The sequence below is a fragment of the Vicugna pacos genome, chromosome 6, assembly GCF_048564905.1.
Source record: "Vicugna pacos chromosome 6, VicPac4, whole genome shotgun sequence".
NCBI lineage: Eukaryota > Metazoa > Chordata > Mammalia > Artiodactyla > Camelidae > Vicugna > Vicugna pacos.
In genome coordinates this window covers 950,794-1,022,882 of record NC_132992.1, presented here as the reverse complement: position 1 = coordinate 1,022,882, position 72,089 = coordinate 950,794, and the positions used below count along the sequence as shown (strand labels likewise).

At 41.5% G+C, this 72,089-nt stretch overlaps 1 protein-coding gene across 1 annotated transcript; it reads right to left on the bottom strand.

Moving 5' to 3' along the window:
• Positions 1 to 30,234: 30,234 nt before the first annotated feature.
• On the bottom strand, positions 30,235 to 70,773 carry LOC140696747 (trafficking protein particle complex subunit 9-like). Its single transcript, XM_072962173.1, has 5 exons — positions 70,590 to 70,773; positions 62,876 to 65,313; positions 33,635 to 33,792; positions 32,591 to 32,804; positions 30,235 to 30,468 (listed from the first exon to the last, which is right to left on the bottom strand). Exons 3-5 carry the CDS (start codon positions 33,752 to 33,754, stop codon positions 30,389 to 30,391), a joined length of 414 nt encoding a protein of 137 aa, XP_072818274.1. The 5' UTR covers positions 33,755 to 33,792; positions 62,876 to 65,313; positions 70,590 to 70,773; the 3' UTR covers positions 30,235 to 30,388.
• Between the last annotated feature and the right edge of the window lie 1,316 nt (positions 70,774 to 72,089).

Sequence of the window (72,089 nt, the reverse complement as noted above, 5' to 3'; positions counted from 1 at the left end):
AAAAATCAAATTCAAAAAAGATGAACTAGAGAAATTGTTTCTAATATCAAAAGAAAAGCATACAATTTGAGAAAGAAAAAATGTAATAGGACAGAAAATTAGCACAAAAAAAAAATTCAAAAAGGACTTTTACTGTCCTAGGCAAAGTGGAACATATGATAGACAAAACAAACCTAAATAATTTTTCCAGTTCATTATTATCTTGTCGTGTAAAATTCTTTATTTATCAAATGTTTCCAAATAATATTAATAAGAGTAAGAATTGGGACTAAGAATGGGAACTGAAGTAATAGAGACAATAAATATGAGTTAAATATTTTATGGAATAATTTTATATGTATTGTTTTTATAGCAGATTCGGTAAAAATGTTGTCTCATTACCAACAATTAGAAATACACATAGTTGTGGTTGCCGGGGGGAGGGAGGTGGGAAGGGATAAACTGGGAGTTTGAGATCTGCAGACACTGACTGGTATATATAAAACAGATGAACACGTTTACACTGTATAGCACAGGCAGATATATTCAATATCTTGTAGTAGCTCATGGTGAAAAAGAATATGAAAATGAATATATGTGTGTTCATGTGTGACATTGTGCTGTACGTCAGAAATTGACACAATATTGTAAACTCACTCTACCTCAATAAAAAAAATGATATGGTAGATATGTAAAAAAGAAATACATATACTTTAAAGTATGTATTAAAAAAATTATTGGTAGAATTATGTATGCGATGAAATATTTTCCAAAATGTGACCTGAAATACAGGTAACAAAAAGCAAAGAACACAAACTGAACTTAAATAGGAGAAAAGGAACTTGGCCCTGTGATCCTTCACCATCATGAGTGTATCTGATGCCTCAAGCATCAGATTATATCAGCTAATACCTACAGTATGTGTACATCAAATATATGCTTTTCTTTAGCTTTTCTACTCATCTTCAACAGGAGATGGTCCAATGGTCCAGACCAGGGTCAGCAAGCTTTCCCGTGAAGGGAAAAGTGGTGGACATTCGAGGCTGTGGAACAGTCTCAGTCACACACCCAGCTGTGTGCTGTGGCACTGCCGCACGTCAGCGAGGGGCGGGGACTGGGTCCTAGCCCACCCTCACACACACACTGGGCACAGGCCAGATTGGGGCCAGAGTTTGCCCTCATCCAGGGGATCATTACCAAGGCCCCATGTTTTACTTTGCTGTGGTTTTTGATCTGTTCTCTTCATCTATGATTCACCTGAGGAATGACCCAAATTTCATGTTTCTCTAGCATCTTCTTCAAGCCAACACACAGCTGGGCACCTGCCCTTTGTCTCTAAAACCCTGCTCAACACTCAGGAGGCAGGGATGATACAGCTGGTGAGCCATGGCTGGAGTCCAGACTGAGACAAATGTTGGGAGATGGGAAATCATGTTCTAAATTGTCAAGGCAAAATCTTGTCCAGGTCTTTTGAAAGCTCAAGGAGTAAAGTTGTGCCTTAGGTTTGAATCAATTAAACTATGGGAAAAAGTAGGCATTAAAATACACTGTAAAGGTTTCTTACATACAGGTTTTGCACACATACACCCAGCTACCTACCTCAGTTTATGGTTCTAGGGGTTACCTTGATTTCTGCTCAAGCATTCAGTAATTTCACCTCAAATCACAGGTATGAATTACATTTCCAATGACTGAAATGCTTTCAGAACTATACGTGTGAAGAATGTCAGTGCCTCTTTCCTTGGATAAATTCAGTGATTAAAAACATTCAGAATACAAAATTGAAAAAGAAAAGGTACAGTTAGTGATGCTTATAAAGTAAAAGTGAATTAATGTTCAATGTTTTGAAATGGGACCAGATAGAGTGGGTAAAATTTCCTGGTGTTTCCTTGAATCAAAAAAAAAAAAAAACCATGAGACTTAAAAGCATTGAGCTTAGCTCGGTATTGAAATGTTTATCTAAATAAAAATAGCTACAATGCATTGGAAGGTCTTGAGTTAACACGAATCATTTTTTCTTGTCATTGGGGTGACAATCCAGAACAGATTTCCAAATCCTACATCCTTGCTGTTTCCCTTAACTTGTTTTTATTTAGTTATGCTACTTCTGCTTTGCAGTTTAAAATAAGGCTATTGAAAATGTTAGAAGAAATGTTTTTTAAAATGCTTCTTTGTGACAATGAAAATGGGAAATATTAGGGGACAGAGCGATCCCCGGCGCTGGTGAGAGCTGAGCGGACCCCCAGACGCGGGGCTCTCTCTGCAGGACTGTTGTTAGGGCGCAGCAGAAGCCTGGGGGGAATCTGACTCTTTACTCAGAAGCATTATTTCAAGGCCTATGTCCTGAAGAAACAATTAAGGAATTTTACTTTAAATAGTAATATTATGAAACCATAAAGCTGACATTGTAGAAGTGCACTTATTAACTTAAACAGACTGTGCGTTTAATACTGGGGGGGGGGGAGCTCAGTCTGCATCACCCTCATTTTATTATTAAATACAGGGGGGAGAAGCCACAGGTGCATTGCCCAAACTCGAGTCCAGCTGTGCAAGGCTGGGTGTGGAAGGAGAGATGGAGGGAGCGCACCGAAGTGCCAGCAGTGACTCTCCTGCGGGTGAGGGTTTTGTCGTGTATTATGTGTTATTCTCACTCACCTGGATTTTCTCATTTTCCTTCAGCAAGTGTGTAGTAGGGATTAATAAAATGCACATGCATCCCCAGCACTAGAATGAGACCCGTGAGTCTTAGGTTACCATCTCATCTCTGCATCCATAAGGGGCTGCGTCTTAGGTGATCTGTCCGTGGCTGTGGTCTCCTGCTTCGTTGGCAGTTAGAGTGTGGGTGAGACCACCTCCATTCCAGGTACAGGATGAGCGGACATGTAAGTATTTGGATTATCATTGTTCTGTGAAGGTACAAATACTGCATCAGCTCTAAAAACACCATTAGCAGTTTTTTGTGGGGTTTTTTTTGTTTGTTTTTTGGTTTTTTTGAACTTATTGAACTTAACAAAGTAGCTACTTCACTAAGTGGTTGATTTTAATCACTGATAGGTAGTATTGCCTCTTTCACAGTGGCTTTGGGGTCTGTGGGTGGTTCTTCATTATGTATGTTACAGATAATTGCATTCCTGTCCGATATTCCTCTTCAAAGAGAAAAACACTTACCATCTTCAGCCGGCCCAGCAGGTGCCCTCTCACTTTTTCAGAGGCTTGGATGCCAGGGGCTATGCCTTGACTTTGTCTCTTGGCTCCTCTTATAACTCTGCCAGGCCTCTGAGTGAGCAGTCTCCAGGATGTCCTTCTCAGGCCCCACAGTGCCAGCAAGGCTAAGGCTGTGACTGGTGGAGTTCTGATGGGCAGGACCACTCATTCGGGGAGCACGGCTGCTTAGGAAAGTGAGGAAGGAACTCCAGGGGACCTGGTTTTTTCACTTCCTTCCTGGCCTCTTCTCTCTACCCACAAATCTCCTCTCCTCACTTGCCCATCCCGCCCAATACAGAGGACAAAACCCTCACTGCATCAGTGTCTTGCATCGGCTGAGCCAAGACTTAGCTGTCAGTCCTTCCTCCTTGCCCTTTATGATGCTTTTCTCGGGCTGTGGCTTCCCCAGCTGTTCCCGCTCCTAAATCCCCCATCTCATTGGGTCACTGCAGAGCTGTTTTACTTGAAATATGGTTTCCTGTTCATCCCATTCTCCATTGCCTTGCAACTTTTCTGCAGTGAAGCAGTTATTAATTTGCAATCCAAATACTTTTGACTTTTTGACAATTTTGGGGGTTGTTTTTGTTTTTTTCTTAAACTGTGGAGCCTACATTTTCTTACTTACCTGTTCCTACCTTGTGAGAAACAAAATATGCCTCTATCACCCTGTGAGGAAAGGTTTTCCTGTATGAATCCGATTGTGTTTAGGACAGAAAGGATACTGTAAGCCACTAGCAGCCACAGGCTGAGACCAGGACACATCTAAGCGATGAAACCTGAAGGAGATATGAACAAGGTTGTTAGCAGAGCTCTGCAGCTCTGGGGTGTCTCTGCCAGGCCCTGATGTCACGTGTACAGTATGCCTGCCCCTTTCCATGATGTCAAGGAATTTTTGTAATTATACATAATTCAGGGCCTTTTCCCATGATTCTAACCTCTTTCTTCTGAGTCAGGGGTTACTCAGTGTTACGGGAGCCCTTCTGTATCAAAATATTACTTCTTGTCAGAAGCAGCTTCTACTTCTCTGTCAGAGCCTCTTAAGGAAAGGTGTTTCTGAGGCCTACCATTTACGTAAGTATGGCTGTGAATGCGCTGGATGGAATGATTTCTGTCTCCACCCTCAAAATCACACCGACAGTCTGGCAGTTGCCTCCAGCAGGGCGTCGTCTGACTTCTGCGATGCCCGCTGTGCAAGTCGTGGCCATGCGGCTTGCTCTTTAAACTTAGTTTTCCCTGACACTTACTCTTCAAGCTCACAGTGATCCTCCCCCTCCCCTTTACTTTTTCTCATACCCTGATTTCTAAGAGCATGCTAGCATCATATACTTGTGAAAATACAGGCCTGTTTGACATCAGGATTCCTTTTCCCAGATGAGACTGATTGACGCCTTTCTCCTAGGCTGAAGTGTGTTCAGGGTCAGGGCCTGTCACTCACCAAATAAATTCTTCCTTATTGACTTTGTCAGTCTTTCTCTAAATTCTCTGCCAGGTCCTTGTCAAATAAGCAGCTCCTTCATTTCTTAGGCCAGTGGTTATCAGTCCTGACTGCACATTGAAAATTCCCAGGGAGCTTTGGGGCTGGGGGCTGGGGAGGGAGGACTGATGCCTAAGCTCCAGACTAATGAACTTAGAATCTCTGACTGAATTCTGGGCATTGGCATTCTTGAAAACTGCCTATTGAATGTAAAATTCAAGGTCAACAATCATTGTTTTACCACTGAGCCAGTTAACTATCTGCAAAGTCAGTAAATAGTTGGGGTCCTGTTAGTGGCCTTTGTCCTGGAGACTGTTAGGATCTGGGCACAAAACTGCCACTCTTGATGTAGTCAGTATGGTCAGTGAAAGAGAAGAATATCAAAACCACTTGGTCATGGTCAGATGTTTACATGGGTCACCTCTGATTTAAAAGGCAGTAGGCAGTAGTTTATTTTAGAATTCGGTGAAACCAGAGATACTGCTTTTTTTATATTTCAAGTTTGATTTCAGCTAAACCATTTATAATCTGCCATTGACAATAACCTTGACTGATGTGGATCTTGGACCATGCATCCATTCTCCTCCTCTAATCCAGTGATGCTCAACCAAAACATTGGAATCACTTGGAGTTCTACATGCATCTCCAGACATTCTGAATATGCTAGAAAATGTATCTAAAGCTATTATCTATTCAGACTGTATACAATGTTACAAAAGTAAGAATATTTAATCAGGTATAGTGGTTATTTCTAATTTGTATAGATACAGTGTTCTTTTATCTTTGTATTTGTTTCCTAGTTTTTAATGTAAATTTCTTTGTCAACAGTGTGAAACTTGTTTAAATGAGTAAAATTTAAAATGAGAGGTGTGCAGTCATTTGTTCATGAACACTTCAGTTTCCTTAGCATTAATTCTCATTTTAAAACTCAAAATTCACTAATTATGGTACTTTAATTTATTTCCTTCTTATTTAAAAAAATTTTTTTAGTCTGAAGTAATTCTCTTATATGCCTATGAAAACCTAATTTAAATTTAGAAAGTTATCTACATTTTTCAGATGACTTACAACCTTTTAAATACCTCACATGTATACATAGAATTTAAACCAGGTTTTTCTTGCATTAAAAGAATAGTCAGATGTATTGTTTTATAATGTTATTTAGTAAGAAAGGTGGAAAACCAAAGCACTTGTCAACATTCATTATTTATTTTTGAAAGAGGAAAATAGTTATTCTAATTTTGTTAAGAAACTTACCTACTTTGTGGATGTTTAGAAATACTATAAGGATGCAAAAGAAATCCAATTGAAAAGATTGACTTAAAGTGACAATAAAATAGTAAATGGATGCTGTTAAATGGAAATGAATAGAATCTCATATTTAGGAAGGTCAGAAAAATGGGAATTAGATAAATGTATAATTAAGGTGAATTATAAGTTGTTGTTAATGAAATAGATATTATTTATCTTTTTTCGCTTTTAGGTTGTAAAGGCATATGATCGTGTGGAGCAAGAATGGGCTGCCCTTAAAATAATAAAGAACAAGAAGGCTTTCCTGAATCAAGCCCAGAGAGAAGTGCGACTTCTTGAGCTCATGAACAAACATGAAACTGAAATGAGATACTACATAGGTAAACAGACAGATAGACAAAGCAGTGCGCCCTGACCCAGACCAAAGATTTGAGTTAATGGTTATTTTTATATGATAATATGTTGATTTTATCTTAAAGTGATTGAATAAAAATCAATTATTTCTGTTGGAGGGTATACAGATGTATACATATTACTTTATCTGGTGGTGGTATTTTAAATCTTTAGGAATGGCGTTCCAGGTGGTACATAGTCTAAAAACAAATAAGTATAGTCTGTCTCTCTCTTTTTTTCTTGCAACTTATGAGTGTCATTTGTTTGCTTTAATGATGCATTAAACTCCAGAGATTTCTTTGTTTAACTTTAATCGTTTCTAATACAGCTCAGAAATTAGAAGTGAGGTACTATGATTTTAATGATTATAGAACGATTTTTGGAATGTCTTCCTCAAGAAATAACAGCCACCATGTCTTGAACGTCTACCATATTGCTTGTACTTTTCCTCCATTGTCTGCAATAGTCATAGCAGTCCTGTCAGGAAGGTGATAGAATCCTTACACTGCAGATAGTCTCAAGGAGTAACATACCCAAGGCCTCAGGGCTCTGAAAACAAACAAAAAAAGAGACAGAAGAATTATGAAAATAGTGACTTCTAGGGCAAAGTGATACATGGGTAAGCTGTCTTCTAGTTATACATTCTTTAATATTATTTTTAATCAAATCTAAGATGTCAGTGATCTTCAGATATCATTGTTTTATTTGATGACACTGAAATGAAATGCCACCAAGAAGAAACAAATTGCTGCCAAGTATAAAAAAAAAAGATGCTATAAATTTTAAGATAAGATCATTTAATTATATAATTTAAAAAATAGGCATATATTAGCAACTCATGTTCAGAAATGCTGGCTGGTTTACCTGGCAACCATGAGGTTAAGTTTTAATAACAAACTGCTTTATAAAAAAGTAGGAGAGGGCATTGGGCCTCCAAAAAGATAGAAATAAACACTGATGTTTAAAGATATATGGTCCAGAGACTGAGATTATATTTCACACATGAAACACCTTCATTCCTACTGTTACAATAAAATGAGCTTATCCTAGTAATTTTTATTTCCTACTGTCTTTAAAGATCATCTGATAGACTCCGTACTAAAGACATTTGCATTTGAAATATTTCCTAGTTTAATTCAATGAATGTTTGGTATTCACTGTAAGTTAAAACTTAGTATAAACTGGGCACATTTCCATTCAATGGGTTAGAAGGCCAGGAATGACATTGTGAGGATGCCTGACTTAAAAGGAGGCATCTGAACATACCTCATCTCTTATTCTTTTTCACTCATATTATATTATCAGTTTTTGCTTAAGTGGTAGACAAAATATTGATAGGATTAATATAGCATTTTAATATTGCCTTCTTGAAAGAAAACATGAAATGTTAGCTACATGGTTATGTTACAATAACAGCTGTCATTTTTTTTTTAATAAAATGACTTTAATGAAGAAATCGCCGAGGGAACCCTCTTAGCTGCTATGCCGCCTCCATATCTGCCGCTGAACTCTTCCCCTGACCTCAGCACGCCCGCTCCCAAAGCAGGGAGACTTCAAATGTTTGAGTCCGGTGAGCTTGGGGAAGCGGATGCCATCCCCAGGCAAGGCAGTGTGGGACACGGGATAAAATGCTATGACTCGCCAGTGGCACTCCTGCCCCTGGTCAACGCTGCTGATCCCTGTCCACAGACCGCACCCCGACGCTAGTGTGTCTGTCTGTCTGACTGCCTGCCTGATTGCCTGCCTATAGGAGGATGGGAGAGGCTAGCCTATGTGTGTGCCCGTCTGTTTATCTAACGGAGGAGGAGGAGACTTGTATGTCTCTGTATCTTCCTGCCTGCCTATCTATCTATCTATCTATCTATCTATCTATCTATCTATCTACCTAACTACCTGTCAACCTAAAGGAGGCATACCTATAGGCTAGTGTGTCTTTTTATGTGTCTGTGTATTGGAGGAGTAGGTTAGTGTGTCTATCTACATAACCTCTAGTTTGAGGAAGAGGAGGAAGCTACCGTGTGTGTGTGTGTGTGTGTGTGTCTCTGTGTGTGCGTGCGGGTCTGTGTATCAATGTACCGGAAAGTAAAGGGGGGGGATTCTACTGTATGTTTGTATCAGTCTATGTGTGCATCTAATGGAGGGGGAGTAAGCTAGTATGTCTGTCTCTCTGTCTATGTAACAGATATCTATATATGTACGTTGATCTAATCGAGAAGGAGGCTACAGTGTCTATCTCTCTGTCTCTCAGGGGAGGAGAAGACTAGTGTGTATGTCTGTCTGTGTGTCTGTGAGTGTGTCTGTATTATTATCTAATGGAGAAGAAGAAGGATTCCAAAGTGTCTGGCTATCTGTCTATCCCTCTACAGGAGAACAAAGAGGCTAGTGTGTCTATCAGTCAGTCTCACTATCTATCTAATGGAGGAGGAGGAAGAGTCTATTACGTTTCTCTATCTATTATCTAATGGAGGAGGAGATTAGTGTGTCTCACTACCTAATTAACTGAGGAGAAGTAGGACACCAGTGTGTGTATGTGGGTGTCTGCCTATGTATGTATGTGTCTACCTATATAATGCATGAGGAAGAGGAGGTTCGGATGGATATATGGCTGTTTCTAAATGGAGGAAGAGGCTAGTGTGTGTGTCTGTCTATTTATTTGTCTCTCTGTGTGTCTAATGTAGGAAGAATCCCAGTATTCGTGCCACCTGGGGGGATGGCAATGGCCACCCTGAAGCGGCAGAGGGCGCCCCAACTGCAGGCTGAGGGGGACACTGGATAGAAACCCACAGGCTTGCCTGGGCAGCCCATGCCTCCCGCTTCTGCCCTCTCTGTTTCCGCCCCCGCCCCGCCCACAGACCACCCCTGCCCGCCTCCCGGGAGCCGGGAAACGCAAAGATGTGCACCTCGTGCACCTAGGGTAGCAGAGATCAACCCTAGAACCGGCCAAGGGGGAGATCTGAGCAAGAACAGGGTCTCGGTGGGGCAGCCCCGACTACTCACTGCAGCCCCTGATCGCACCGCGCCTGCCTCCGGGGCGGACGTTGACATGGAAACATGCATACGGTGAATCTGGGGCAGGAGAGGCCGCCCCCAGGCCAGGCCGTTGTGGAGATGGGAGCAAACTGATCGGCTGATCAGAGGCAGTCCGCTCCCCACGACGTCCCTGTCCTCTGAAGTCACCTCACCAGCATCCCAGGACCTGGCTGGCAAGGAGAACTAAATCCCGGACACCCGGGTTAGCAGAGGCCGCCCCGAGGGCAGAAGACGTGGAGTTGGGAGGAAAATGACCAAGCCGCCGAGGCATCCCCGTTTGCTGCTGTGCCGCCTCCGCCTCTGCTGCCGACCTCTTCCCCTGAGCTCACCAAGCCCGCTCCCAGCAGCAGGGCGACTTCAAAGGTTTGAGTCCGGTGAACTAGGGGGAGCGGATGCCACCTCAAGGCAAGGCAGCTAGGGGCATGGGAGAATATCCTCTAGCTCGCCAGTGGCACCCTATTCCCCGGTCGCTTCCGTCAAACCCCTTCCCCAGAACACCCATGTCTAGATTGTGTCTGTCTGACTACCTGCCTGACTGCCTATATATTCGAGAATGGAAGAGGCTAGTCTACGTGTGTGTCTGTCGTTTTACCTAACGGAGGAGCAGCGACGAGTATGTCTCTCTATTTGCCTACCTATTTACTTTTTTATCTATCTATCTATCTATTTATCTATCTATCTATCTATCTATCTATCTATCTATCTATCTATCTATCTATCTATCTATCTATCTATCTATCTATGTGTCTCTCTACATAAGAACCTATCTATGTTGTGGAGGTATTCCAGTATGCTAGTATGTTTTTTTATTTTTCTATCTTTTAGAGGAGGAGGTTAGTTTGTATATGTAGAATTCTACCTATTTGAGGAAGAGGAGGAATCTAGTGTGTGTGTGTGTGTGTCTGTGTGTGTGTCTGTGTGTGTCTGTGTGTGTTTGTGACTGCTGGTCTATGTATATATCTGTAACTAAATCGGGAGGAGTCTACTGTCTCTGTCTATCAGTCTGTGTAGGCATCTAATCGAGTAGGAGTAGGATAGTACTTCTTTCTGTCTATCTGTCAGATATGTATGTATGTACTTTTATCTAATCGAGAAGAAGTAGGAGGCTAGTGTATGTATCTCTCTGTCTATCCGAGGAAGAGAAGACTTGTGTGTCTGTCTCTGTGTGTGTCTGAGAGTTGTGTCTATCTATATCTAATGGAGAAGAAGGAGGAGTCCCTTGTGTCTGGCTATCTGTCTCTCTAGCAGGAGAAGGTAGAGGCTAGTGTGTGTATCCTTCAATCTCACTTTCTATGTATCTAATGGAGGAGGAGAAAGAGACTTTTAATTTGTGTATCTAGTGTCTAATGGAGGAGATGATTCGTGTGTCTCTCTACCTACTTAAATTGAGGAGTTGGAAGAGGCTAGTCAGTGTGTGTGTGTGTGTGTGTGTCTGTCTGTCTGTCTATGTATGTATCTGTCTACGTATATAATGAATGAGGAGGAGAAGTTTAGGATATATGGCTGTTTCTAACTGGAGGTAGAGGCTAGTGTGTCTGTCTCTCTATTTATTTGTTTCTCTGTCTCTCTAATGGAGGAAGCCTCCCAGGACTCGACTGACCTGGAGGGGTGCCAATTGACACCCTGAGGCAGCAGGGGGCTCCCCAGAGCAGGCTGAGGGTGCCACAGGATGGAAATTCACAGGCTTGCCTGGCCACCCGTGGCCCCCAGCTTCTGCCTTCCCTGTAGTCGCCACCGCACCGCCCCCTCCCCGCCCCTTGACCACCCCGCGCCCCGCCTCCCGGGAGAAGGCCAAAACATGAGCTTAACCTCTTATACCAGGGTACCAGAGACGGACCCCAGGACCGGCCAAGGAGTAGATGGGAGCTGATACAGGGGCTAGGTGGGGCAGCCCCGCCTCCTCACTGCAGCCTCTGACTGCAGAACACCTGCCTCCAGGGGGCAGGTGGACCTGGAAACATGCATTCTGTGAACCTGGGGCAGGAGATGCCGCCCCCAGGCCAAGCCCCTGTAGAGATGTGAGCAAACTGATCGTCTCAGCCTGGGCAGTCCACTGCCTGCTACGTAGCTGTCCCCTGAACTCACCTCACCATCATCCCATGACCTGGCTGACAAGGAGATTTAACTCCCGCAAACCTGGGGAGTAGATGATGCCCAGAGCCCAGGAGAAGGGGAGATGGGAGCAAAATGACCAAGTCGCTGAGGCATGCCCCTTAGCTGCTGTGCTGCCTCTCCTCTGCCCCCAACCTCTTCCCAGGCCCTCACCACGCCTTCGCCCGGGGGGCAGGCCCGGGGGCAGGCGGGCAGAGTCCTACGAATCTGGAGGAGCGGAGGCCCCCCCAGGCAAGGCAGCTAGGGATAAGGGAGAAAATTCTCTGTCTCGCCAGGGCATCCTAATTCCCTGTCACCGCCGCCGACCCCAACCCAGACCGCACCCCGCCTCTAGTGAGTCTGTGTGTCTGACTTCCAGCCTGACTGCCTATCTACTGGAGGATGGGAGAGGCTAGTCTATGTGTGTGTCTATCTGTTTACCTAACGGAGGAGGAGGAGACTAGCATGTCTATCTCCTTGCCTGCATATCTATTTATGTATCTCTCTATCTCTCTATCTCTCTATCTCTCTATCTCTCTCTCTATCTATCTATCTATCTATCTATCTATCTATCTATCTATCTAGGTGAGGCATAGGAGTAGTCTAGTGTGTCTTTTATTTTTTTGTCTGTTGAAGGAGGAGGTTAATGTATCTATCTACCTATCTACCTATTTGAGCAAGCGGAGGGCAGTGTGTGTGCTTGTGTGTGTTTGCGTGCGGGTCTGTCTACTATGTATCTGTAAGTAAAGGGGGAGGAGGCTACTGTGTCAGACTATGAGTCTTTATATGCATCTAATGGAGGAGGTGAAGGCTAGTATGTCTGTCTGTGTGTCTGTTTATGTATAAGATATCCATGTATGAACTTATATCTAATCCAGAAGAAGGAGGAGGCACGTGTGTCTGGCTATCTGTGTGTCTCTCTAGCAGGTGTAGGTAGAGGCTTGTGTGTGTATCCATCAATCTCACTGACTATGTATCTAATGGAGGAAGATAAAAAGTCTATTAAGTTTGTCTAAGTATTATCTAATGGAGGAGGAGATTAGTGTGTCTATGAACGTGCATAATTTACGACCAGGAGGAGGCTAGGGTGTGTGTGGGGGGCATGTGTGTGTGTGTGTGTGTGTGTGTGTGTGTGTGTGTGTGTGTGTCTGAGTATGTATGTATCTGTCTACCTATCAAATGGATGAAGAGCAGGAGGTTAGGATATATGGCTGTTTCTAAATGGAGGAAGAAGGTAGTTTTTCTGTCTGTCTATTTATTTGTCTGTCTGTCTGTCCAATGGAGGAATCCTCCCAGGACTCGACCGACCTGGAGGGAAGCCAATTGCCACCCTGAGGCAGCAGAGGGTGCCCCAGAGCAGGTTGAGGGGGCCATAGGGTGGAAATTTACAGGCATGCCTGGCCACCCCGAGCCCCCAGCTTCCGCCTTCCCTGCAGCCGCCACCACACCACCCCCTCCCCACACCCTGACCACCCCACATCCACCTCCCGGGAGCAGGCCAACACAGAGAGCTGAACCTCTTGTACCTAGGGTACCAGAGACAGACCCCAGGACCGGCCAAGGAGGAGATGGGAGCAAATACACGGGTTGGGTGGGGCAGCCCCGCCTCCTCACTGCAGCGTCTGACCGCAGGACGCCCGCCTCCGGGGGGCAGGTGGACCTGGAAACAAGCATGCTGTGAACCTGGGGTAGGAGAGGCCGCCCCCAGGCCAGGCCGTTGTGGAGATGGGAGCAAACTGATCGGCTAACCAGATGTAGCCCGCCTCCCGTGACGTCCCTTTACCCTGAACTCACCTCGCCAACATTTCAGGACCCTGCCGACAAGGAGACTTAAATGCCGCAAACCTGGGGTAGCAGAGGTCGCCCCGATGCCAGGAGAGGGGCAGATGGGAGGAAAATGACCAAGTCAACGAGGCATGGCCCTTAGCTTCTGTGCTGCCTCTCCTATGCCCCCAACCTCTTCCCCTGCCCTCACCACGCCTGCTCCCATTGGCGGGCTGAATTCAAAGGCCTGATTCCGGCGAATGCCGGGCAGCGGATGCCGCCCCCTGTTTGCAGATGAAAAGAAACTTTGTTTTCCGAACAAACTAGGTGAAGAACGGCTTTCATACACACTTATCACTCAGAATTGAGCATGTGGAGAGACGTTCGTTCATCTAGCTCAAATGGAACGGGTTGCAGGAGAAACACTCCGGTTTCTCAGTCTATTTCCTAGTGCCTGTTTGAAGTTCCTGGAGTTTTCACTGTAAAAGCGAATTGGAGCTCATACCTCCCCATATATATGTATGTATTGTAGTTCCCAAATGAAGAGAAACTTTGTGTTCCCAAGAAGCTAGGCGAAGCACGGCTTTCACACACACTTATATCTCAGAATTGAGCACATGGGGAGGCTTTCGTTAGTCTAGCTTAAAGGAAATGTTTTGCAATAAAAACGCTTAGTCTGGTTTCTCAGTTTGTTTCCTTGTGCCGGTTTGAATTTCATGCCATTTTCATTGTAAAACCCTGTTGGAGCTAATACCTCCCCATATATATTTATGTCCTGTTGTTTCCCAGTTAAAAGAATCTCTGTGTTTCCCAGAAGCTAGGTGATTGATGGCTTTCACACACACTTAACTCTCAGATTTGTGCACGTGAAGAGACTTTCGTTCATCTGGCATAAATGAATGTGTTGCATTGAAAACACTTATTCTCGTTTCTCAGTATGTTTCCTAGTGCCGGTTTGAAATTCATGCAGTTTTCACTGGTAAACCGAATTGGAGCTTGTACCCCCCCTTATATATATCTGTAGATCATTTACCCAATCAAAAGCAACTGTGTATTCCGAACAAGCTTTGTGCTTGTAGGCTTTCACGCATATTCATCTCTCAGTATTGATCATGTGCAGAGACGATAGTTCATGAAGCATTAATGTAATGTGGAGCAGTTGAAACAGTCTGATTTCTCAGTATGTTTCCTAGTGCTGGTTTGAATTTCATGCAGTTTTCTCTGTAAAACAGTGTTTGAGCAAGTACCACCCCATATATACTTATGTAGTGTGTTTCCCCAATCGAAAGAAACATTGTGTTTCCAACAAGCCAGGTGATTGTCGTCTTTCACACGCATTCATCTCTCAGAATTTATCATGTGGAGAGGCGTTCATTCATCTAGCTTTAAAGGAGTGGGGAACAGTAGAAACAGTCTGATTTCTCAATATGTTTCCTTGTGCCGTTTTGAATTTCATGCAATTTTCACTGTAAAACCGAATTGTAGGTAGTCCTCCCCTTATATATATATGTGGTGTGATTCCCCACTCAAGAGACACTGTGTTTTCCTGACAAAATAGGTAAGTGTTTGCTTTCACACACATTCAACTCTCAGAAATTAGCTGTGGAGAAGCGTTCATACATCTAACATAAAGGAAATGGATAGCAGTAGAAAGACTTACTCTGATTTCTTGTATGGTTTCTTAGTGCCGGTATAAAGTTCATGTAATTTTCACTGTAAAACTGAGTTGCAACTAGTACCTCCCCTTATATATGTATGTAGTCTAGTTACCCACCCAAAAGAAACTGTGTCTTCCCAACAAGCTAAGTGTTTGGCGGTATTCACACACATTTAACCCTCAGAATTCAGCATGTGTTTAGGCGTTCTTTTATCCAGCGTAAAAGGTAGAGTGAATTGTAGTAACACATTCTCTGATTTCTCTGTGTTTTCAAGTGCCGGTTTCAATGTAAAAGTTGTTTGCTGTGTAAAATACAATTGCAGCGAGTGGTTCCCCTTAGATAGTAGTGTAGTTCCTCTAGACCAGAAACTCTGGCTTTCCAAGAAGTTAGGTGAAGGATGGCTCCAACACACATACTGATGTCAGAAGTGACCATGTGCTGAGGCGTTCTATCATCCAGCATTGAGGGTTAAGTGACATAGAGAAACACTTACTCTCATTTCTCAGCATGTTTCTCAAAGCCAGTTTGAAAGAAAAGTGGTTTGCAGTGGAAAACGGAGTTGGTGCTAGTACATCCCATATATATGAAAGCAATGTAGTTTCCCCTGGCCAGAAACTCTGGTTTCCCAACAAGCCAGTGGAAGGACGGCTTCCACACGCATACAGACCTGAAAATTTATCATGTAGAGAGGCATTCTTTCATCCAGCATAAAAGACAGAGGGACTTCTAGACATACATTCTCTGATTTCTCAGAATGTTTCCTAATTCCGGTTTCAAAGTAAAAGCTGTTTGCTGTGGATAACCGTGTTGGAGCTTGTGCCTCCCCTTACATATGTAAGTAGTGTAGATGCTCTAAGACAGAAGCTCTGTGTTCCCAAAAATCTAGTTTTACAACAGCTTCCACACAGACTGAGATGTCAGAAGTGAGTATGTGGAGAGGCGTTCTTTCATCCAGCATAAAAGGTAGAGTGACATGTAGAAACACTTAATCTGATTTCTTAGCATGATTCTTAAAGCCGGTCTCAAGTAAAAGCAGTTTGCAATGGAAAAGAGCCATGGAGTTTTTGCCTCCCCTTAGATATGTAACTAGCCTAATTCCCCGTGGCCAGAAACTCAGGGTTTCCAAAAACCTAAGTGAAGGAGGCTGCAGCACAGATTCCGTTCCCAAAATGGTACATGTGGGGACGCATTCCTTTATGTAACGTAAACAGCAAGGCTACACCTCAAGCACTTACCATGATTTTTCAGCATGTTTCCTAGAGTAGGTTTAAAGCTAAAAGCATTTTTCACTCAAAAACCTTATTAGAGCTTGTTCCTTCTCTTATATTTATAGGTCAGTCAGTGCCCCTAACACCAAAATTCTGTGTTCCAACAGGGTTGGTGAAGGATGGTTTGCACACACATTCGGTTTTCTCTCCTCCTCACTCTTCTGCTAAGGGAACCATGCAGGTTGTCTATTCTGGAAGCCAAGGAAATTTTTTTCATTTAGGATCAGCCTCGGAGAAAACTGAGACCTGCTTCTCCTTCTTTTCCCTGCTAGATTTCCTCCTGATGCATTTCCAGATACTCACTAGTGAGTTCCAGTAACCAAGAAATTATTTCAAAGAAAATGAGCAGGTTTCCATAAGGCCACTACTTCTTTTATATTCTTGCTTTTTAATACCTCTTTTCCATCTCTTTATCTCCAGGTATCTTATTTCTATGTTCTTTGTTTGGGGCTGAAGACTAATCAGCAATAGTGTAGAAATTATTGCTTGAGATTACTGATCTACCTTCTTTCCATGGATATTTGAATTATCATTGGATTTTAGGGAAGGTAATTTCTTTAAAACAATTCTGGTAAGTATCTTGTGGGTGATTCTGAATCTCTTTGTTAAGAATTATAATGCTTAATTTCTGAATAAGTGATGTTTTCATAGAGCTCAAAATTCCAAAGGTTTGAGTGCCACCACTGTCCCGAAGCCTTTCAAACTTTTCCTTGGGGGCACTCAGAACTGCGTGTGTGTGTGTGTGGTGTGTCCTTCTGGACTTAGTTTAGCCTGAAATGAGCAAAGGCAAGTACCCCCCTTTTTACACAAACTGCAGACGACTTTCACAAATTTATAACTTTCAAAAATATATGAACTGTAATTTAGAATTTTACAAGAGGCAGTGACCTTCAGGGCTGTCAGCAATGGAGGCAGAACAGTTGGAGGGACAGCAGGTGCTCGTGCTCAGTGGCTGAAGTCACACAACATCCACGGCCACCTCTGGTTAATCTTATAGAGTTGGTGCTGTCTGCAGGCTTTCAGGGCTGTGCCCCCCTCCCCACCAAACATATATATTAGGAAAAGCGGTGAGCCTCAGTATGAGAAACAATAAAGAATTAGAAGGAGAAACTGAGTTTATTGTTTTTAAAAAGAAAAATTAGCTTCCAGGTAGTTTAATTTCGGCTCCTAATAGACTGATGTGATGACATTGACAAGAGTGCGTAAACACCTGTAAGATCATGAGGCAGGACCGGAGACTCTGAAGCAGCAATCACCACACACAACCTTCACTGCTGTCCTTGACAGCCTTATTGAATTACTTGATTTAAAAAAGAACATAGATGATCAATATCATCATTTTGAGAAAGCAGTTCTTTTGAAATCTTATATACTAATGAACTGAATTGGATAAAGAAATGCTAAATGTGTAATAAAGTATCCAAAGAGGTAACGATTACTGAAAACACCACAAATTGAAGAGGACCACAGGATAATGTGCATATATATTTTAATGATCTGGAAGAATCAGCTCACGATTGTATTCAAGACATCTAGAGATGATGTCAAAAGGGGGTGTCCTTGGATAGCTTTTTGTGAATGTTAGAATGAAGTCAGGGTCAAGCACACAAGTTTAGTTTAAAAGCAAAAGGTGAAACAGACTTCTTTTCAAAAAGCTATTGTGTCTGGTTAGAAATCATCGAATCCATGGGTCAAGGGAAGGAAAAAATACCTAGTGACCACGTGACTGTTTCAGGAGCTGGTAGTAAAATGACAGTTGACAATTGTGTAAATTAGATATGATATTGATGTCCAACTGGCCCAATGATTTTTAGTCCATGTGCAAAATATATATCAAGGAATAAATACTGATTTATGTTTTCTCAGCTCTGTTGCCCCCCTACAAGCCTGCATTCTGATTGGGAAACTAAGAACTTCTACTGCAGGGAGGAGGATTTTCAAAAAATGAGTGTCCCCCAACAGAGAAAATAAAGAAAAAGTAGACATACACTGTAGAGACACAGGGAGATCTGTTGAGCCAGATGACACTTGCTTTACTGTGAATTAGTAGGAGGCGCAGCTTTTTGATGAGTTGGGTAACATATTGCTGCCTTTCTCAAGGTATTGCCCACGGCTCTTGAGAAGTGATGAAGTGGGGCCAAGGAATTAGCCACCGAATGCCCTTTGCCATGGATGTTGTCTCTTTTTTCCACTTTTAAGCTTTAGCTTAGACAAGTTGCAGTGTCTTGCCAAGTGAGCTACAGACAGTAAGTGTGTCTTGAAGCACACGGCTCTTTCCTCCTCACTGCAGCAGAGAACCTCTGCATTGGAGCATCCTGAGATGTCATCAGTGGTCATTTTTCATGTTAGGAATCAGTAAGGATGCTATGTCCACATGGATGAGGAGGGTAATGTTTCAGTCTCTAAAGTGGTAATGATGGGTTGACATTTTCATTTAAAGAGTCTCACATCAACAAATGCGGGTCTGTTCTGGACCAAGAAGAAACAAGTGTTTCAAAAATAATAGCTTGAAAGGTCAGTGGGACAAGTCAGGCATCTTCTTCATGTCTTCAAGTTCGGGTATCAAACATGGGTTTCCTATCCTGAGTGATACTGACAATTTGTCATGCTCTGTGACTCATGTATACCGAAGGCTTTCCTAGATAAAATGTCTAGAAATGGTATCGTTCTTGATATCTGTTAAACAGGGGAAGATGAAGGAATTAAAATTAGTCCCTAATGTGCATTGATTTTTCTAAAGACATCAATTTTATAGAAACTTTTGAAGAATTAAAGTGACAGAAAATTGCAAAGCACCTTCTCCTTCTGGTAGAAAACTGTTCTGTTTTCCTTTTTTGATGAATGTGACATAGAATCAGTGCTAATATTGTTTGTATTGTACTTAGTGTTTACAGAGTGATTCACAGATATTCTCCAATTTCGTCTGTGCAATGACCTCTGGAAGATAAGATTTCTTAATTATGCTTTTTAATGTCTATTTCTTAACTCTGTCTAAAAGCAGATTGATTGAGCTCCATTTGCTCAATTTAGAAGGCTGGACTGATTAATTGTGTCAGAACATTCCAGGAGGCGGAGGAAAGGAAGAGACAGGGGTTCTACACGATGGAAGCTGCTCCTGAAGTGATTTGACCAGCAGCCTTATCCATTTTTCGCAAGGCTGGAAACAAAACACAACCCAAGGCAAGGAAAATGGAGCCATGTGACTCCAGCCTTGGCACATAGAGTCACGGCTGTCCTCCTGTGCCTTGGAGAAGAGGATGATTTGGGTCTCTGTTCTACAATCTCTGTTTTGCTTTTTCTCCACAGTGTCTTGTTTTACTAGCATATGCTGAAACTTGATTTACATTTCATAGCATTAAAACAAAAATCAGGAACTCTTTATCATTTATTAACTATTTGGTAAATAGTTTTTGGTGAATCTTTAACTTTATTATTAGCACTTGCCATGGCAATATAAAACACCTAGTTCCCCAGATAACAGCAGTGGCTTACACATGCTAAACTTGTATTTCCCTCTTACATAAAGAAGTCAAGCAATCGGTACCGCAGGGCTGGTTTGCATGAAGGCCCCAGGGTGAGAGAACCAGATGCCTGTTATTTTCAGCCCGTCAACTTGATGGCCCAAAGTGGCTGCCTGAGCGTCAACCATCAGGTCCACATTCCAGGCAGCAGAAAGGAGGGAAGAATGGTGCTTCAGTTCCCTTTTGGGATGCTTCTGTAAAGTTCCAGGTAGCTTTCCTGCTTTTATCTTGCTTTAGACAGAGGGCTGAGAGACAGCTTGCTATGAGGTAAGCTCAGCTCAGGACCAGCCATCTCCCTCGAGGGGAGGGGAGGGAAGGGGCGGGGAGGCACCGCTAATCCTGCAAGTGGTGTAAGTCACCACGATGAGCCGCCAGGGGACTCTGCAGTCTGTCCATTGCTTCGGGCTGCACTGAGCGGTTGGTAACGGTTGAGATTTTCATGTAGAGCTGCGTGTATGCTGGAACAATTGCTCGGTTCATTTAAACCAGTGGCTACCAGAGCACATTGGAGAACACAGTTGTTCTCAGCTTCTAGCCAGGGACCCTCCCGCCAGGTTTCTGTCCTGCTGTTCATTTCCACGTTCTTTTCCAAGACTTCCAGAGGAAATGTAAGCAGCCTGATGCTCAAATGCTTTTCTGTGTGATTCCCCCCTTGTTCTTTGAAGGAACAGCAAATTGCCTAGAGAAGAGTGGACAAAATGCCAACCCCCCATTTATTTAAGGGTCTGAGATTTGGTGTTAGGAAATAGAAGAAATTTCCAGAAACACTCTTAAGAAACATTATTTCTTTCAAATGTGATTTGGAACAACAAAGGACAATATATTTTGTAGCACAGATTTTAAGACAACTGAATTGGCAGTAAGTTCACATAATGAAACTTCCAACAAGTCTTTATATTTCTCCTGGAATTTCCTTGGTTCTTGATGTATATTTTTAAAATTAATAGCAGCTTTCTATTCTTTCTCTTCCTGTAGTTGTAGAGTTAATGTGAAAATAGCTCGTTGTGTCACTGAGAAAGCCTCCTGGTCAGCCTTCTAGCTAAACAGCTTGTGTGCGTTTTGGTGACAGGTGTGCTAAATAGTAGTTTTCAGGCACTTGAGGGATGCCCATCACACCAGCACTGCGGGAGCCTATTTCTCACCCACGAACAGGTGAGACCCTCCTTTCTTCCGCTGCCTCATCCAGGCCCCCGCATTCTGATTCTTTCTCAAGACCCATTTTCATAAATTTCAGCCCTGCACCAGCAGAGGTAGTCTTGGTTTCTCAAAGACCAGGAACTTAGTTCTAGGTTTTCTGTTAAAGGACAGTGTATAAAATCAGACAAATTGATATGTCTTTTGAGGCCTCAGGATCTCTGCATTTAAAACAAGAACTTGAGTTACAATACTATTCTCTTACACTTTTGAAATTCTAAATCTCCACACAATGCTTTTTTTTAATTGCTAAAATTTTTTCTAGACTATATTTTTCGAAGATTCACAAATATCTGTTAATTTATATTTAAAGATATTATATTTAAGAAATGGAATAATTATTTACATTTAAATAGGAATTTGTCAAGAAATATTTGATACTGAATGTTTACTATGAGTTCAAGTATGTAAGCTTAATTTTTGTGGTACTGTCGATAAACCACAAAACGTGAGAGTTGTTGGTTAAAGTTTATCTGGGGCAAAATGAGGACCAGAGCCCAGGTGACAGCATCTCAGAGAGCTCGGAGGAACTGCTCTGAAGAGGAGGGGGAGCTCAGTATTATATAAGATTTCAATGAAGGAGGACGTGTGGTCCAGTACACGTTTAGGCAGAGGCTGCTGCTAGTCGAGGAGCAGGTGTCTCTGTTAATGATTTTAGTGCTTTTCTAGATAGGAGGAGATGCAAGAATTTGGGCTCATAAAACCTCCTGAAAATGTCTAACTATCTGAAGACTTTTCTGCCCATTTTCCCAGAGCACAGCATGCCCCATTCCTGATGTCCACACTTAACTACTTTCAGAGGGTGTTGAAGGTCAGCAGCTGCAGTGGCTCATGACTTAACCAAGTCAGAGGCAGATGACAAGTGCCAATTTTTAGTTGACAATATGTATATATTGTAGGAAAAAATGTTACTTTCCAACCCTACCTGTATTCTAGTTTTAGTTAGAGGTCAACAGATAACTGTGTTAGATGACTTAGGTCAGACGAGGTGGTGGGGGACGGAGTCGTCTCGTGAGCCGGCCAGTGCTCTATGTCAGCCTCCTTGATCACATTTAATTTTCTTTCTCTTCAAATAGCATGCTTCTGATTTTGTGAAGTTTGGAGCCTGTCCTGAGCACATGGGGTCTGGAGGTGGCCCTGTTCCTGTGGTCTTTGTTTATTCTGTGAATTATGGTGTGAATCTTTATGTGCCCAAGCTTCATCATAATTTCAAACTTAAAGGATTTAAATATGGGAGATGGATGCCAAGTTCTGGGAATAGATTTTCAGGATAACAGCCAGGATTGCTAAAAAGTAGGGAGAATGGATACAGCCTTCAAAACAGAAATGCTATTTTACAATTCCTGGCAGATAATTTAAAGTGCTTGTTGGGATTCTATCAGGAATGTTTAATTGGGAGACTTGCCTCCCATTTTCATGAAACAAAATAATTTTATTATTTGTTTAGTGCCTACTGTCTGGCAATGAAGTAGCCCCTTTGCATATAGTTTTATTATTTAATCTCTACAAAGAGTTCTAGGAGAACACACGTGTCACAGGTGAGGGAACCAAGAACATCCAGGGTATGTGGCAGGAAGGCAGATGGGCTGGAGGGCTTACCCTCCTTCAGGCTGAGACAGAGAAACCAAGGTTTATTGACAAGCATGTTGCTGAAGTGGTTTACTTAATACTTTGCTTCCTTCATGAAGTGGATCTCTTGAAATTGTTTATGTCTGGCTTATCTTCCCCTCTCTCCTCTGCCACAGGACTTCTCGTAAGTAGAATGAATTCAGCCTGAACTTATCCAGTAAATCCAGAAAATATAAAATTAGCCCACACAAATGTCTGATTAGTCCTTGTAATTCAGTACATCCTAAAACTCCTAGAAACGCAAGGAAGGTGTGTTACCTCGGGGACTGAGTGCATTTGAAGAGTGAGAAATGTAGTGTGATCTGGTAAAGGCACAGGCTCTATGGACAAAGATCTGGGTTTGGATCCTGGCTCCACCTAGTACTGGAAACAAGACCATCCATAGCCTCAGTTTCTTCATGTGTTAAATGGGCTGATGGAGCTCACCTCCAAGCAGTCAGGTCAAAATGAGATGGTACGAGTGACTCTCAGGCAGAATGCTTGGCAAAGTGCTAGTTGCTCTTGCTGCTTTATAATGTCTTCTTAGGTAATTCCGTTGTCCATTGGCTTGTGAATACCTCCTCATTTGGTTTAAGAAAAATAGCATGCCTTCAGAATTTTAAAATAAGGAATGAAGATTTACTGATTAATGCTGAGTGTATTTTTATAGGTCATTTATTAAAAAAAAAGTAGGAGTTCTCTAAAGAGAATTTATTCAGTGTGCCTAGAATGTGATTAAGTTAAAAATGTTTTTCCTTTAAGTTCTTTTCAGAAATTTTCTGTGATATTTTTATTGAATAGTAGTTGAAGTTTTCTGAGGAGGGGTTACATTTTGAAAAGTTTATTCTAGTAACAATTGACACATTAAATAAATGATTCATATCCCTGGACAGAATAAAGCCCTTTTTTTTTAAATATATATAATTTTGGGGGTTAGTTCTATGACATTTTATTGGGCAGAAGTATTTCCCTTTTCCATTTTACAGGCAGAGAAGATGAGTCATATGATACTCAGTATACGAGAGCAGCAGAGGCTGATTAATTTGGGCAGAGGAGGAAAAGTGTGTGGAGAAAAAATCCTTGATTCTCAGACTGGACACATTCTGTGGTGCTGTGCAGCTGAAATGGTTTAGAATTTGTTTCTGGGTTGTCCTAGTTTTCGGCGCATGTGCCTGGAAAGCTCTCTTAGGCAAACATGCTAATTTAAGAAGGTTGTCATTCTAAATGCTCTTAAGAGGATTAAACAAATTCCACAGCAAATAAATGAACATGTTTGGAAGGTTTTCCACCCTCATGTAATTTCCAGAAAACAGACAAGATTCACTTGCTAAACCAAAGACACAGGTATATTAATGAGCCTGGCTTACATGACTGGACAGCACGGAGGGAGCCTCATCTATTGGCGTGGGTTCTGCTGCAGGAACCGCATCTGAAGGTTTAATTAGAATTTATTTCCAGCGAGTGCTGCTCCCGCCTTTCTCTCCCCAAAGTAAGGAAGAGCCCTCCTTGCCTGGCCATTAGTGTGCAGAGCCCTGCGGCTCACACACTCCACTGCTCATCAGGAGGCTGATGGAGCCAGTTTGCTTAGAAATGCTTAGCTACACTCGCAGCGGGGATCATCAGTCTTTTCTGTGTGTTCACCTCCACGTGCAGGAGAGAAAATCAAGTTTTGCTGCCGACAAACGCTTATTGACCACCAGTTGTTTCAGAGGGACTGTGATGTTGAAAACTGGAGTCCCTTTCATTTTTATAGGTTGGATGCTGACAAATTCCACGGCGACACCCCCACTGTAAGTACACCCACCAGGGAGGGGGGCGGAGTTTGGATCTGCACGTATTCAGATCCTGGCACGGGTCAGCTTACAGTGTTCTCGCTGGGTTTGGGAGACTGTTTCCGTAGTGATTTATTTGGTTTCCAATAAATTTGCACAGCCATCTCCTTCAGTTGAGTTCTGATGTGTTCAGTTGGGAAGGGCATGTGAAATTGGGGCAGGCAGAGAGGTGCAATGAAGACTAGACACCATCTGGTTACCTCTCATTTTTTATGGGCCCAAAAATGTTTGTCTTGTTTTCTTTTCCCCTCCATCCACCCCTTCAGGTCAGGGAGTCGTCTTCAAGAATATCTTCCTAAAATTTAAAGTAATGAAGAAGGCAGTGTGTCCCTTTGGTTGATTTCATTTGACTTGGGTTCATTGTTAAAGATTTTCTGGTGAGGATTTTATGAGCTCTTAAAAGGTGGAAGAGCAGGACAACCAAGGAGAGAAAGTCAGAGAAACGAGTCAGTGGCCCCTGTGAGGTCTGGGGGATGAGGGCTGGAGGTGGTGCAGAGGCAGCACCGTGGCCTCCCCTGCAGCCCTGAGGGCAACTTGCGCATGTAAAGCCAGCGTCTCTTGTCACCATGTGTTCTAACAGGACTCCCACTAAAGGAATGCTTGGAGATTTGGGGAGCCCTTACCTTTTAACCTCTTTTCAAACATCTTTAATGCTAACTGTATTTATTCAAGGTGACACAGAGATCACCTGCAGAGCTTGAGGGAGCGGTGCTTGCTTCCTGTCTTGCCCACCCCAGGCTCACTCATCAGACTCCTGATTCTTGCAGGCACTGCAGTGCCCGTGGGGGGAGCTCTGCTCCTGGGGGTCTCTGCTCCTGTGGTGGGAGCTCTGCTCCTCGGGGAGCTGGGCACGGGAGTGCTCACATTGGTGCCGGTCACACCAGCGCTGATCCCTCTCCACGTGATGAGCCCTTTGTGTAAGTAGTAGAGGTGGGATCCAGAGTCTTCCTGCGTCTACAGAGTTCTCCAGTAAAGCCAACTTGGAGGAAAGAAAGAAAATGTCTACTGTTCCATGACTGTGTCCTAAGGGTTTAAAGCTCACTGTGGAGCACATGTGAGATCTCATCTAGTAAATACTCTGGGGTCTTGACTCTGACTTGTCATGAATTTGGCATTCTCATATTTATTTCTCTTATAATATGTCTAAGCAATCATTTTTGTGTGATGGTTATATGTGCATAAATATCCTGAAGAAACTGTTGTGGATGGAAGTGTGGGCATCAGTGGTACCAGAAGGGCTGGTGGCCTTGGGGGCTGCCCGAGCTCCACAACATTTGTTACCAGCAGTCTTTCAGATTGCATCTTATTCCAGAGCTCACCGTGGCTCCCATCTCTCACTACGTGTCTTGAGAGGATATTTGTTCAGAGGGTAGGGGACAGGATGCTTCCAAGTCTGGGTTCTGGGGTTCCCTGTCTAAAGGTGGCACTGGCACAAATCCTTTATTCATGGAATAATGAAGCCCCGCAGTCTCGTGGCTAATTGGGTCTCCCTGTCCTTCTTCATGTTAGGAGCTGGAGGGCTTGGGTTAGGCCCCCAAACCTGTTTTTGGTGAGCTTTCAGCCCTATCACATCACCTGGGTTGTCCCGTTTCAGTCACATGACTTTGATTTTTGCAGGTAGGTGTGACTCCTGGACAGTGACTGGGACTTCCAGGTTTCCCCTACAGTAGGGACACTGAAGAAATTTCAACCCATAAGGTGTGTTCGGGGACCTCGAGGACAAGTAGGGACCCATAGACAGATATCTGGATGGGTGGCGATCAGGCCCGAGTCTTGGAAGGACAGAGATTCCATTACTGTTGTAACAGTGAACTTAAGGGAGGAATTCAGGTACGTCTGATGCACTTGAGATTAAAAATATTATCTGGCTTTTATTGTTAGCAGTAGTGGTTTTTAACCCTTAGACCCATTCCCGCTTTTTATAAGAAATATTTTGTTAACCTTTTTTTTTTGGTGCCCGGAATTGAACATCATAGGAAGTGTAACCTAAGTATAAATATGATAAACAAATAGACAGGTAGATGGAAAGATGGGGTACCTAAATTCTTATATTATGGGGTATTTTATATTTATGCTAATTAGTGACCTCTCAGGACAAAAGGCACATACAAAGGGAGTCACTTCTAATAAACTATTTTTCCAAGCCTTGCCTAACTGGGAAACAAGTGTCTTCACAATGTTAGAGCACCTCCCAGGCCCCGGGGAAATCTCCTTGTCAGAGTTACACTTGCTGATGGTGTCCCGTGCCATGTGCAAGCACATGCGGTTCGGAAGCTGCCCGGAGGCCGACTCCGGGGATTCCTTCTCCGTCGCAGCTGTGAGGGAGCCTTGCCTTTCCTGACCACAACCACAGAGGCGATTTTAAGTCTCTGAAAACTGCCATACCAGTGTATATCACAACCCCCACAAGATATGTTGAATAAAGTAGAAAACTTTAAGTGCCTCCTTTAGGATAGAAATAGGATACAAAATAAATCATGATTTAAAAAATTCTAGTTCCTGAATAAGTGCTACATTACACTGGCTGCATTATTAGGTTAGACAACTTCATTACTGCTTTCCATACCACATCCTCTAGTTCGATTTTATTTATCTTTTTTTTTCACTAAAGAAAAAAAATCATATGTTGCATTTTTGTGTCAGAGGTGACGAGTAGAGAGCAAGTGTAAAACCGGAAATCGTGATGCTGGTCAGTCTAATATCAGCTCCGTCACTGCACAGATCATCTTAACTCATTTTACTGCACTTTTTGGAATTACCTTCTCACTTGGAAAAACCCCTGTGTCAGTTAGATTTGTTAGTAAAACAATTCTTTTTCTTACCTAGAACATCAGTGATGTTTTCAAGATGATAAAAAATTTGCCCATGGCATTTAAACTGTTGCTTGTTCTCGTAATTCATGGCGCACGGTCTAGTACTTGTCACAACTGGAGAACTGTGCTTTCTGTGTGCAAATTCTCATTGCTTTGGTGACACAGGGACACGTGTCCTTACTGGATGGAGTATGATAGTAGTTGTTTGCATTCTCTCCCTAGATCTGGAGTCCTGTGTTATGATTCCTGTTAACAAAAAATAGGAATATTGTTATTTACCTAAATAGCTAACATCGCACCAGTGATGCATATCAAATTGGTCCAACTAGGAATTCCAATATTAAATGAGACAGTAATTTCACAACCCACTTTTCCAAAAATTTGGATTGATGGTTCAATTATAGCAGGGACATTACCTGTTTTAATTGAATCAATCATTGCTTTCTTCAGTAAAAGTTTCCATTTCATCTGCTCTTTTGGTTTATTGTTCTTCAGTGTTTTGTTTGCTTTCTTTCTCAAATATATATGATTTTGGCTTTTGTCATTGAAAATCCTTGCTGGTTTTGCTACCTCATGCTGGAGAGGAAGGCTTGTGACTGTTTTATAGTCACTGGTTTCATGGTTGTATGAGTGCTTAATGCCACCTTGCAGGGGTGTGGAGACCTAATGAAGTGTGTACATAAAAGGCTTAGTCTACACTGAGTGCAGGGTTAGTGTTCGCAGCCCATGTCATCAGTATCATAATTAATCCATTACAATCATCCTCTATTAATCAGTGTTATCCTTCTAACGTCTCCAGGAGAGGAAATGTTTTAGTCTAAATGCAAATCTTTGCCAAACTTTCAGTCAGATCAAAACCTTTAAAGCTTTGCTATCAAAAGGACTGTGTGCCTGCTATCCCTACTTCTGCTCCTCCTGACCCAGGACGCGGTCCCCACGGCTGATGATCCACGAGACACTGGATTCTTGGTCCCATGGCTCTGTGTGTTCTGGGACATCTGGGGACTTCAGCACTGTTTTAGGGGCATTGGGTCCCACCTCTTCATAGCATTGCTGAGATGAGATCTGTGGCTTCACACTCATTCTTGAATGTACGGTGCATTTTTCTTTGAACCAAAACAACCCCACCGTGGCAGCACTGCTTTGACCATGTGCTGGGACAGCGAATGCTTGTCAGTTCTCGGGTTTAAATTTTCTGTTCTAATTTCTAAAATGGGGTATATTGACAGACACTCTCCATGTAAACAGAAGCTCTGTGGGGTTTTCAGCAACTTCTAGGAGCATAAATATTCCTGAGGCAGCTAACCTTCCTCCCAACAATTGAGGAGCAAGCAGGCAAGTCCTGGGTGCCTGTGGCGGCCAAGGTGTGCAGCCCAGGCTGCTCACTGAGGCGCAAGGAGAAAATCTTAAAAACCTACTTCCATTCTGTCTTTCACAGAATCTCAGAAATGAACGTTTTAATATCTAAAGAGGGGTGTTTTTTAAAATAAATTTTTTATTTTTTTCCTTTTTCAGTTTTATCAGGTAGAATTATTACAGTTCAACTTCACATAAATATATTGCATGTAAATACATGTATAGAGTATACTGCATTTTTTAGTTTACATATATGTACTAATTATTGTTTCCAACAACAGATTAGAGCTTTAGATTTTTAAAATTACAGTTACCAGAGGAATAAGGACATCTACAAAAGAATAATAAACACAATATGGTAATCCAATCACAAAGGACAGTCAGATGTACTTACATATATTCAAGAAATGAAAATATTTATTTCATTTGTGGTCTTATTATTATTGCTATTAATTTTAGATTCCCCATAAGTGAAGTCATATGGCATTTTTCTTTCTCTTTCAACCCCAGTTCACTTAGAATGACAGTCTTCAGGTCCATCCATGTTGCTGCAAATGGCATCTTTTATGGCTGAGTAGTATTCCATTGTATATACGTATCAGCTCCTCTTTATCCAGTCATGTGCTGGTGGACATTTTTGTTGTTTACATGTTCCTTGTTCTATGTCCCTTCTGGCAACAATTACGGATTTTAAATATTTTCCACCTTAAAATCCTTCCTGAAGGAGATGTGGTAACAGGAATCAAAAACAGTTACAGCACAGGTTTCTGTGCGATGGGCCCTGGGGGCTTGGTAGAAAGGTTGGCAGAAAGGATTTCAGATTCTGAACAAATGATTCTTCCTCTTGTAGCCCTGCTGACCACCTCTCTCACGGCCTGCCCTACAAGTCTGACCAGTCCCTTCTGTGAATCCTACTGTATTGTGCACAAATTTTGTCCAATTGGTGTCATCCAGCAGGGACATTAGGTGAGGCACCTAAGCTCCTGTGGTGGTTTCTTCCATCAGCCCTTAACTTCCTTGGGAGCCAGGACTGTCTCATTGCCCCAAGGATCCCTAATGCCTAGTGAGATGCCTGATACAGCTGGTACTTAACGAGCACATCGGTCAAATGGTAAAACCTGATTAAAGAAAAGACCCTCATTTTTCAGACATGCCTACTTGAGTACAAAGGGTAAAATGACATGTCTTCTTGGATTTGCTGTCAAATACTTCAACAAAGGACAAATAAAAGAACAAAGGTCTTAATAAAGGAAATATGGAAAAGTTTGTGAATTCCTTAATCTGGGTGATGGGCTTATTGTACTATACTTACTGGTGTATACTTAAGTTAGTTTATAATTTTACTGTCATTAGCGGAATACCAAGTATTGATACGTATAAATTGAAATACTTAGAACTGACCAAACTTACCCCACACAAAATCCTTAATATTCTAGTAGTCTGTCTTACAGAAATCTTTTCCCACAAAGACAGGAAAAAATGGAAAGGCAGATCCGTGCAGTATATCCACGTTGTCAAAACACCAAAGGCCGACACAAAAGAAGCGATTCTAAAAAAGATAAAGAGGCTGAAATCAATGTCCGGAAAACCTAGTTAAGAATCCTAAATGGCCGAACTTAACTAACCTCAGCACTGCCGCATCAAGAATGGGGCAAATAGCACCTAGTGGATTTTTTTAAAATAAATAAATAATGATCCAGTTCTTACCACAGGCAATTATGATAAGACTGAGTATAACTTCTAACAACAAATAGTGTACAAATTATAATTTCTACTTGATTCAAACTGCTTCTTCTTTAAAATCTGAATCTTTTTAAACTTAAGACATATTTGTGGCATATGACCTAGTGATAAAATGTTCAACCCGCTTGTATTCAAAAAGTTCACCAATGTAAGAGTTTATTACATCAACTATTGCTTTTTGGGAAACCCATGTGCCTTGTCACTCTCTTTCATAAGATTTCCTGTGGAAAATTCAATCCCTCATTCAGGAAAGGGCTGAGCAAATGGTCTGATGGAAAACCTTCATACACTGCAACACAAGAAAATGAAAATGATTGTGAGCAGCCCCTGAAGCCGGCAGACACACACAGTGTATGGCTGTGTTCCCACCTCGACTTTCTGTAACCAGCAGGAAAATGCATCTCAAGAAATAGACATAAACACTTTTCAGGACCTGAGCACATAATTTCCCTTTCAGGGTTTAGTGGGCTTCCATTTACTTCTATGAGAAATGTTTAAAACAACAGAACAACTGCTGATAGGGTTTAAAGTAACTTTTATTTCTTAGTGAAAATAAGGCCAGCTGATAGTTATCATTTTTACTTTATTTGATCTCACTCTCCTACTTTACCTCCCCAACCACCTCCACAAAATGACAGTGAACGTCCCCTCCTGGGTCAGAAGTCTAAGTAGAAAGTACCAATCACACGGAGGTGTGCTTTGTTGTTTTATTTTTAAAAAGAAACATGTTTCATTCATGTGATTTAATAATTAAGTTCAAGAAACAAACTCTATTCAATAAATGGTAGCCAACACATGTCGTCATAGCTGCTCATAAGGTTTGGCCCCATGTTACACACATTTACATGGGCATCTGCCATGTGCTGTCATGGGACATGGTGAGTGGGGGCAGGGTCTCTGCTCTCACAGGGCACACAGCCTGGTGGGGGAGGCAGTGTTCAATCATTGCCTTTTTTTTAATGTACTAACAAATTGTGGGAAATGCTATTTAAAAAGAACAAAATGAGTCAATGAAAGAGAAAAATACAAGGACTGTATTTAGGCTGAGGGAAGACAGGAAACCTCTTTGAAGAGCTGACACTCCACTGAGACCCAAAGGATAACTCCGGTGATGCAGGTGAAGGGCAGGGACACACTGATAAAGGGCTGATATCCAGAATATACCAAAATTTCTTTAAACTCAACAAGAAGGATGAATAACTTGATTAAAAACTGAGCAAAATGCCTGAACACACACCTCATCAAAGAAGAAATCTAGATGCCAAAGAAGTCTATGGAAAGATGCTCCACAGCATCTGTCATAAAGGGGATGCCAACTGAAACAGCGTGGTACCACTGCACACCTGTCAGAACTGCCAAAACGCAGAACACTGACAGCACCAAATGCTGGTGAGGATGTGGAGCGTCAGGAATACTCATGCATTGTTGGTGGGAATGTAAAATGGCCCAGATACTTTGGAAGACAGTCTGGCAATTTTTTACAAAACTAAACGTACTCCTAACATATGATCCGGCAACTGTGTTCCTCGGTGTTTACTCAATGAAATGGAAACTTATGTCCACACACAAATCTGCATACAGATGTTAATAGCAGCTTTATGCATAATCACCAGAACTCAGAAGCAACTAAGCTCTTCTTCAGTAGGTGAATGTATAAATAAACTGTGGTCCAGGCCAAAAATGGACTATTATTTTGTGTTAAAATGGAGTGAGATATCAAGGCATGGAAAGACACGGAGGAACCTTAAATGCATATTACTAAGTGAAAGAAGCCAATCTGGGAAGGTTCTGCAACTGTCTGATTCCAACTGTATGGTGTTCTGGGAAAGGCAAAACCACAGAGACTAAAAATCAGTGACTGTCAGAGGCTAGAGGGGAAGGAGCAATGAATGAGGTGCAGCACGGAGCATTTTTAGTGTCACTAAGACAGACTACTCTGTATGATGCTGTGACAGTGGATACATGTCACTGTACATCTGACCAAACCCACAGAGTGCACACCGCCAAGTGTAAATCCTAGTGTCAAGTATGGGCTCTGGGTGATGATGACTGTCTGTGTAGGTTCAACCATTGTCACAAATGCACGCTCTGGTGCAGGTGTCAATAGTGAGGAGGCTGTGGGGACAAACTGCAGTTCATACACCCAATCCAGCCCCAGCCACCGCTGTTAATATAGCTCTGTGGGTGTGTGGACTGTCCGGCTGCTCTGGCGTCTGAACAGCAGAGCTGAGCAGCTGCACCAGAGATCAGGAGGTTTGCAGACCCTGAAATATTTACTCCCAAGCCCTTGACAGAAAAAATTCTGCTCAGCCCTGTTCTACACGAATCAGAATTCACCCTGATGAGACAGGACAGCAGGGCCCAAACCAGGAATGGTTAATGGGACTGAAGCAATGTTTTAGTTCTAACACCTTTGCTGAAGTCCTGCAGGACCAGCGACAGACTGTAGCCAGGAAGCGTCTGCAGGAGGAGTCGGTAGCAGGCCTTCCCGCCAGGCTCCGGGATGCCGGGGGCCGCGGGCCGCACGGGGGCCTCCTGCTTGAAGAAGGCGGAATTGCAGTGGAAGCCGATCAACTCATAGAGCTCGGAGAGGAGGCTGCACTGCTGAATTCTCTCCTCGGAACGCTGAAGCACAGGGAGAAAAGCAACAAGCACCTGAACGAAACATGGCAGTGAAAAAAGACCCGTAAAAAGTTTTCCCTTAGAACAGAGACCCGATGACACAGGAAGGAAGAGAAAGGCTGACTTAGTGCCCTGACGGGACCGGATGCAGTAACGCAGGGAAGCAGCGCTGTGCAGACGCTCCAGACCCCCTCCGGGTCCCACCTCTCCGCGTTCCGTCTGTCCTTTTACTAGAAAGGCCTGTATTCCCTGAAATAGAGGAATCTGCTACCTAAACCTGGGACACAGAGAAGGGAAAGAGGAAAAGGAAGGGAAAGTAAAGGAACAACAGTTCATCTAGACCCTAGGGTCTGGGCGGGACTTTCACCAAACACACAACCTCTCAAAGCACAGAGCGCACAGTGAGAGGCTGACAGAGTGACTGCGACTTCTGCTCCTTAAACACCAGCTACCTGCCAGCACACGCTGCGCCCGTTACTGAATCATTACAATCATCTCAGAAACTATTACTACCCCGGCTCACAGGCAAGGAAATCTGAAACTCGGGGAGGAATTATTATCATCTTGGACAAAGTCCCACAGCCCAGAAGTGTCAGAGCCTCCGGCAGACCCTGCACTAAAATGCTCAGCTTCACCACGGGCCCTGAGCCTCAGGCTGAGGCCACGTCAGGTCTGCACGGGCCCAGAGCACGAGGCTTTGGGACAGGGAATGCTCCCACTCTAAGTGCCAGGCCAAGTCCCTCAGAAACCTATGAAATGAAACCAAATCCCCAAAATCATTTCCAACCCACTGCCCTGTCCGGGAGGACTGCTCAGCACATCTGCGCTGTCACCTGTGCACAGGCTGTGCAAGGGGCCCAGACAGTGACGTGACGTCCCAGTGGAAGTGGCTCGGAGACCACTTCATCGCAGGACAGACTCTCCCGGCTTCCAACGTTATCGCTCCATTCCATTTCCAACCGGAAAGTAAGTTTAGACTTGTTTTCCTCTCCTAGAAACAAAGAGAGTGGTAACATCAGCCGGAAACTCAAGACTGAGGAAGAGTCTCCTGACCATCTGGAAGGATAGGTCGGGGAGGGAACAGAGACAGGGATCAAAAAGACCCGTGTTCCAGTCCAAAGTCTGCACTTCACTCGCTTTGACAGTTTACTTATTAATACAGGTGATAAAATCTAATTATGATTGTTGGGAAAACTAATTGAAATAACGTATTCCACTAGCATAGGTGTAAAATCCTCCATGAGAGTTCCAGAAATGGACGTGATCGTGGTTAGTTACTGTCTACCAATTCTTGTGTTGTAAGCTCACATCAGCCAACCAGAGATGTGCCAGAGACTGCCTCACCAGCCAGCAGCCTTCTCCAACTTGGAAACTCAGTGTCAGAAGAACAGGCAGTGGTGGATGCTTTGGGGGCACTCTGGAGGTAGCACTCCAGTGATGACTTTAAAAAGCCGGGGAGAATTTAGGGGACCATACAGTTCAAATACAAAAAACACATTCCATGTCTACAAATATTCATCTCTAGCCATGATGATCCTGAGAGGAAATACATATTCAAACGTACACCATTTTCCCACATAAGTGCATCAGAACAATTTGGAAAGAATGTAATTTTCTTCTCTAGATCATACAGTGGGGATTGCAATCTTTGTACTGAGAGCACTACTTGTAAAACATCTGCTAACATAACTGGGTCCACTATCAGTCCATTCGAAGAGAAGGATGGAAAAGAACAAAGCCAAGCTAATACGCTCCGGTCTTTGGTGGGTTACAATTTCACAAAGGAGACGGACAGGTCATCAAGGAACCACTCTGCCGTGATCACGGAGCTGGGGAGCGGGATGGGCTGCAAGATGTATGACGTAGCAGTAACTGTGCCCGCGCTTCTAGGCAGGTACCCAAAGTCACCTCAAGAAGGTGTCAAATGCTTGTGCCCATGTGCTCATCACCTGACATGTATTTAAGAGAAATGAAAACCTATAAAAGGACAATACCTTTGGTGGGCACACTTCCAAAGTGCAAAGCCACAGTTTGACAACTGGCCATCTTGGTTCCCTGGGATTCATTCTTGAAGAAACTTAAAAACCACTCCTCTGTCCTCAAGAAGTGCTGCCTACTTGTCCTATCTTTGGCTCAGGGATACAGCACGTTCACGTGAACTTTAAAGTCTGCACAGATTTGACTGTCTTTCTCCAGGTTCACTTGTCCATTTTGAAGAGGTCTAAGTCCATCCTCTGTAAGATCAATTCCCTCCAATGAAAACTCATCGAGCCTACAATTAAAAGCCAACTGAACAGGAATGTCCTCAGCTAAAAATGTCACCCACCCTTCACTGCTTTCTTAATTTCCTTTCCTGGCTAGTTGCAATAGACTAATACCACCCTCCATCCAGCTCCCCAACTATGTGAAACAGAAAGTAAGGTCCATAAAAGAGGAGACAACTCCATAGTCACCTCTGAATTCCTAGCACATACTATTGTAATTAAATAGAACTATGATTATGGCTTCTTTCCTTTAAAACCTTTCTGGTTATTTAAATGAGACCATGGAAGGGACGTGTTTGGGTCCAATATCTTGATCCAGAAGACTCTGGAGGCCTTTTTCGGAATGACTGCTCAGTGATTCATTGAAAACACAACTTCTCATTCTGGGAGGAGCTGTGATTTTCTGCCAGGAGTTTGTGGTCACTCTCATGCCATAACAGCTTTAAACCAAATCCTAACTTTGGATTTGTTATTTTTCCCCGCTTCCAAAAAAATTGACTTTCCTTAATTTCTTGCCGTGAGGAATGATTTTTTTTCTTTCTTTCTAATTCACCCTTTATTACACAGGCTTCTCAGGATGTGCTTGGCCTTACATAGGATGAGCCATCCAATTCCCAGTGTGAGAGGCCTCGGGCTCACCTCCTGCCCTGCTGCCAGGGCAACTAACACTCAGTTCAGGAGCCAACCGGCACCCCAGGGCTTCTAAGGCTCGCATATCTCCCAGAAACCCTGCTTTCTGGTTTGATTTGGCTTCTGAGGATTTCCCCTCACTTTCTTGACAATTACCTGTGCAGCTTGAAAGATGAGGAAGGAAGGTTTTATTTCTTAATCAGCATTTTAAGAAACTTGTGTAATGAAGGTTTTCACGAGTTTCTAGAACCCTCCATTGCCAAGACAGAAAACACAATATATATTTTCTAAATTTAGGTATCATGTGCATTTTTTCTTTGCTTTTGTTTTCTTAACTACTAACAGACATTTTTTAATTAAAAAAAATAAGGCCCCAAATAGGATAGAAACTTGAAGGGGCAAACAAAATTTAAGAGCAAAGACAGAAACATGATAAGTACTCTACTAAGATAATAGAATACATACACTATGGATCAGATCAGCAATTCTCAGTAACAGCTAATTGATACATGACCATGAGGTAAAATTTCTCTCCTGTCAGGACATGGCCAACAGAAAATAGAATTAAAACAGCAAATTAAAATTCTAAGTCTGGCGAGGTATAGAAGGCTACCAGCTAAATGTGTCTTCTTCTGGAAAAGAGGGAGACTCACCAGCTCTTTTCTGTGGAGCCTGAGCCCACTGGAGGACGGTGAAGTGACCTCTGTAAGTACTCAATTAGCAAAGTGAGTGATGAATAAAGAGACGTGAGCTTTGATGACAGAGATGATACTACTATTCACTTGTCCTGTAAAGTATGTCTTCACGTTCAGTGATCAATACCTCGGCATCCTCAGGGATTGAGATTATAGGAAAATGCACAGCCCGGGCCAAGACCTCCTCTGTGAGTTCGTGACACTGCACCTAAATGTCTCAAGGGCACCTCCAACTCTACCTGCACAGAGCTGACTTCACGGTGCTCCTCCCATAGCCGTCCTGCCCAGGGCACCTGGGCGGGGGCAAGGTCTCCCTTCCTCTCCCAGTTCAGACCCATCACTCATAGATATGACTGGACCCCTCCTTCAGGATCAGATTTCCTCAGTCACCGAGTCCCACCACCCTCACCTGACCTACCAGGTACTCACTGGCACTCACTCAGCACTGACTGTGTGCTGGGGACCACGCTGCACACTGTGCACACGTTATCTCACTGGATCTCCACAGCAGTCCTGGGAATTGGGTACATCACTGCTTCAATTGATTAGATAAATTGTTTCACTTTCTTGACTGCATCATCCAAAGCGACACGGCTACTGAGTCACATACCTGGGACTGAAAATCACTTGAAAATTGCACACTGCTACACCTCGCAGCCACCCTACTCTGACTCATCACATCAGCTCCTGCCGAGCCTACTGAATGTTTGCAAGCATTCTACAAACACATAAGTGATCTACGAGAGCACCCCACTCCCCTACTTAAAATCTGTCACTGATGGTCCACTGCCCTTACGAGAAAGCCCCACCGGGCCTGAGCACAGCCCAACGGCCCGGCATCCGCGTTCCCTGCGCGGCCGCGCCGCCTCACCCACCACGTAGCTCTACATGTGACGTGTCCGGACAGGGATGCTGACTCCGTACAACCCGGGGCTCATCTCACTCGAACAATGATCACCCTCTTCAATGCTGACTCTCAGAAAACTGTTATCTCAGGTTGAATCAATATCTTTTTCCTTACAATTTCCCGTCATTGATAATGAGAGCCCCCCAAAAGAGAGAAGACTAAATCCTCAGTCTCCTTATCTGTAAAGTGGGAATAACAAGTTAATATGTGAGGTTTTAAGTGAAATAATATTCATGTGAGGCTGAGGGACAATTCTCAACATACAGTAAGCAATCAATATGTGCTTACTTAGTATTAATAAGAATATGTTGCATTCCAGCAACCTTAAATCAATGTTTTATGGCTTTGTCCAACAGACGACTGACAAGCTGTTGGACGAACCCCTTTGAGCAGAGCAGCACAAGCGTACTGGGAGAGGTAAGCACGGACTCCAGTTACAGCTGCAGCCACCCAGCACTATGGGGCGGGGGTAGTTTGCACAAACTCTTACATGTTTCTTGAGCATTTAGTTGTCATTAATGATTAAAGACAGGTGTTCTTTCGTCAAAGCTCATGAAATATAAATCTTCAAAGATTGATGCAAATTAGATTTCAAGTACAACACTCTCACTAGAAATTATTTTAAAATTATAGCCTTAGCTCCTCTGCACATCAAAAGGGCATGATCTTAATCTATCTGATTACACCAAAAGTGTTGTTTAAAAGAAATTAAGATGAAGCCATCCTAAATAAGCTCTCAGTATCATCTGCACAAAGCCCCACCCAAGAGTCTCATTTCTCACATACACATAGGTGTTCAGGTAGCTTAACCTGGGTCTTTGTTTCTTATAACACGGGGGTAGGAAGAGTTGTGGATAGATTTATGTAGCAAATATAAACTTAGGGTATTTGCTGTGAAGGAATACTAGAAATACTCAAATTGATATATAGTCCTACCAGCAAGAAGCTCAGTCTTTCCATTTACAACAGCATTAAAAATAAAATGAGAGATATATTTAACAAAATTTTACAAGATTTGTACATTGAACATTTAGAAGTATCACCAAAATAAAATTTAAAAGATCTACATATATGGAAGGCATACCATGTTCATGGAATGGAAGACAATATTGTTAAAAATGTTAAGACTCCCCAAATTGATTTACAAATTCAGTGGAATCCCTATCAAAATTCCAGGTGACTTCTATACAAAAATTGAAAAACTTATCCCAAAATTCATATGGAAGTGCAAGGAGCCTAGGTCAGCCAAAACAATCTTGAGAAAGTAGAGCAAAGTTGGAGGACTCACTTTAAAGGATACTAAAAAGTTATAGTAATAAGTCAGTATGGTACTGGCATAAGTTTGGATAAATAAATCTATGAGACACAATAAAAACCCAGGGGGAAATAATTTACATTTACAGTCAGTTTTCCACAAGGGTGCCAACAACACTCCATTGAAAGAATAGTCTATTCAACAAATGGTGCAGGGACAGCTGGCTATCTACAGGCAAAAGAATGAATCTGGAAACTGGCCCCCATATTTTATATAACAAATGAAAATTAATTCAAAATGGATCACAGACAGAAACCTAAAAACTAAACCTATAAACTTTCTAAAAGAAGACACAGTATAAATCTTTGTGGTCCTAGGACATGCTTTGGTTTGATAGATACAATACGAAGACCACAAGTAATAGAAGAAAAAAGCAGATAAACTGGACTTCATCAAAATTAAAACCTTTTTGTTGCAAAGGACATCATCAAGAAAGTGAAATGACAGGGGAAGGGGGTATCTCAAGTGATAGAGTGCATGCTTAGCAAGAAAAATAAAATAAATAAATACATCTAATTACCTCCCCTGTTAAGAAATTGTTTTAATGTTTAAAAAAAACTAAAGTGAAAGGACAATCTGCAGAATAGGAGAAAAATTTTGCAAAGCATGTATCTAATAAGAGACTCGTATTCAGGATATATAACAAATGCTTACAACTGAATAATACAAATACAATCGACCCAATTTTTAAAGTTGCCAAAGATTTAAATAAATACACAAATGGCCGATAAGCATATGAAAAGAAGCTCAGTATTACTAGCAAAATCAAAATCAAAATGAGATCTCATTTTACACTCACTAGGACGGTTATAATCAAATCACGGACAATAACAAGTGTCGTTCAGGAGGCAGAGATACCTCATATGTGGGCAGTGGAAAGGCACAATGGTGCAGCTTCTATGGAGAAGTCTGGTGTTTCCTCAAAACTTTAGAGTTATATGGCTCAGCAATACCACTCCTACATGTAGATTTATCCCTCAGTATCCTCGTGGGGTTGGTTTCAGGAACCCCCCACCATGGATTCCATAATCCAAGGATGTTCAAGTTTACAATCAGCCATCTGGATTCATGAAGTGGAAACTACAGATATGGCGGGCCAACTGTACAGCCAACAGAATGAAAACATATTCTCACAAAAACTTGCACATCAATATTCATAGCAGTATCATTCAGAGTAGCCAAAAGTTACTAACAATATCCATCCATCAATGAATGGATAAACAAAATTACCAAGAATAGGCCCACAAACTTTTGGTCATTGAATCTTTGACAAAGGAGGTGAGAACACACAATGGAGTAAAGACAGCCTCTTCAGCAAATGGTGTAGGGAAAACTGGACAGCTGCATGTAAATCAATGAAGTTAGACTACTCCCTCACTGCATACACAAAAATAAATTCAAAATGGCTTTAAGACTTAAACATGTAGACAAGACGCTATAAACCTCTTAGAAGAAAACATAGGCAAAACATCTGACATACATCTAAGCAATGTTCTCCTAGAGCAGTCTACTCAAGCAATAGAAAAACAAACAAAAATATACAAGTGGGATCTAATTAAACTTACGAGCTTTTGGACAGCAAAGGAAACAGTAAGCAAAACAAAAAGACAACCTATAGAATGGGAGAAAATATTTGCAATAAATGAGACTAACAAGGGCTTAATTCCCAGAATATATAAAGAGCTTTTACACTTCATAAGAAAGAAAAACAAACAATTCAATCCAAAAATGGGCAGAAGACCTAAAGAAAAATTTCTCCAATGGAGACATACAAATAGCCAATAGGCACATGAAAAAATGCTCAATATCATTATCAGAGAAATGCAAATCAAAACAACAAACAAATATCACATCTCACCAGTCAGAATAGCCATCATTCAGAAGTTCACAAACAATAAATGCTGGCGAGGCTGTGGAGAATAGGGAACCCTCATACACTGTGGTGGGAATGCAGTTTGGTGGAGCCATTGTGGAAAACTGTAGACAGGTTCCTCAAAAGACAAAAAATTGACCTCCCATATGACCCAGCAATCCCACTGCTGGGCATATATACAGAAGGAACCGTAATTCAAAAACACACCTACACCCCAATATTCACAGCAGCAATATTTACATTAATAAGACATGGAAACAACCTAAATGTCCACTGACAGATGACTGGATAAACAGGTTGTAGTATATTTGTACAATAGACTACTATTCACCCATAAAAAATAATAAAATAATGCCAATTTTAGCAACATGGATGTCCCTGGAGAATGTCATTCTATGTGAAGTAACCCACAAAGAGAAAGAAAAATACCATATGAGATCGCTCATATGTGGAATCTAAAAACAACAACAACAACAACAAAAAAAAACAAACAAAAAGATAAACTTATCTACAGAACAGAAACAAACACAGAGTCATAGAAACTAAACAATGGTTACCAGATGGGAGAGGGTGTGGGAAGGAATAAATTGGGAGTTCAAGATTTGCAGATACTGAGTATGTAAAGAACAAACAGCAAGTTTATACTGTATAGCACAGGAGAATATATTTAATACCTTATAGTAACACGTTGAAAAAGAATACGAAAATTAATACAGGTATGTTCCTATATCAGTGAAGTGTTGTGCTGTACACAAGAAACTGATGCAACATTATAAACTGACTAGAATTCAATGAAAATATTTTTAAATAGACAAAAAACGGAAAAAGAAAGAAAAAGGACATTATCAAACCAAAGGAATAATGTACTGATTGAGGCTACAACATGGATGAACCTTGAAAGTTTATACTAAAATAAGCCAGACACAAAAGTGCAAATAGTGCCCTTTTAGGTGAACTGTATCTTAGCGTTTATTTTACTATTCTAGTAAATTTTCCGGAGGTTTGAAGTCTATCAAAGTCAAAATAAAATGTATGATTCATTAAAAACATAAAATGATTCCTCACAGGAGGGCTTTAATTATTAAATGCAGAAATGCATGTAAAGCTCCTGGAACAACACTTTGCACGTCCACATACTGTCACTGCTGTCACTGCCATTAAGAGGGTGGTGCCAGCGCTGATGAGGGCTGCCTCCCGTTGCTCCCCTGCAGACAGGAGTGAGGGTCTGGGCTCTGACAGGAAGGGTGACCATGAACATGGGTTAGAGAGAGCCATGCCCCAGACTCTGCATTACCCTACTTTCTTACACAAACTGCTCCATGTAACATAAACACGCTTCAGGGATGTATCTTACAACACAGGGAATATAGCCAATGTTTTACAATAACTATAAATGGAGCATAAGAATAAAAATTGTGCAACTATTGTACACCTGAAACTTATATCAAACTGTAAATCAGCTATATCTTTATAAAAAATTAAAAAAATAATTTAAAAATGTTATCACTTTAGTATTCAATTTGGTTTTTAAGTAACTTCTAAACAGCTTAGAATGTATAAAACATTTAAGTGTGATAAGTTTGTTTACATATTTATTTTCTTTCAGCCTCCTGCTAAAAGAGAAGTTAAACAATATTTTAAACACAGATTAACAACCATAACAACAAAAATACAAAAGTGAGAGTGAAGGAGATTCAATACTTAAATGAAACCAGGGGGAGGTAAAGTCATAAAAACGAATGCCATGAATTCAGTGCAAGTGTTAAAGGCCGACTAGGAATTCAGCTGTAAGATTCTTGGCAGCCAAAGCAAAAAGAAAAAGATGATGGGGCGGGTGGTAGAGCGTGTGCTTAGCGTGCACGGGGTCCTGGGTTCAAGCGCCAGGACCTCCACTAACAGATAAATACATCTAATTTCCTACCCCCCAAAAGAGCCTCAAAGAAAAGAAAAAGAGAAATTTCTTTCCTAAGAAAACCTGATATTAAATTTAGATTAAATACTTGAAAAAAAAAAGAAAAATAGAAAAAGATGAGTGACACAAACAATAATGCCCATGAGATAAATCTGCGGTGGCTGCTGGCACGCCCCATGACCCACGTGGGAAAATTTGAAACATCTTTCTCACTACTCAGAGCCATCCTCAGACCACCCCAGCCCTCACCCTGTTAAATGCAGGAGCACAGGCAGGGCCGGGCCTTTGCTCTCTCTGTGTCATCACAGTGAGACAGGATGGAAGGGGGCAGAGCACAGCCATTCTAGGAAGGCCACAGCAATTAACATCAAAATGGTGAAGGTTTCAACACCCAATAGGCCTTGAGGCTCAGGATGAAGAGATTTAAATTCTAGCAGAGCTTGAGCTTCATTATACATCCATTGTAATAGTAACATGGTTAATAACACGCCCCAAGGCACCATAGCTATCACAAAGCTTGCCACAAAAGGTCAAAGGGTGGGAAATGGCCAACTCCCAGGGAATCCCAGCCCTTTTGCCCTTAGGCTGCTCATTCTACTTATTAGCATATGAAACAACCAAACCCAAGAAACGCAGCAACACAGCTCCACCTCGCGGTCAACACTCTCACCCTCTTCGGAGAAGACCCACACTCTTGTCTGTGGAGTGTGTACCTACTTTTAATTTTAGCACCCAACCCCCACACCTCGTGGCCTGTCTCTTGCCTTTCAATGTGTCTCTGTGAATAAATCTACCTTTACTCAACAGTGGCTTGCTCTTGAATTCTTTCCTGCATGAAGCCAAGGACCCACGTCTGGTGGGGCACATTCCAGGGGCTCAACCAAAGCCTGGCACACAGCCCTTCTCATGCCCCACATCTGTTTTCTTGTATCAACAGGACTGGGATGTGAAGGGAGGTCTGAGGCCCCAGCTAAGGGACAGAAGCAGCCCCCAGGGCTCGAATTGGCGGGCAGCCTTTCCCCCAGCAGGGGCCCTGGGTTCGGCCCCATTCTCTGTGTTTCCCTGTTGTGCTGACTCCCCAGCCAGAGAGCGGTTCTCCTAGGCCTTTCCCCACAAAACCCTTCTCTCCAAAATACAAGCACATCATGTCACAGTCCTCTTATTCAACCAGGAAGTTTTCAGCCCACTTTTTCCTTCCCTAGTAAAGAATCTATCTGTCCTCCCTCCCAACCCACCACTTCTTTCTTTGTGAGAACTCTGTACTCCCCACACACCATCCTGAAGGCAGGTGCCATGCTGGCTGGGACCAAGATGTTTCAGTCTCACACAGCCTGAGTCATTTCACTTTCCTCTTTCTACCTTAAAAAGCCTTTCCTGAGTCTCCCACCCCTCTGATTCTGAACTTCACAAAATGCTGAGATTACAGTCACTATGTGCATACATCCCAGGTTTTGACTAGGTTTCCTTCACAAGATCTTCATTAAGGAGCTGCATCAAGAAGTTTAAAGAGGCTTTTCTTACATCTGAGCGGAGGAGCCTGCATAAAACTTAAATGGCTTTGAAGAGAGAGTTAACCAGGTACAGAGAGGTCACAGGTCTTGGTCAATAGTGACACGAGGCAAAATGTTCTTCATATGATCAGAGTGGCTTCTGAACACAGGGTCGGCAGGGAGGAGGTGTCAGGCTGTGAGTGCTATGAGTGACACTGGGTACGCTACCCTAGCTGGGGAAGTATTGGATTTTGTTCTAGTTTTCCAAACAATTTCTTACTACCTTTTTCCCTTATTGTCACATACCATTTCCTACGGATTAAGAAAATCAATGTCAGTCATTTGGGCCACTTGGGAGAAGCTACACGATGCCATTCACATGGCTGGGATATAACAGCCACACCAGTCTAGGTTGAAAGACCAGTGGGGGTATTTCCAAGGTAATCACGGGCATGCAGCAAACTCCCCAGCTTCAATGACCTCATCTCAAAGGTGAGGCCAATAAAACTATCAAGCAAAGTGCATGATGATTATGGGCGACATCTGTTTACTAGGTAAGTGCCCGTGACAGCTGCAGCTGAATGGGGAGTGAGTAAGTTTAACAAGGCCCTGTCTACCTGGCCACACGCGCCCTGCCTTCCTGCCTTGGTGCAGCAGCAGAGCTTGTATAGCTGAGATGAACGCCCCCAGAGCAGCCCCGACGGGAAAGCTCCCAGCTCTGCACGACGAGACGTGATTCTTTCCTTCTCAGAGCTGATCGCAGTTTGCAGTCGTTTGTTTTTACATTTATCCCTTTAGTACCTGCTTCTCCTCCAGAGTTTTTGCTTAAGCAGCACAGGTCCAGGTTTGTGTTGCTCCCTGCTGGATATTCTGGACTGGGAGAAAGGCGACCACACGTCTGGCTCTGGGGCTGAACGGAGAGGGCAGAAGGCCCAGGGGCCCATGCTGAACCGAGGCCCCTGCACCCAAAATTATGGTCTGACTTTGGGAAAATTACACAGTCTTCTTTACCCTGAGATTCCTCATCTGTCCATGAAAATAACTGCCCATGGCACGTAGAGTTTCAAGGATTAAAGGAAATCACCCAATTCACAACCTATTCAAGGGACTACCAGTGTGTCCTCAACAGGCACATGCTACCTTTATGGCTGTGACACACGCTAAGCGGGGTGGGCGGACACAGTGAACACTGCTAATTGCCTGTTTGTTAAGTGTTTCATGTGTGTTATAATATTGTTTACAACTTACAACAATCCCAGGAAGAAACGAATATTATAATGCACATTTCACAGATTCACCAACAGTTTAAGGGAGGTTACACTCTTGTCCAAGGCCCAAAGGTGAGGACATGGTGATTTAACCCTGAATCTGAGCCCAGGCCTGGGCTACACCTCTCTCCAATCCACCTGACCACTTGCCTATGAAATCCACCTCTCCAATACACAAGTTTGAACAGGCCAGCTCTTAAAATGCAATGTGTGCCACCGTTTGTCAATGTTGGTTAATTACCATAAACTGTTCTCAGAAAGCGCTACAGAAAAGACAGGTGGACCCACATCCCTGATAACAAAGAAGTGGAATTCTGCCTTGCATTCTCCTGTAATGTGCAGAAACCCTTCCCTACACCACCAAATTCAAATGTTTGCTTCATCCGTGTTTGTTTGCACACGGAATATTAAAGTAGAAGGTACCTGCAGTAATTCCATCTCGGTTCCTTTCCAAGTTTCCAGATTATCCACAATCAGTCTGTGAATGAAAATACTACAATGTGAATGAAAATACTACAACCATGTCAGTAAACAAAGAATGCTGAAACCAAGTCATCAGAGGCTGCCGCCACCCCACAGCGAGGACAGGCCTGAAGCCCAGCCTTTACAGCCACACATAATGGTGCCCTCTGAACAGACTGAGAATAAGAAGACAGGATAATTGCCCTAGATTGATAGGTGCTTGTCTAAAGAATGAATCTAGTCAGCCCAAATGGTACATAGAAAAGCACTAAATACTTTAACTTGAGATACCTGGCTTTCTTTAGATAACAAGCAATTTTTTATTGTTCCAACTACCTGGTCTTTGTTATAAAGCTCCTATATATACTAGATCCACCCCAACCTCTTCGGAGCAGTCCCTCAGAGCTATCTGAGATGCTGTCATCCCGGCTCGAGTCCTCCCGCCAAATAAAACATAACTCTTATCTGTTAGACTGCACATATATTTCAGTCAACAGTTTAGGACACCATGAAGGGACCTAGAGAAGACTTCTCTCCACCTCAACTCTCCGAGTAACCGGAGCCTTGGTACCAGCAGTGGCCCTTTGTGCCCATACCCTCCTCGGGGAGTCCAGATGAATTTGGATGAGTCTCTCCTGGTTCTCGGATCTCCCATATTCGTTGATAATCCTGAGTTTTATTAGGTGGTGTATCCAGGTACCTGGCCCTCCAGTTGAAAGATACTGGGGAGAATTACCCACCCAGTGGAGACATACTGGGTGGGGCCTGGTTGAAAGATAACGGGAAATACCCACCTTGAGGAGACGTCCGAGGTGTGGCTGGTTGTAAGACACCTAGAAAATACCCAATGGAGACGTCCCGAGTAGGTCCATGTTGAAAGACACTGGGGTCAGGACTGAGTGTTTAGTTAAGAGGCTGGTCTAATGCTTTCATCAATTTGGTTAACTCCATTGAATTTTTCAGGATAAAAGTAAAATTTTTATGAGGAACATTTCAACTCCAAAAATGGGACCCTCCTCCTGGCTGGTAACAGCTTTCTCGGATGACTGAGAAACTTGCAGGAGTGGTAGAGTCAAAGACTTCATGCCATAGAGTTGTCCCTGCGGGAAAACCTACTAACAATTTTATTCTGACAACTCTTCCTTAGAATGGGGAGTAGAACTTACAAAAAAAAAAAAAAAAAAGAAAAGGCAAAAAAGAAAAAGAAATTACAGATTGCCAGCCTCCAACTGCTACCCCAGCCAGGTTTATATACATACAAAACTTACAACTTTAATTAGGAATTAAAAAAATACTCACTCTTAAAGTATCTAACCAGGCCTCATAAAAACATTTTTTGGAATTATGAACTTATAAAAACCAAAACCCCTTTAGGGGGAACTTGGATTTCTCTTCCTGTGTCCTTGAAATGAAAACGTTTTATCTTTCTCTGGTTGTTTTATGTGTGTGTATGTATGTATATATGTGTTTCCTTTTTTTTTTTAAAGGAAAACTTGGACTCTGCCATGCAAAAGGTACAAGTATTGTATACATATGGTGGCCACGCAAATAAACTGGGATTCTCAACTATCCTTTGTACCAATTTTCAGGCATTTTGCCATCTTAAACTTTGCTGCATCAGCCTGAACCACAAATGCCTTTACCTTTTGGAGAGTAAATTTTGTACTTTATTTAGGCAACACCCCCACTCTCATGTGGAAAAACCTCTTCATTTTATTGCTTTAAAATCAGTATGTGTGTGTATAAATATATATATATATATATATATATATATATATATATATATATATATATATATAAGAGCCGTATAATGGATCCCTTAATTTGGAAAAACTTTTAAATTGGTGAAAGTTGAAAGAGCTCTCATTATAAACAGCCGTTTTATTGGTACCTAATAAAATCAAGTTTATACGTAGACAATATATCTAATGGTTAATTTAAGAACTTAGTTAAAAAAACTGGTTTAAAAAGCTACATTTGTGTATTACCTTTCCCATCAATGGTTCTAGAGTTGCTAATAAAATCTTAGAATAATTAATGTTAATTAGGTTGAATAATTGGAAAAAGGAATGTAAAAATGTTAATTTTTTTCTTAACGGAAAAAATAAAAAGATAAGGAGCTTATCCCAAATGGGTATATATTTTTAGATGGTTATTTTGAATGAGATGAATAAAATGGACATTTTTGGATTTAGATACAAGGTTTTGATACTACACTATGTAAAGTTAAAAAAAAAAAAGTCCAAAGAGATCACCTACAGCCCCCCAACATTAAAGTTTAAACAAGTCCATTTTATTTACCCCAGTTTAAAATTTATGTATTTATAGGACTAGAAATATATATATATATATTTTGTATATAGATATATATATATATTTTGTGTATATATATATATATATATATATATATATATATATATATATAGACTGAGATATTTGATCAATGATTGGGGCAACAGGCCAATTAATCAAATTAAAAGTTGAGAAGGGCCTACATCCTTTGGCTCAAACTTGGGGATCCCAGAGACTTTTCTATAAAATTAGATACAGTGAAAAAAAAAAAAAGAAAAGAAAAGAAGAAAAAGTCCTGTGGCACTTCTAGAAATAAAAATTATTGATTAAACTTTATAAATATTAAAATTAAATGTATAAGAGTTAATAAATTTGAGATAAAAGTTTGTAAAATTGGTATGTTTAAATGGGCTTCATATAAACTTTTTGCTTAATTATGTTGTGGGATAGATATGTTTCAATGGAAAAAAGCTTCCCTTCTTGCTGTTATAAGGCTGGGCACATTTCTGTCCCTCAGAAAATATTAATTGAACAAACTAAAGGAAACCAATAGAGTTACATGAGCCGTCCTATATAACATAAAACTAAAAACTAATAATCAGTGGCTAATAAAAAAATATAATAAGAGGTTTACCCTGGGTTTAACTTATAACCCAAGGAAAAGAGACCTTACTAAATGCCTTATGCAAGCTTTGGAAGACATGATAAAGTAAACCTTAAAGTTTTAAAACATGGAATTCTTTGTTTATAGCTCTTCTCATTGATAAAAAAAAGCCACATAAGGAGATACAATTGGGCTGAGGTGACAAAGCAGTTCTCTGGGGAACTGGAAGTGTCTGTCATTGTCTTGCAGATCATAAATGTAAATTCAGCAAACAGTGACCTAGGACTGAGCCTAATTAGCTCAATGAGATAAAACTTAAGGCCAAAGAAATTTTTGGCATTTTAGAACTCAGAACCCTGACGGGTCCTTCAGAATTTGTCAAGAAATTTTTAATGTCTTTTTCATAAATAGTAAGCCTTAGTGATTTGAGCAAGCAAATTCAGCTTACTCCAACTATTATTATACCTATCTCATTAGTAAATTTTAAAGTGAAGATATGACATCTCTACCTTGTGTCTGTTTATAAGCCTGCATACACATTATAGATATGAGATATTTCTACTGCTAAAAATGAAAAAAATCAAAGTCAAAGAGCTCTGCTTAATTGATGTAAAAATAAGAGCTTACAAATTAAGTATTTTTTAAATAAAAACTGACTATTTTGACCTTCAGGTTCACGTGAACTGAAAAATATTCAATATTAAGATAATACTTGGTACTGTTTAGTTTAAGTATGTTCTAATTCATATAGACATATTTAAAGTCATCAATATTAAGTATAATACCTTTACTGTACCTAGGTTTAATGAAAGTCAAATAAGATCCTGTTATATCTGTTGTAGGTTTGTCAAAAAAATAGTAATGCGGTGTGATAAAATTTTAAGTAAATTAAATGCAAATGAGATGAGAGTTTTGGGTAAATTTTTTAAAATATATATTTAAAATGTATGCTTAAGATAATCGCTAACTGTTTGGTAGCTAAATTCTAGAGTTGTGCTAAATTAAGTTAAATGATAGGATTTTATTTAATAGCTATGCCACTTTGAGATAAAATAAGATTGAAATATGAATTACTTAACATATGACTTCCTCTTAGAGAGAAATTAAAGGTGTTTAGAAATATTAATAAATGCTTGGTGCCACTCTGAAATAGTCTGTCTTATTAAGGGAAAGACCTCACTAACCTAGGAAGGTAAGATAAATGTGTAAAGGGAGATATAAGGAATTATATTTTGTTAATGAAAAATAGTGACTTTGTCCTGAAGCTGGTTACTTCTGAATGTAAGAAAAAATAAGGGATACACTAATACGAATATACAAATCTGAGGAAGGCTTGTGGAAGAGGAACCCTGAGGAAAGAGTTTTGTATGTGGTCGGAATTGGCTAAGTTTAGAATCAATTTGGGCTAAGTAAATGAATCTTAGTAGTAAGCTGGTACAAGACTAGATTTGGTTTTCTCTCTGTTAAGAGGACAAAATTTTCTTAAAATATTAATCAGCCTTCAGTAACAAATTGTAAAGCTTCTTATGTGACTTAAGTGATCTGTTGTGCCTTTACCTTTGAAATACTTTCTTGTTAATGAGTAAGTACTACTTTACAGTGATCTATACATTTATCTGACCAAGTGTTTTGAAAACTTTTAACAAGATCCCCAAATATCAATTTCTCATTAAAATTCTTTAGTCTCCAGTTAAATTTGGGATGCTACAAAGGGTCCCTGAAACATCTCAAAGAGAGATTTTAAAGTAGTAAGTTTCATTTGGCATGTTAAATAACATGGGAAGTATTGTCAAATGAATAATATATCTTCCCAGGTTACATTGTATGAGACAATATTATTAATTTAGGTGTTCTAGAAATTATATGGACTCCCTAAAATTCTGGTATATCTGAAATGTTACCAGTCACAATTTTGGTTATTGTGACCAGGTTTCTTTATAGATTACAGTGTAACGTTGTTTAACCATGCTGTTAAATCTGTTGTCATTTATAGGCAGGTAATCTTTTTCTTCTGATGATTTTGCAAAATACACTCTCTTCAAGGAGATTTACTGATTTCTAATAAATTTCAAACTATAGCACTGAAATAAACTGGGTAAGAAATTTTAAAGGTCTAATGAAAACTCTGATTAAAAGAATTAATTATGTGGGACTGAGTAAACTGATGAATATGGTTATAATTTTTGATTTTGTCTGAAATACTACTGGCTTTTAACCTTTTTCCCAGAAATAAAGAAACTATTCTCCTTAAACTAGTTATGATTCACAGCAATTTGATAAAATATACCTATGTAAGCAGACTTAGAAGTGTTATCTTTTCTCTCTATCTGATCCCTCAAGAGACTAAAAACTTTTAGGTCCCCAGTGGCTCTATCAGATAAATTAAGAAGATCGTCTCTTAGCAGATATAGGAACCTCAAGGTATTTTAAGGACTTCAAATAGAAAAGAATTTACCTAAATCTGTAAGGCAGAAATCTATGACAAGCCCTTGATGGGGATTTCCTGGCCATAGAAAACCTTATTAACATTCTAGCTTAAAAGTCCTTATTAAAAGTTCCAACATAGCCAATTTAAAAGAGCCTATATGATCAAATAATTAGACATAACTTGTAAACAAATTCACCTTGATTTGACTATATTTGATAAAAATGAGGGAACTTTAGAGAGAAAAAGGTTATATTTTAGTGGATATTATATTCTAGTTCTGTTAATTGATGTCTATATTTACTTCCCAGATCATTCCTTGCTGTTATGTCACATTGCTGTACAGTTTAACTGAATTATGAAAAGGATACACTAGCTTTGTTTCTGAAGCTGAGTAATCTATCCTTGGGTAAAGTTTCAATGCCGCATGACCTGCAGCCAGGGGATTATACCTACTGGAACAGGCATGACTAAAAGAACTGTTTCCAACCTGAATGGAAGGACTCTTTATCAGGTACTCTTAACTAGACCATACAAAGCAAAGCTGAAGGAAACGTAGTTTCCGATTCATTTCCTATCAGAGACAGCCCCTGTAGTCACTGTCCTATAGAGCACTGCTCACCTTAAAACAATGCCCAAATGGAGAAAAAACTACCAGGCCAGGATGAGAAGGAGACGAGATCAGGGGTAGACAGCTGTCCCAAGACACCGGACCAGGCCTGTATACCAATTACTTTTACAATTTCTCCTACCTTTGATTATGAACTTCTCCAATTGTTAAGTTTATGGTAATTTACCTATGTCTAGTACTTCTGTGTTACCTTGGTGGGTTTCCCTACTCCAAGGCTCTAACTAGATAGCCCTCAGAAACTTTACTTTAAAAAGAAATTATAGTTCTGTTTAGGCCACAGTTGATATTACAAGTTGTGTGACCTCACCTGGCCAATTAATACCTGCTTGGAGCCTCACCATAAATATGAAATTTCTCATAAGATAACTCAAACTCAATCACAAACAGAAGCAAAATTTTAACCCCAAAATATAATTTCTTGACTATTAAATTCTTAATCGTGACTTTATTAACGTTACTAGCTCTATTATTTATATCCTGTCTATTTTGTAAGATTGTTTTCTCTTACATTTCCTAATGTGTAACTAGGCCTACAACAAGATTGATGATGGCAAAACACATTGAAGAAATACATAAAATTTATAACCCTGCATAAAATAATTATAACAGTGTGATTCTATTTATGGGAATGAGCAACAAAAGGTAAACATTTCCTGGATCATAATAGTCTACTAAGATAGGCTATCCAGAGAACTTTTAGTAGCAACCGGGCCTGATAAAAAACCTAACACCTTGAATGGCAGGTCAGAAGATTCTTCAACCTGAAGTAGGAATAAGCCTTCATAGCACCCTGGGACAAAATTAGTCATGAAATGTCTCTCAATATATTGGTCGATTTTAGGACCAAGGGGGAGCACTGTGAATGAAAATGCTACAATGTGAATGAAAATACTGCAACCATGTCAGTAAACAAAGAATGCTGAAACCAAGTCATCAGCAGCTGCTGCCACCCCCCAGCAAGGACAGGCCTGCAGCTCACCCTAGGCAGCCACTCAGAATGGTGCCCTCTGAGAGGACTCAGAATAAGAAAGGACAGAATACTGGCCCTAGGTAGTTAGGTACTTGTAAAAGGAATGAATTCAATGAGCCAAAATGTTTGCTTCCTTCCATACATAGAAAAGCACTTAATTCTTGAATTTGAGATGCCTGGATTTCTTTAGATAACAAACAATCTTTTATTGTTCCAACTCCCTGGTCTTTGTTGTAAAGTTCCTATATAGTCCTAGCTCCTCCCCTACTTCTTGTGAGCAGTCCCTCAGACAGATTTGAAGGCTGTCATCCCGCCTCGAGTCCTCCCGCCAAAAAAAGCATAACCCTAAACTTTCAGGCTACACATTTCTTTACATCGACAAATTCCAGAATAGACACAGCTCATGAATTCTGTAATGGAACACACTGGATCAGGAACCAAAATCGTGTTCTAGTCCACAAAAACTACGGCTCCCTCTTTCTTCCTGTCATTATACAATCCCACCAGAACTCATTAATTTGCTGTCTGCTCACTTGGCAACCAAACTCAGAGAAGAGTCACCTCAGCAGAGCGCCCTGCTCGGGAGAAGCCCCCGCAGAAGCAGGGCTGCCTGCCTGCCCTCCCGCACGCTCTGCTGACCCCTAGTGTCCTCCGTGGAGACCAGGCCAACAGAACTGCTCCAACAGCTGCAAACTCCCACACATTAAATAAAAGCATTTTATTTTATACTATATGTTACGTATATACCCATCTCTGAAAACAGCTTTGCCAGAAGCCCAAATCTTCAACATTAATCTGCAAAGGCAATTCTGGTCCCCAAGGGAAAGAAAGTTTTAAGACGATGCTAAGGCCTCCAAAGACCTCTCCAGGACCGTCAACCAAACTGCCTGCAGGTCTGCAGCTGCAGGCGGTTACATGTCTGATTTTAAAGCAACCGCTTCCTATCCTCGGGGGCTGCAATGTCCCTCTATGCCCTCCCATCTCAGGGTAAGAGCAGCCGCTGCAGAACCTTGCAGGGCAGCACTGACAGGACTGGACACAGAGGATCAGAGCTAAACTAAGCCTTCTGATGACACAAGCTCGTCACTGTGTCACTTCACAGATGAAGATATATATAGAGAGAGGTGGGGTGATATTGCTCAAAGTCACACAGCTAGTAAGTGGCATAGTCTGTAACTCTGCTCCTCCCTCCGGCATGACGCCCCAGCTGGGACGCCCTCAGGGTTCTCTCGTGCCTTCCTGATCAGTCCTTTCCTGTCACTCATAACCCACCACAGTGTCTGACCCTAGTCTGCCTTTTCAGCCTCTTCTCCCTCTTGTTCCTCAGGAAAAAGCCTGCTCGGGCCACTGTATGACTTCTGGCTTCCCAAACCCTCCGTGCTCAGGCTGGACTTGCCTGTGCATCCGGCCACTTGCTCAGAGTCTCTTCATCCCCTGCAGGAAGATGTTTCCACTCTAAGCAGGAACACCCCCTCAGGGGAGCCCTCTTCTTGCCCTCAGCATGGCAGGTGTCCGAGGCCACATCCCGAGCTGCCCCATTAGGACTGCGGGTGCCCAGGTCTGCTAGTCAGACCAGCAGCCTCAGACCCAGGGATTATGCCTGGGTCACCCTGCAAAACTACTGCCCGCCTCACAGCACCCAGCCAGCAGCTCACCTGGAAGTCACAGTAAGTGCCCCACCCAATCCAGAAGCCTCTTCATTTGCCAGCACCGGTGATGACTGGTCTCCAAACTTTGGTCAGTTTTGCATAAAAGAGCAGCTTCCAGTGTGAACCGGGGGGTTTTCGCTTCTGCTCCCATCCTTACTGGAAACGTCAAGAGAAACCAAATGTTCTTTTCTCAACACTTTTCTGATGACACCCTCCCACCCACAATACTCACATCCTCAAGAGTTTTGGGTCCACGTGATTTTGTTTCCCTTATGCTTAGTGGCTCAAAACACTGCGGGATTTTTTCTTTTTTGAGGGTATTTGTACTCAGTTTCTCGGCTTTAATCTGTTTTTGTCTCTCTCTTCAGTGTCCCTAGCATTTGCCACGTCTTACTCCCTTCAGCAGCCTCCCTCCCAACATCTAGCCTAGGAAATCAGCTGTGATGAGGGGCGCGGGGTCAGTCACAGAAGATGCAACTAAGGCACAGAGAGGCTACATAATTTGCCCAAGAAGATCAGCTTCAGCTCCCAACAGTGTGTGTCACGTCCCTCTATTTAACTCTTATGCTAAGCAAGCAAACTTTTTGTATATTATGGTTATAAACAGATGAGATATCAAAATACATACAAGGACACACATCAACTCTAAGATGTTCATTAACTCGACTATTTTGTTTCTATTTATTTTATTTCTATTAAAAAATATTTAAGAACCCCTGCAGTCAATATAGCAAAATGTTACTGGGTTTTAATCCAGAATATAGAGGTGATAAGTGTGTCATTACTCATAGTTATTTGTATGTTCACGAGGCAAAATAATTTGAAGGTCTCTGTCCCCTTCCCCTACTCACTACTGGCTCTCACCAGAGCTCCCAGACCACACATCGAACAGCCTTTCACTTTACCCAGAGCTGAACTCATCAGTTTTCCCCCAGAGCTCCCTCTGCAGCTTTCTCTCCTCAGAGCACAGCAGGACCATCATTTACCAGATTAATCCACACAGAAACCTGGGCCTTACTGCATCCTACCTTCACAGACAACATTCATCCTTTCCTTTCAACCATCTAAACATGCCTTCAATCTGTTCGCTTTTACCCACTGACCGTCCCACCACTCAAGAGGAAGCCACCAACACTACCCATCTGGACTCACGAGTCCCCAGGTGGCCCCACAGCCGCTCTCCCATAGTTGAGACAAATGGGATTGTGTCACTCGCGCACTTTTAGGACTCTTTTCAAACCCACTTTTCTTAGAAGAAACTCCAAGTTCTTCACCTGGTGAAGGTCTTTGCCATGAAAGTGTCAGCTTAGGGAGGGCAGGACACGCCCTCTCCCCTCGGACCCGCCCTCTGGCAGAGCATCAGCTTCGGAAGTCCTGCTGAGCTACACCTGCCTGTATTCTAAACCTGGTCTTGAGTTCTTAGCTAACTGCTTCACTTATCTATACAAATCCAAGGAAGATTAGAAAGATTTTAGATGTTGAGCTAGACTATTGATTTGGGGATTTTGCACTAGCAACCTGCAATTACATGTTCTAATCTTACTGTCTTCTAAAAACCACACCCAGATTTAAGTAGTACTTGTGGAATGTCTTTGGAGTAAAAGGGACTGTACTTTTACAGACTTTGTGATTTATATCATGAACAACCCGCACAGGGTCACAAATGGAACTGCCTCACAAGTGACAGAAGACAGATGAGAGGCATATAGCAACAGGTCACAAAGATGGTAAGAGCAAAGTTGATTATCCAACCCCTCAAAAAATTACTCAAAGAACCGAAAACTCTGAATTTTGAAAGTAAAATTTTATCATATAAAGAAATAAAATAAATAATCTTCTTCATCATGGTTTTAAGATTTGACTTCAGAATTTTTAGCAGGCCATACTGAATCCTAGCACAGAAAAATCAGATAGAATAGTGGTGAGTAAGTTTCAGAAAAACTTCAGTAATTTCTCCACTTGTAAGTGGACCTACACTCACCTGTCGAAGGTGAATGTATATCACATTCTGGAGAAATTTGGAAGCTTCCAGGCTCTGCTTCTGAATGGCAAGGACACGGACAGCTTGGAAGCATGCTTCTAACTGAGTCACGGGCATTCTTACACTACAGGGGTAAACGGAGACTCTCAGTCAATAGCAGAGATGTTCCTGTCGTGTCTCACAAGCCGTGCCTCAGGGACTCAGTGCCCTGCAGCAGCCCGGCCCCAGGCGAGGACCCGCAGCGTGGCCCACCCAAGCAGGAGGGGCACTGTGCTTGAGAAAGCCCATCCCCGATGGGCGCAAGAGGGGCTGGTGTGGTTGTGTGAACCTATAAATGCTCACAGAAATACACCTGCATACATTCAAGTGATACAATTAACATTAGCAGACTTTTTATCAGAATTTCAATTGTCAGTGGAAATTTTACCATTCCTTTCCGCTTGTCCCCTGCACTCTGAGACAGGCTTAGGCTCTCTCACACCTGCAGCTCTGATGTAATAGGTGTGAAGTCATTGTACTTTGCTGCAAGTGTCCTCGCTCCCCGTGTCGCTGTAAATGTCCTCCCTAACACACTCAGATGTCTTCCTTGATCTCTCCCTGAGTTTCTTGCTCCTGTTCCTCAGATCCAAAGATAAAGGACAAGTGAAGACACATGACCAGAAAAGGCACTGTGGACTTGACCAAAGTCCTCTGTGACCCCCTAGGTGAGTGCTGCCCACCCCTTAATTTCGATTCTCAAGTTTATGCCCAGGGTGACATCCAGACAGGAAAGGGTCCTGGGTAATTAAAGGCTGTGTGTCTTGGACGCGGGGACAGGTGCAGGAGATGGTTCTGGAAACGGGCCCCTTCCCACCCCTGCATCTCTCTCAGGAGGCCCCGCTGTCAAGCCCCCAGGCTCCCTCATCTTCTGTCCTTCTCTTCTACTCTACTCCAAGCCCTTTTCTCTTCCTTTATTCCCTAATTATCCCCAGCTGGAGTGATTTTTTTAATCACAGTATCTGAAAAAATTTCCTGCAGCTGAAAAAGAGGTCTCCAGAGGTCATTGCCCATATGCTGGTTCCTGAAGAGACCCCATGGTTAGGGTGACCCTCACCAACACTCAAGGGGCATTAGGCATGTTGCAGGGTCGACCACCCCCAACAAGAGTTTGCTGTGACCCCAGGGCCCGCAAAGCATCTCTGATCACAAAAATGTATTTGGACCACTTACCCGTTATTAAGAAGCAAAAATAAAAAACTGCCCATGTTTCTAAATAAAATTATTTATGAGGTGGAAAAAGAAATTTAATAGAAAAGAACAAATTTGACTCCATATTAGATGTGTTCCTTTGTCTTTAAACCTGTGCCCTGTTTTCTAGGCTCAGACTTGCTAGCTCTACACATTTTGTAAAAGAAAGTTGCCTTTAGCCTGAAATATCCAGAACAGCCTATTCTCCGGGCTCTGATCTTTAAGGATGTTAGCTCTTCTGCATTTATGTAGAGATGACACGTTGCAAAATAGAGAGTAAACGTTTTTTTTTTAATTGGAGGTTTTACAGAGGCACCACGATTTGACCTACATGGATAGCTGCAAGAACAAAGGATTCCAAGGACAAACAATTCGTACAGCAAGAAGTTTTCAACAACCAACCACACCCCCGCCCCTTTTTAGTATAAAAGGAGACTGAATTCTGACTTGGGGAAAGGATTCTCCAGGATATCAGTATACCATCTTCTGAGTCTGCCAGCTTTTCAAATAAAGTCACTATTCTTTGCTCCAACACCTCATTTCCTGATTTATTGGCCTGTCATGCCGCAAGCAGAACGAGTTTGGACTTGGTAACAAAATGACTGCTTTGGTGGTTGTATGTCTCCACTGTTTCCTCATTTCCAATATGTCACAACCTATCAATTTTATATGCTGTTTAACAACACAACCAAAAAACCTATTATAGGGAATTGATTCTACAGAAATAAAGTTACTTCTACTCCTTCAAAACTTTTTTCTTTTCTATTTTCTATTGTTTTGCTTATTGAAAAGAAAATATAAGTGAAATCCTTTTATTTCACGTATTTTTGTTACAGCTACATATTTCATATACTACAGAAATATTTAAATTGCATTAAAAATTGTTCATATATTAGTATAAAGATATATACACAATCAATGTGGATTAGGAAAGGAATGGATATTTACTAAAAATCCACTGCACATCCAGTTTTTTACAAGCATATCCTGGAATATAAACTCTATTATCCAGGGGTCCCCCACCCCCTTTCTCACTGCCGAGTGCCTTAGTAATCAACAACCAAAGCACCATAATAAAACCACGCAATCAGTATTTTAGGTATAAATGAGGGAATTAGCTCATTCAATTCTAAAACAAAAACCCTAAAATAAATACTGAACTTATTTAGAGACAAAGAAAATTATACACAAAAAAGTAGTTTCTTCCCCAAGGTCACTAAGCTAATAACTGGTAAAGACAAGATTTGAGCTCAACTGCCTGATTCTAAAAACTAAGGTGGAAATCACATTTGATTGTGGAGGGTCCAACATCACAGCCTATCACCCTATCTTTGTTCAGATCTAGCCTTAGACAGCCTGAGACAGCACCCCATTCCTATGGAACTCGAGGGCTAATGATAACACAAAGGATTTTATATCCAGTAGTTTGTTAGGTCTCATTTATGTAAAGTGTCAGCAGGTCAGCAGAAAAAACTCTGGGAAATATGAGTGGGTCCAGAGCTTTTTGCTGATTAGAAACTCTATTTATCAGGACAGAGTGACCTTCCAATGAGAGGCCACATGGATCTAAACTAAAGGCAGGTGAGCAATGAAAACTAGCAAGACCCTGGAACTCAAGCAAGAAGGATCCCTGCCATCCACTGCCCAGTTGCCTCTTCACCCGCGTGGACACGATGGCAGAAGATCCAGTTTCTTGTCCAAGCTACACTATCATGGATTCTCACCCATTAACAGTTACGACTCTATGCTGTCTTAAGTCCTTCCCAACTCAAATATGATGACACAAATATCTCAGCAGAATGTCTATATCTCCACTTCCTCTTTTCTATAAGGAGAATAATTCTATGGCAACAAAGCAGAAATCCAACTAAAAACACCATGCACGAAGCCGTGTGAAAATCTGCGTAAGACACTGCTCTCACGGTCAGTAAATGAAAACTCAGAATAAGTGGTTCTTCTCCCTCAGTAAGTGGGAGGTAGCCTGATTGTGTGTGTGTGCGTGCATGCGTGTGTGTGTAAATCAAATACAATGAATTCTGGAATGTGTAAAGATTTTCTTTATGTTACTCTCATTTCATGAGGATGAGACAACCTTTAAAGTAATTTGAATCTAGTGTTCTAAGAGAGTCTCAGGCTCTTTTGGTGGAGAAGGGGAAAGGGGAAAGAAAAGGAGGAAAGAAGTAAATGAAGCTAAGGAGTAAGAATACTGCTAGGGAAAGGCAAGACATTAATTTTGTTCCTACTTGCATCACACACAAATTAGGGACTGGCCTTCCCCCCGATGTCTTGTCGAGCACTGAGTTGCAGAAGAAGAGGCGACAGCTCATTTCTCACTGAGCTTGTGACTGTACATGGCATCTTATAGACACAAATCATTTACCCTGATCAAACACTCTAGCAGCAGGCCGTAATTCTCCTATTTTGAGACAAGAAAACAGGAGTTCAAAGCGGGTATATAACTTGACAAAAGTCAGAGGGCCAATAAACTAAAGAGGATGAATTCAAACTCAGATGTGAATGCAGAGTCTGCTCTTCTCACTCCCAGGACTGGAAAATCCTTAACACACAGCCTCCCCAGCTCCCCTGCATTGTTCCTGGCACCAAGCATTTCCCATAGCGATGGTCTCCAGTTCTCACAGACGCAGTGCTCTGTGCAGCCAATAACCTCCATCGGACCTTGTTCACCTACCTGCGTCACCCACCAGGCTTCACCATAAAAGCAGGAAAGCTGTCTTTCAAGTGCATACAAAGCCATCCCTGGTCTTACCTGGGCTCTTCTGAGGCCTCTCCAGCCTAAAGGCAGCCATGAACCTGCTCACAGTTTGCACATGAGCCACACTACCTCTCTCCATCTGTCTCCCCACCTGTACAACTTAGCTATGACCATTTTGATAATCTTGGAAACAAATTTTTTAAAACAGAAAAGAAAGGATTCTGGAACAAGAATACTTCCTTTAATACTTACAATTTTAAATGACAAGTTACAAAGTAAGTATTTACAAACCGAAAATGCCTTCCTAGGTGTCAGTTTAAACAGTTAAAAAATATAATAGCAAAAAATCTCACTTACAAAATTAACTAAAACATAAACAATGATCTGGACTAAACTCAAAAATAATGCCCATGTACTACATGGAGAAACTACAGAACTGTACTGAGGGGTAAAGTAAGAGCTGTGAATATAGAGACATCAACATATTGCATGGAGGAAAGCAGTTTTGTAAAGATGAATGTTCTGCTAAAGATAATTCAAAACTTCCTAAAAAATCCTATGAAAACCCTTATCTGTTTTTTTTTTTTGAACTTGAACAAAGTATTTTAGAATTCTTCAGTAATAATAAGGTCTTAATACTATCCAAGAAAATTTGTGATGGAAGAAAAGAATCAAAAAAAAAGTCACACTGTCAGATATTAAATAAATTTTTACAATATGTAAGATATGGTGTTGGAGTAAGAAAGTAAGATTGACAGAAATAAACCATGAGCTCAAAAAGAGACTCTAGTATACATAAATATTTTGTACACGAGGGATTTCAAATCAAATAGCAAAGTATGAATTCAATAATTGTCCTGGGACAATCAGAGAATCACCTGGAAAGAACAAATTCTATTCCTGTCATAATGACCACAAGAAAAATTACAGAAATTGATGTAAATATTAAAAAGTACTAATAACAGCAAATACAACCCTTTGCTAACATTAATTCAACTTCTCCTCATTATAACAAGTACCATTATCATCTCCAACTTAGAGATTAAGAAAACCTACAGAAGAGAGTTTTACCATTATAAGAAAGTATTTCTAAGAATAATGTCAAAGATAAAACCCATAAGGAAGTCATTTAATATCTTAAGAATATTTTGAGCCACAACAAAAATAAAAAACTTTCTGAACAAAATGAAAGGCAAGAAATGACAAGGAAAAGCTCTGTGATACATGCTGATGAAGTCAAGAAGTTAATTTTCATAACATACAAAGAGCTGTCACAAAGCAACAAGAAGCTCCCTCACTTAAATGTGTGCAAAGGACAAAAGGAATCATTCATTTTAAAAAAGTCAAATGGCTAATGAGTGAAAAATGCTTAATACCTCACTAGTCATCAAATGCAAACTAAAACAATGAAAAAGCACTTTTGCTTATCATAATGGCAAATATTTTTAAGATATTCTAGCTAGTGTCCATCTGTGTGAGAACAAACCATGAGCGATTTTTCGGAGGACCACACGTCAATGGATATGTAAACTCTGAAAAACGTACATACACACAGACTCAACTCCACTTCTGGGAATCTTTTCCTATAGGAAAAAATAAAATCAGTCCAAAAAAATTTACCCATCAGGGCATTTACACAGCAGTGTTTACAAAGGTGAGAAAAATAACTGAAGTGAAATCATATCCAGTGATATAGAATTGGTTACATAAGCAATTGTGCATCTTTTCATTCCCCAATGGAGAAGGAATTTCTAGAGTCACTTGAAAGGATTCTGTGATGAATATAAATGTCACATCCAGGGACTAAATTTCAAGAAGCCTTAACCAAAGAATACTCATACACGATCATAAGAATGTCTGTACAAGAAGGATGCCAGACAAACATCATTTCTGACAGTGGAAAATGGAGAAAACTTAACTGTCCACCATCAAGATAATGATGCGGTAAATCACAGCGAGCTGCAGGTGCTGAGGGAGCCTGCGTTTCACCGTGTTCCAGGGCCTTGTCCACATCACTCTTCCACCAAATGTGTCCGTGGACAAGAGACGACACCCGCACATCAGGAGACCCCTCCAATCTATCTGAAAGGACCGGGTGAGTCTGGAGTGGGAGGACGTCTATGATATACCCCTGAGTGAATAAAGCAAGCTGCAGAAAAACATATAGTATGGTCTCATTTTTAAATAAAGCATATATACACACACATATAAATTGATTTCTCATATGTGCATATATATGTATCTCATAGGCATAAAGTTCATGAAATATATATAGCAAATTTTCAACAGCTTTTACCCTCTGGAAATAAGGGGAAGGGAGATAGGGGACTTCCTCTACCACCACAGTTCTCTTTTCAGTATTTCAGTAAAGTATACTTGGAATTTAAAAGTTTATTGGAGCCCGAAGTAAAATGGACGATGCCTCCATAAGACAGAATGCTATACTGGTCATTAAAAATCATGCCAGGGGAGATAGAATATTGTAGAAAAACATGTAATAAGCCGAATGGGAAATGAAGTTCTCCACACAGTAAACAGGCACAGAGTGCTCGCTGGTTTTTTATGACAGAGGTGATACACACTGACGAAAAGAACAGAAAATAGATGTTAACGTGTTAATTAATATCTCTGAGAAGCGGGACCAGGATAGTCTCTTTTGCCCCTTTTTTCAAACTTATTATATTAAATGCATATTGTTTTTCATCTGAAAAAATCATTTTTAGGTGTGTAGTACCACGCAATGGAGAATAATACATGAATACTTACAGAAACAAGTAACTAGGAGACACGGCAGCAGCGCCACATAGTGTAGAACGGGTGATCCTGATTAACACGGCGCAGTTACATAAGGACCCACAGAGTGAGAGCACCTGCTGTAACAGGGAGCGGCCCCCTTCTATTTCTCTGTTGTGTCTTCAGGGCTGAGGCAGTTCTGAGCATGGCCAGTGTCAATGGTGGTGTCTGGATGGACGCCACTGGGGGTGAGGGCACCTGCAAGCAGAGAGGAAGAACAGAAATCATCCTCTGCCTTTTCTGTCTTGTGCCAGAGCCTGCCGGCAAAACGAACAGGTCCGAAGACGCGGTCGACACGACTAAGAAAAGAAAGCACACAGACACAGAATGGGGTCGAGAGGGACGAGTCTTACACTGCTAAACAACAGGCCAGACACCACCAATGCAGTTTATTTTGCAACTCTTTTTATAGTATGCAAGAAGGAAGAAACATTGAATACCAGAAAGATTACATAGATTTCTTTACGATTACACTCATGTTTACCTCAAGGAATGACATTTACAATCATCAGTCTAAGGAGTCCTGTTTTTGCCCTTATCTTATTTTTCTTGGGCAAAGAACAAAACAGAAACTCCTTCCGGGAAAACATCTGTTAATCCTTTATCTTAAGAACGTAGGGGTGGCGGGACAGAGAATCCTCCCAGAGCTAAGTCTTATTAACAGAGCTATTAACTCCCGGATACCAGACCTTCAATCCATGAGGCAGCTCCCCGCAGGGGCTGTGTCTTGTAAATCAGGACTGTTAACTCCTGCCTACCAGACTCTCACTTCATGAGGCAGCTCCCCGTATCTCCCCCTTTCTTTTTCTAAAGTTTCCCTACCTTTTTGTTGTTTGCCAAGGAAAACGTTATTTAACCTTGTGATTTAGGCTTAGAAATTCTGGAAAACATTAATAGCCTTTGAGGAACAAAATTGCTAAACGCTTGGAAAAAGCATGGTCCACAAAGTAAAATCATCAAAACTACAATACAAATAATTATAAGATTCTTCCACCAATCACTCTTAAACCAGGAAAGAATTGTACTTAAAACCAAAGGATCAGGATCAGCCATAGCGTCTACTTGTTTTTGAATATCCATTACAGCCTGAGATACATTTCCTGATAAATCAGGAATAAAAACGCAGCATTCTATCTTAATTATAACGCACGTCCCGCCTTGAGCTGCAGTAAGAATATCTAAAGCCATGCGGTTCTGTAGAACTGTTTTTTTTCATCTGTTTTTGTTCTTCATTTAAATCTTCTATTGCTTTCTTAGTATCTATTAATGCTTGCTGAGTAAAATTAGTAAGCGCATCAACTTTTAACATAATATCTGTATTCCCCAAAGAAGGTACAAAAACTGCAGCAAGATAATCATACCATTTAAAAACAGAACTAGTCCATCTAGCATGTAGATATGGGAGATTCGCAGGAATGCCAGAAATTGTTTGTTTAATTCTTCCAGGAGCGAATACAAAACCAAGAGTACAACGCCCAACCCATCCAATAGGAAGCCAGGGCCAAAGATATCTTCCACACACCCATTTCGTTCCATTTGGGGCTACCCATCGGATTCCTGGATTCAAAAGCCAATCAGATCCTGGCCAAGAAACAGACTTATTAGGAGAATATGTTACATCAATAATTTGTTTACACAAAGATGGTGTAATATGTCCCATTGGCTTCAAATCAGTACTATTCAATGGCTGATTTCTATATCCTATCTTATGTTCTTTTTGCTCCCAGCAAATAGGTGCTGCTGCAACCTATTGTCCATTCTCAGGAGTCATCCAAAAGTATTCATCCCAAATTTGATAGAAGTCTCCCTGATATCGAGCAGCTTCACGCTTCTTGGGCCTGTTATCCTTTTTGGAAACATCAAGATAGGAATTATAAGCTTTTGTTATGATATCATAACTTGTATTAATGTTAAAAGACATGTTAGAACTAATACCCACATCTTTGCACCAGGATAAGTGTGAAATATTATGATTATGGAGACTAATATACATTTCTTTTTGCTGAGTAAGAAAACTACATAAAGCAGGCAAATTATTTTTTGCAATAGGTAAAACCCACCAAGGCACCCCTCCAACTGAGAGGGGCATAGCTCCGCAGACCCAGCAATTAGAAGAATTATAAAAATCAGCGTAAGAATGTGCCCAAGAGAGAAATACATTGCCATGAGCAGTGGGAAAATGCGTATTCATAGTAGCACAGGCCAAGCCCAAAACTAGAAACATCAGAGAGGTTTTAGGTTGTTTCGTGGTTCCAGCAATCTCATTCGCCTGTTGAATCAGGCTCTGCAGGTGCTTCCTCGTCGGTAGGGGGTGTTTGTCCTCCAGGGTTAATGCCTTCATTTTTCGGATGAGAGACTTCCTCCGCCGTGCGTACCAGCCTCTCCGGTAACCAGCGCGGTGCTTCGGCATCCTGGGGAAAAACACAAACATGGCCTAGACCCCATACTAACACAGGGTTGGGTCCTTTCCATATTCCAGTTATAGGATCCTTCCACCGTACTAAAGGCTTCGCTTATTACTATTATCATTAGCCCAGAACCTTTGTGCGGCAGATGCTCCTTCTGAGTCCAGTTGTAAAAAATTTAAAATAAAGAGGGCATGGTTTAGATAATTTTGGGGGTTCCTGGATATAATTCTTCCTTTTTTATTTTATGTAATTGATTTTTAAGGGTTTGATGGCTTTTTTCTACAACATCTTGTCCCTGTGGGTTGTAAGGGATTTTTGTTTTATGACATATATCTAGGCGGGCACAAAAAAGTTGAAAAGCTTTTTCCGTACAACTAGGGCCATTATCTGTTTTTATTATTTTTGGGATTTTCATGACAGCGAAACACTTTAAGCAATGTGTTATACAGTGTTTGTTGGCTTTTTCAGTTTGTAAAGTAGCATGGAGAAAATCTGAATAAGTATCAATAGTTACATGAACGTACGGAGTATTTTTAAACTTTCGAATATGGGTGACATCTATTTGTCACAAATGATTGGAACTAATACCTCTTGGATTAACACCATACTGGGGAACAGAAACAGTTTGAGGACAAAGGGAACAATTTCTGACGATCTGACGAGCAGCTTTTCGAGGAATTTTAAATTGAAGTCTCAAACTATTACCATTTTGATGATGTAGATGATGAGACTGTAAGGCAAGCTGTTCTTGGGAAAGAAAAATTCTGGTAGCTGTGTCTACAGTTGTATTACCTTTAGCAAGAGGACCTGTTAAATTAGAATGAGCTCATAAATGACCAAAATAACAAGGATGTTTTGTGGATTGAAGAAGTTGTTGAATATTAATGAAAAGATTGTGACCCAGGGAGTTAACAGTTTTTATATATGGGACAGTTTTTAATACATTTAATGTACGAACTATATATTGGCTGTCTGAAAAGAGATTAACGGGAAAAGTGGAAGTAGTACTCAGAACAGCCTGTACGGCCATTAATTTTACCGTTTGTGCGGAGGAACCAGACTTTTTTCAAGAAATAAGTTGGTCTTTAATTTTATAAGCAGCAATACCGCTAGAAGAGCCGTCAGTAAAAACCGTGAGGGCTCCAGTAATAGGATGAGATTGAGTAATTCTCGGGAATACGATATTATGTAGTGTTGTAAATTATAAAAGTTTGTCTGCTGGGTAATGATTACTAATTTTTTTTAGCATAGTGAGCTAAAGCAAGTGTTCAGTAATCATTAAACTGGAAAAGCCAATCTTGCTGTTTCTGAGTATAAGGAACGCAAATGAGAGCAGGGTATTTTTCCAGATAAGAAACGGAGTCTTCTTTCTGTGGCGATTAAGGTAGCAACAAAATTAGGATAAGGAACTAAGGCTTTGGAGGGAGACACATTTAAATGAATCCACAAAAATGGGGCATCTTGATACAATACGGCAGTGGGCTTATGAGCAGTGGGTAAAATATAATGTCCCCAATCTTTATTATAATCACAATATTTAACTTGTTGGGAGATAGCAGTTTCGACAAGGGATAAGGCTTGTCGAGCTTTTATAGTAAGTACACTAGATGAATTAGGATCTGGATCTTCTTTTAGGGTATCAAACAAAGGTTTAAGCATTCCAGTAGTAAGCTTTAGATATGGCCGTATCTAATTTATATTTCCTAACAATTTCTGAAAATCATTTAGAGTTTTTAAACAATCCTTACGAAGCTCAATTTTCTGAGTCTGAAAATGCTGGTCAAATAATTGAAATCCCAAATATGATAAAGGGGGAAATTTCTGTACTTTCTCTGAGGCTATAATTAATCCTTGTTTCAATAGTTTTCCAGTTAGGGTTCCAAAAGCAGATAGCAAATATCCTTCGTCTTTATGAGCCATAAGAATATCATCCATATAATGTATCAAATAAATAGAAGGGCATTTCCGCCGAAAGCTTTGTAGCGCCTGAGCTACATATTTTTGACATAATGTGGGGCTATTTGCCATTCCTTGAGGCAAAACCAACCAATGATACCGCCTCATGGGTTCTGCAAAATCATTAGGATGAACACTAAAAGCAAAACGTTTGCAATCCTGTGGTGCAAGAGGAATTGTATAAAAACAGTCCTTCAAATCAATAATAATTTTATAAGTATTATCAGGTATGGCCATGGGAGAAGGCAATCCAGGTTGCGATGCTCCCATGAGTTCCATAGTTTCATTTACTTTTCGAAGATCTTTTAATAATCGCCATTTTCCAGATTTTTTCTTTATCACAAATATAGGAGAATTCCAAGAATTAGAAGGAGCTATGTAGCCACGATCAAGTTGTTCCTGCACCAATTGTTCCGCGGCCTCAATCTTTTCTTTTGTAAGGGGCCATTGATCAACCCACACAGGCTCATCAGATTTCCATGTTATGGGGTCGGCATGGGTTGCAGGATAATCAAAGGCACCTGCTAAAATTATCCAAGACCTTTGCCTGCATAATTAGGATTGGGTTTAATAGGTTCCATAATTCCTCTTCCATTCTTTCCTAGCCCTTGGCTTGGAAGCAAGCCCTGATCCAAAAGCTGATTTGTGACTTTCACATTAGGACTATATAAATAGACACCCATACAAGACATAACATCTCTTCCCCATAAATTGACTGGCAAACCGGGGAGCACATAGGGCTGAAATTTTCCGGTATGCCCCTCGTCATCCTTCCAAGTCAGGACTGCGGAACACTGCTCTGGATTATGAGATTACCCTATACCCTGTAATGTAGACAAAGCTATTTGTTTCGGCCAATGCTGAGGCCAATTATTAGAAGAAATTACTGATATATCGGCCCCTGTGTCTAAAATTGCTTTAAACTTCTTTCCTTGTATATATAAAATTAATTCAGGCTGTTGGACACCTATACTCTGAACCCAATAAGCATCAGAAGACCCAAACCCATTAGAACCTCGTTTTATATCAGAACGGATACGTCCAGAAGACACCAAAGGTAAAAAGCAAAAGCTGTGCAATCCGATGTCCTGATTGAATTACTGTTATATTTTTTTGGAGAGTGAGCCATAATCTTAATTTCTCCTTCATAATCTGAATCAATAACACCAGGGGCAACTAGAAGCCCTTTCATAGTCGAGCTACTTCACCCTAAAAGCAAACCCATGGTTCCCTCAGGGAGAGGTCCATATATTCCAGTAGGCAGGGCTTGCATACCCATTTCAGGTGTTAATACTGTGTAGGAGGAGGCACTGAGGTCCAGTCCTGCGCTTCCCTTGGTGGCCCTGAATAAATCTGAGACAGTTTGTTTGGAAGAAATGGATTTTGGGCCTCTACACTCTGGCCTTGGATTGTCCCATAACATTGCTTTGGGGCCTGGGGCTGGCCCCTCACCCAGTTTCCCTGCTGGGGTGAAAGATGCTGCCCATTAATATCTGTTTTAGATCAGCAGTCCTTAGCCCAGTGTTTTCCCTTTTTGCATATGGGACAAATGCCTGGCTGCTGTACTAATGTCCCATTCCCTTGAGTTTGCTGAGTTTTCTGAGGACATTGGGCAACCCGACGTCCCATTTGACCGCAGGCATAACAGCTTCCGGGAGGCCTGGCCACCCGTGAGGCACCCTTAAAAGTTTTTTGTTTAGATTGTTGGTATAGGACCTCTTTTATAGTTTTTCCTTGCAAGGCGGCAGCAATAGCCACACCTTACACATAAGAGGGCCCTATATCAGCACATATTCTAATATAATCAGGTAATCCACCCTTTTTTCGATAAGGTCTCAGAGCAGCTTGACATGCGGAATTAGCATTTTCATAAGCGAGTTGCCTCCCTAGTACCATCCCCGCTTGATCATCACCTATTATCTTGCCTAAAGTTTCCAGTAACCAAGAGACAAAATCTTGATAGGGCTCATCTGGTCCTTGCCTAATTTTTGATAAGTCTTCGGACTTATTTTCCGAACTAGGCAATTTCTTCCATGCTTTAAGAGCTGCAGCATTTATTTGAAGATAGGCACCGACTGGGTAATTTAATTGGGTGTTCATATCCCTATATGCGCCTTCTCCTGCTAACATATCAAAAGTCACTGGTAATACTTGCTGTCTATTGATTTCGGCTGTTGTCCAGCATTGTTCTGCATATTCTGATTTCCATAGTAAATAATTTCCTCCCGATAAGCAAGCTCGAGCCAGCTGTTTCCAATCATTAGAAGAGAGATACTGATTACAAAATGCTTCAAGGATAGCCTGTGTAAAGGGCGCTGTGGGACCGTATTGAGCACAAGCCATTTTTAATTCTTTTAGCTGTTTAAATGGAATAGGATCATGATACCGCTGTTGCTCTGCATTTTCAAAAACTGGGAACATATTTGTAAATCCTGGCATTGTCTTTCCTATTTGATGTGCCTGTCGCAGGGCTTTTTGTAATGGGCTTAATATTTCAACAGGAGTATTGCCAAAATTATTTTTCTGACAGGCAGCAGCAATTACAGGTAGGGATGAAGGTTTTTCGATTGTAGGTTTTTCAAAAACAGGAGGAGCCGGCGGATGATCTAATCCAGCCAAGACGGAGGGAGAATAGGCAGGAGGTAAAGGTAAAGGCTCGTTTTTACATGCTGGATTTGTATCTGCAGGCAGGCATTTAACACATTCAGTTAGCAATTGCCTTAATTTACTAAAATCTAAGGCTGAGGGATTATTTTGCTCTAGATTTAACATAACATTCCAAGGGGATTCTTCATCATGATAATGGGCTGCTTGTTCCTCTAGTTTAGCCTGATCAGCAGGATCTAATTCAGATTCTGAGGAACTGCGCGATTGGAAGCCACTTTCATAATTCCCTCAGGGGTTGAATATAATGGTTCTTCGGGAGGCGCGGTGGGAGTAAGTTCTTTATAGTCTCTATTAGAACTCCCCTGTTTAAAAATGAGCCGCATCTTTCCTCCCTCCTGATCAGGATCTAAACAGTCTCTTATTAAATTCCATAATGAAAATGTATCTACCGGAACATTATTGGGTCCGTTAGCAGTATAATAATCATGCATTTTTTCTCCCACCTTTTTCCAAGTAATCAAATTCATTGTCCCTTCTTCAGGAAACCAGGGACATACCTCTTCTACAAATAGTAAGAATTTTTCTAGCTTAGCTGTATTTACATGCACTCCTCTTTCTTTTAACATAAGCTTTAACATTTGAACAAACAAATGCCTACTACTATCTTGCCCCATAATTTATTACTCTCGACTATACTCTCCCTGCCCTTTCCTTACTTTTCCGACGTTTTCTTCGGGATCCCGTCTCGCCTACGGCAGCGGTCGCGACGACTCCTTTACGTTTTCAGGTCCCTGTTCGGGCGCCAATTGCCGGAGGCTGCCGGCAAAACGAACAGGGCCGAAGACGCGGTCGACACGACTAAGAAAAGAAAGCACACAGACACAGAATGGGGTCGAGAGGGACGAGTCTTGCACCTGCTAAAGAAAAGGCCAGTCACCGCCAACGCAGTTTATTTTGCAACTCTTTTTATAGTATGCAAGAAGGAAGAAACATTGAATACCAGAAAGATTACATAGATTTCTTTACGATTACACTCATGTTTACCTCAAGGAATGACAGTTACAATCATCAATCTAAGAAGTCCTGTTTTTACCCTTATCTTATTTTTCTTGGGCAAAGAACAAAACATAGAAACTCCTTCCCGGAAAGCATCTGTTAATCCTTTATCTTAAGAACGTAGGGGTGGCGGGACAGGGAATCCTCCCAGAGCTGAGTCTTGTAAACAGAGCTATTAACTCCCGGATACCAGACCTTCAATCCATGAGGCAGCTCCCCGCAGGGGCTGTGTCTTGTAAATCAGGACTGTTAACTCCTGTCTACCAGACTCTCACTACATGAGGCAGCTCCCCGCAGTCTTGTTTCTTTGTTATTTTAAAAGAGAGGCATAAATAAGAAAACTGTGTATCTTCCCTACTGAAATTTCAGTAATGAAACCGTTTTTAAAGTCTTCACCGCATATGTTCTGCCTATAACTGTCTTTTCAACAAAACATCATATTTACTAAATGTTAATTGACTCAGTTAATTAACTCCCTGTTGAAACATTCTAGGAAAGAACATGAAATGCCGTATGTAAAAAAACCACACCTGCAGTGACTAGCTCAGCTGATTTGACGGCAGTGCATTCAGCCAGCACCATCCCGTGGCCCTGAGCCCCTCATGCTGGTAAGAGAGCACGCTGCCACCTCAGATGGAGAGATACTGTGAAAACATTTTTTTAATTCTACCGTACTGACAAAACATAACTGACAAATCCCAGGCTCCTTTGAGGCTGTCATTTTCTGTTTCTGGCCAACACCCGTCAATGAGCAGAACCACCCCATTCCCGAGCGATGGGACTCACGTGGGAAGCAGTTTTGGAGAAATTTCCAGGTATAGAATGTAACCAACTATACATAGATCTCGGACAAAAGAAAAGATGCAATACTCTGACTTTGGAAGACACTCAAAATATTCTCCTAAGCCTTAGTAGCTGGAAACGCTGGGCTTCTCCCCAGCCACTTATTTATTTCACAGCCAGTGAGCATCTCCCACAAACCCTGTTTCCCTGTGTCTGCTGGGAGCCTCAGGCACACACTTGCTGTCGATCTTACAAGTCACAGGGCAGAGGCGTGTCTCTCACGCCTGCAACCCTCACACAGGCTCCCTTCCTAGCCTCACTGTCTGAATTTGGCCCCATTTTCTCACCTGTTTATTTGGTATCTGTTCTTCTTTAAG

What these genes read in the sequence shown, in the direction of transcription:
- LOC140696747 (XM_072962173.1), bottom strand. Translation starts at nt 33,754, where the DNA reads ATGGAATGGAGCGATAACGTTGGAAGCCGGGAGAGTCTGTCCTGCGAT. An exon ending in CTTGCACAGCCTGTGCACAG is followed by an intron (nt 32,805 to 33,634) that starts GTGACAGCGCAG and finishes CCTGTGCTTCAG; the next exon opens with CGTTCCGAGGAGAGAATTCA. An exon ending in CCTGCAGGACTTCAGCAAAG is followed by an intron (nt 30,469 to 32,590) that starts GTGTTAGAACTA and finishes CTTGTGTTGCAG; the next exon opens with TGTATGAAGGTTTTCCATCA.